The 72,089-nt window shown below is 39.1% G+C and overlaps 2 protein-coding genes, 1 long non-coding RNA gene and 1 other non-coding gene across 19 annotated transcripts; 2 read left to right on the forward strand and 2 right to left on the reverse strand.

Moving 5' to 3' along the window:
• Positions 1–26,454: 26,454 nt before the first annotated feature.
• Positions 26,455–27,360, forward strand: LOC104590900 (zinc finger BED domain-containing protein RICESLEEPER 2-like). Its single transcript, XM_010249666.1, has one exon. The coding sequence runs from the start codon at positions 26,455–26,457 to the stop codon at positions 27,358–27,360; it is 906 nt and encodes a 301-aa protein (XP_010247968.1).
• A 2,334-nt stretch (positions 27,361–29,694) lies between these two features.
• Positions 29,695–40,914, reverse strand: LOC104590898 (uncharacterized). 13 transcript variants are annotated; one of them, XR_016078919.1, is made up of 10 exons: positions 40,538–40,911; positions 37,480–39,631; positions 37,006–37,379; positions 36,803–36,919; positions 36,066–36,139; positions 35,450–35,990; positions 34,229–35,260; positions 34,054–34,120; positions 30,833–33,603; positions 29,695–30,520 (listed from the first exon to the last, which is right to left on the reverse strand). It is a non-coding gene; the product is annotated as an uncharacterized LOC104590898 (long non-coding RNA). The 13 variants fall into 13 exon arrangements; XR_016078921.1 differs by having other exon boundaries at positions 35,450–35,522; positions 35,940–35,990; positions 37,480–40,911; XR_016078920.1 differs by having other exon boundaries at positions 29,697–30,344; positions 30,455–30,520; positions 37,480–40,911.
• A 2,114-nt stretch (positions 40,915–43,028) lies between these two features.
• LOC104590899 (transcription factor PHYTOCHROME INTERACTING FACTOR-LIKE 13-like) lies at positions 43,029–47,747 on the forward strand. Of its 4 annotated transcripts, none has more exons than XM_010249663.3 (9): positions 43,029–43,185; positions 44,087–44,179; positions 44,358–45,267; positions 45,385–45,483; positions 45,559–45,624; positions 46,074–46,139; positions 46,222–46,518; positions 46,619–46,721; positions 47,132–47,747. In XM_010249663.3, the coding sequence occupies exons 2-9, from the start codon at positions 44,175–44,177 to the stop codon at positions 47,134–47,136; spliced, it is 1,551 nt and encodes a 516-aa protein (XP_010247965.1). In that variant the 5' UTR covers positions 43,029–43,185; positions 44,087–44,174; the 3' UTR covers positions 47,137–47,747. The 4 variants fall into 4 exon arrangements, with proteins under 4 accessions (XP_010247965.1, XP_019052143.1, XP_010247966.1 ...); XM_010249664.3 differs by having other exon boundaries at positions 43,070–43,207; XM_010249665.3 differs by lacking the exon at positions 43,029–43,185 and adding an exon at positions 43,267–43,504.
• A 24,071-nt stretch (positions 47,748–71,818) lies between these two features.
• Positions 71,819–71,925, reverse strand: LOC148790370 (small nucleolar RNA R71). The gene has a single exon (XR_016079003.1). It is a non-coding gene; the product is annotated as a small nucleolar RNA R71 (small nucleolar RNA).
• Positions 71,926–72,089: the final 164 nt, after the last annotated feature.

Consider the following 72,089-nt stretch of genomic DNA (forward strand, 5'->3'; position numbering starts at 1 on the left):
AAGCTTCTTGACGACAACAAGCTTAAGGGCCCAAACTATGCCGACTGGTACTGCAACCTAATGTTGGTTTTAACATCTGAAAAATTGTACAAGGTAGTCAAGTCTCCTTCCCTAGAGCATCCGAGTGATAGGGCATCTGAAGCCCGTAGGAGAGAATTCCAAGATTGAGAGGATAAAAACTCCCTAGCCCGCTGCTATGTCGTTGCTTTTTTGGACAACTCAATATAGAGGTAATTCGATCAGATTGAACTCACTAAGGACATATTGGACATATTGAACATTTTCAAGACCTTCTGCCGAGTAGAACGGTTTTACTCTTCGTACATTGTTTTCAGACTGTCCAATATGTCCTTAGTGAGTTCGATCTGATCGAACTGCCTCTGTATTGAGTTGTCCAAAGAAGCAACGACATAGCAGCAGGCAAGGGAGTTTTTATCCTCCCACTCTTAGAATTCTCTCCTACGGGCTTTAGAAGCCCTATCACCCGGACGCTCCGGGGCAAGAGACTTGACTACCTTGTCCAATTTTTCAGATGTAAAAACCAGCATTAGGTTACGGTACCAGTCGGCATAGTTTGGATTAGAACTCCCTTTAAGTGACAAGGGAGAACCCTTACCTTATCTACAGATCAGATCAGCCATCTCCTAATCTAATTAGGAGGCTTCCAGATCTAAATCTTATTTAGATCTTGGACTCTCTAAGTGGATAGGGTCTTGGCCCAATCCTATCAGCTGATCCATCTCAGAATTCGCCCCCTTTAATTAACTAATCAAATCAGCCTATTTCGAAATGGGCTTAAGGCCCATTTAAGGTTATATACTCGCTTAGCCTTCCAAACTGTTGCCTAGTTGGGCTTCCTTGTATGGTGTGGGACCCAAACATTGATCTACACATCAGCCACATGGGTTCAGCCCAGCCTTTGTTACAAAGCCTGGCCGAATACAGTGTTATGGACAGTGCACCCCTTGAAACCCATCTTATGGGCTCTATGAGCCCAACACTTTACCCTAAGTGGTCCTTGGGCCAAGCCACCTTGTAACACCCAGGGACTGTGGGCAGATGCAAGATTAGCCCATCAGGTATTATCCTCAATGGTCTTACACTTAACCACTCAGCCCATAATGATCAAACACTGCCCGACAAAGGAGGACCTCTCCCTCAACTACAAGGAACAATGTTGCACTCTCTGCTTACATGGATCCTAGGAATTAAAACCATTTGCAAATCATTTCGAAACCATAACATATATATATATACATATATCTTTATATAAATATATTTTGCAAAACAAAATCTCTACAATTGAAATCGGCTGCCGGCAGTCTTGGTTTCCATCAGAGAGAGTGCATCCCCGATCATTACCTTTGTCCGACAAAGGGGCTGATCTTGTCACTATGATCACCCACTCAGATGAATTCTCGGATTGTCCCAACATACCCAGGTTTTGACCCCCGCTAAGGATCTCACTGATTGGTACATCAAATACAACCCAATCCGACACCTAGTGTAGTATCATAATCGAGTCTAGGGGTCAGGTGTAACTTTCCAGTTTTGCCCATCTATCTCCAAGGTCCAAGGTAATACTAGAAATCTGGTCCGATTCAAAGGTTCTATTAATCCTACACTACATGTGCTTCGGGTCTCACCCTGGTAGCTGAGACAAGCCACCCCAACAGTTGGCAGCACACCAGTGTCAGCCTTGGCAGGATAAATCTCCCCAGATTTACCCAATGGCTGTGAACATTCAAAACTAACACAAGTCTCATTAAGTATCCAGTTTAAGGGTATTACACAGAAACACACCACAGGAACATGAATCAAATGTGTACTTTACTCATTTACAGTAAATTCATAATGTACATATTTCTGATTGAAGCTAAGGGCATACAACTGTCTAACACATATAAATATATTTTGCAAAACAAATCTCAAATAAGTTTCAAATCGACTGCTGGCAGTTTTGGTTTCCTTCAGAGGGAGTGTAGTCCTGATCATTCACCTTGTCCGACAAAGGGACTGATCCTGTCACTATGATCATCCACTCGAGTCAAACCTCCGACTGCCCCAACATACCTAGGTTTTGACCTTGAAGGATTTCATTGATTGGCATATCAAAGATAGTCCAATCCGACACCCAATGCAGTACCATAATCGTGTCTATGGGTTATGTGTAACTTTTTAGTTTTGCCCACCAGTCTCCAAGGTTCAGGGCATAACTAGAAAATGGTCTGGGTTCAGTGTTTCAAACAAACACACTATATGTGCTTTGGGTCTAACCCTGGCAGTTGAGACAAGCTATCCCAACCTACTTGGCAACACATTAGTGTTAGCCTTGGCAGGATAAACTTCCCCAAGTCTATCCAACGGCTAAGAACATTCTAAACTAACACGAGTCTCATAAGTGTCCAGTTTAAGGGTAATTGCACAAAAACACACCAAATATAACATGAATCAACTATGTACTTTATTCATTTACAATAAATGGATATGTACATCAATCTGATTGGAGCTAAGGGCACACACTCTCTAATAGCTCCCACTATGCACTTAGGTTCAATCGGGTACAAGTCGGAGTCCCATACTGTCCATGTATTTCTCAAACACATTTTGTGTTAGTGGCTTAGTCAATGGGTCTTCCATATTCTCCACTGATGCTACCTTCTGAATCTAGACATCTCCTCTACCAACAATCTCCCGATGTACACTTTCTCTCGATGTGCTTTGGCTTCAAATAAGCTCTTAGCTCCTTTGCCTGAGCAATGGCTATTGTCACACAACAGTGGAATGGGTGATGTGCTGGATGTAACATCTCATAATTTGTGAATGAAATTCTTCATCCACACTACTTCCTTGGCAGCTTCACTTATACCAATGTACTCGGCCTCGGTCATGGAATCTGTTGTGGACAATTGTTTATTGCTCTTCCAGCTAACTACAAAGGTCTCTATCGTGAAGATGTAACTAGATGTAGACTTTCTATCATTTGGGTCTGATTGGAAGCTGGCATTAGTATACCTGACGATTTATAGTGAACTACCATTGAATACTAGACAAAACTCTTTTGTCCTTCAAAGGTATTTGAGTATGTACTTTACAGCAGCCTAATGCTCCTGTCTTGAGTTTGATTAGAATCTACTTACTACACTCACAGCCTGAGCAATGTTTGGCCAAGTGCACAACATGGCATACATGATGCTCTGTACGGCTGAGGCATAGGGAACCCCTCTCATGCCCTCATTCTCCTCAGGAGTCTTGTGAGACACACCCTTGGAGGGAGTGACTCTGTGTCTAAAAGGGACAAATCCCTTCTTGGATTTCTCCATATTGTACCTATTGACAATCTTGTCAATGTAAGTAGATTGGGATAATCCTATTGTCCTCTTTGATCTATTTCTATAGAGTTGATGTCCCAATATGTAAGATGCTTCTCTAAGATCTTTTAAGGAGAATTGTTACAAATCCATACCTTTGTCGTAATCAACATTCCTACATCATTCCTAATGAGTAGAATGTCGTCTACATACAGAAAAATGAGCATAACCTTATCTCCCATTGATTTCCTGTAAACACAGAGCTCATCCAAATTCTGTTCAAAGTAAAACTGTTTGACAGTAGAATCAAATTAGATGTTCCAACTTCTTAAAGCTTGCTTAAGTCCATAAATGGACTAGTTAAGTTTACACACCATGTGTTCTTGACCAGCAACAATAAGGCCTTGCGGCTGCTACATATAAATATCTTCAGTAAGATCTCCACTCAAGAACGTGGTTTTGACATCCATAAGCCAAATCTCATAGTCATAGTGTGCTGTTACAGCTAGTAGGATCCGTATGGATTTAAGCATGGCCACTAGCAAAAAGGTTTCCTCATAATCAACTCCCTCTTTCTGAGTGTACCATTTTTCTACAAGACGAGCTTTATAAATCTCAACCTTTCCATCAGGGCCCTTCTTCATCTTGTAGATCCATTTGCAACAAATTACTTTCACCCCAAGGGTGGGTCTACAAGAGTCCAAACTCTGTTGGTTTTCATTGAGTCCATCTCGACTTTCATGGCTTCTACCTACTTCAAGGAATCTATGTCCAATATAGCTTCAATATAAGTCATGGGGTCTTCCTCACTGATCGTGGCTTCCATCAAGTAACTTTCTTGATCATAGCCGTAATGAATTGGAGGTCTAGAAACCCGGGTAGATCTTCTAAGTTGGGTATTATTTGGAACATGTGGGACATCTCCCACTAATCCTGAGCTCTCCTCATCAAAAACAATTTCCTAACAATGATCATTCAAGATGTAATCTTCTTTCAATAAGTAAGCATTTCGACTACAAAACACCTTTTGCTATCTTGGGTCATAGAATAGGTATCTGAAAGAATGGTAGGATCCATCTAATGGACGCCATAAAGGTTGCGGAATGGGTGGGGCGAATTTCAAAAATTTCCTACCTTCTCCCAAATGGGAATCATATTCCCTGAATTTAGAATACAGTATTCAAGGATCTACTTGAACCCTAATCAAACCAGATCTGTACCAAAAGATAAATGGGAGGATTATACCTGATCCGGAGAAGCAGTATCTCCCAAAGTTGGTGTTCACGCCCAAAGAATGCTCCAAGATCTGTCCCTGCTGAAGATGACACAGCTGTGGATGGAACAGAACCAGCAGGGTGCGTCCTACACACTGGATCCTTCACAAGAATCCCCTGGATGTACTAAACACTGAATTCTTTCAGTCTTTCTTGCAAGACTGATGTCAAGAACTGGTTTCTTGACTTTCTTTTCTGCAAAGATCAAATCTTGCAACAATGCAGATGGCGGCGGCAGGAGGAGATTTCCAGAAACGAAAAAAACTGAATTGTTTTCTTTTCTGGAGAGAATGAGATCTAATCTCAATTCGCAGGAACCTTTCTTGCTTACCAGAACCTCTTGGATCGAAATCTGATTTCCCTCTCTTGGTTCATTCGAAATTCTCCTCTCTTTTCTTCTTGATTAAGAAATCTCCTAATTAGGAGTTATCCCAATCCAAATCAGTATTTGGATAGGGGATAATCTTAATCCCTTTCCCAGATAGAGTTAGCTTACTCCTGATCTTATCAGGAGGTTACCAGATTCAAATCTGTTTTGAATTTGGTCTCTAAGAGTGGATAAGGCTAAGAGCCCAATCCTTTTTGCTAACTTCAATCTCAAATTCGCCCCATTGATGGGTGATCATATCAGCCCACTTCGAAATGGGCTTTTGGCCCATTAAGTATTCAGTGTTTAATTAGTTTCCAATCTGCTGCCCAGTTGGGCTTCTTTGTATGGCGTGGGACCCAAGCATTGATCTACACACCAGCCACATGGGTTCGGCCCAGCCTTTAATACAAGGCCCAGCCAAATTCACTGAAAATCTCAATGAACCCCTTGAGTCCATCGTATGAACCCTATGGGCCCAACACTTACATTAAGTGGTCCCTGGGCCAAGCCATCTTATAAAAACCCAGGGACTGTGGGCAGGTGCAAGATTAGCCCATCAGGTATTATCCTAAATGGTCTTACACTTAACCTCTCAGCCCTTAATGATCAAGCACTGCCCGACAAGAGAGGACCTCTCCCTCGGCTGCAAGGAACAGTGCCGCACTCTCCTCTCACATGGATCCCGGGAATTAAAACCATTTGCAAACATTTTGAAACCGTACATATATATGTAAATATATTAATTTTGCAAAAACAAAATTCCAACGATTGAAATCAACTGCCGGCAGTTTGGTTTCCATCAGAGAGAGTGCATTCCCGATCATTACCCTTTGTCCGACAAAGTGGCTGATTCTGTCACTATGACCACCCAGTCAGATGAATTCTCAAACTGCCCCAACATACCCAGGTTTTGATCCCCACTAAGGATCTCACTGATTGGCATATCAAAGGCAGCCTGATCCAGCACCTAGTGAAGTGTCATAATCGAGTCTAGGGGTCAGGTGTAACTTTCCAGTTTTGCCCATCTATCTCCAAGGTCCAGGGCAAGACTGGAAATCTGGTCCGGTTCAAGGATTCAAGTAATCCCATGCTGTATGTGCCTCGGGTCTTACCCTGATGGCTGAGACAGGCCATCCCAACACTTGGTGGCACACCAGTATCAGCCTTGGCAGGATAAATCTCCCCAGACTTATCCAACGGCTGTGAACATTTAAAACTAACATGAGTCTCTACAAATGTCCAGTTTTAGGGTTTTACACAGAATTAAACCAAACAACATGAATCAAACATGCACTTTATTTATTTCCACTAAATAACAAAAGTACATCAAAATGATTGAAGCTAAGGGCATACAAAACTGTCTAACAGTATCCTATAGAGCTTTTGGGGTATCCTACAAATAGGCAATGACTAGTCTTTGATTCCAATTTGTTTGCACTTATTCTTTTAACATGTGTTGGACAACCTACAATTTTCAAATGTCTCACAATTGGTTTCTTGTCGGTCTATAGCTCATAAGGAGTCTTAGGAGCGGATTTGGTTGGAACCCGGTTTAGCACGTATATAGCAATCTTCAATGCATATCCCCAAAAGGATATAGGTAGTTCTGAATGTACGATGAGTGATCTGACTATATCTAATAGAGTCTGGTTTCTCCTCTTCGACACACCATTTAGTTGTGGTGTATGACAGATCGTCAAAACCCTCAAAATTAGTACTAGTTCCACAATAAAATATTTGCAGTAAAAAGTGGTACTAAGTCGAATCCCACAAGGATGAAATCAATAATATCTTAGCTGAATGGATAATATAATTGAGTGGGAAAATTTAATAACTAAAATTAAAAGAATAAGAAAGCAATAACAACCTAAACAAACAAGAGAAAGTCAGTCTTACCAAATTCTGGTTCAAGGTTCAATTTGAATCAATTGGCCATCGATCCTAGGTAAAATTCAGCAGTCTTGCAATTCAAGCATTTAACCTTAGATTTATTAGAATAGCCATAATAAACCTTGTGTTTTCCTAATTCAGTTGACCAAACCCAACATTCGATCAACACTTATGACCACTCAACTGGGTACGATAGCGTTCCATATTAACCGGTGATAGCATTAAGATTTGTGAAAACAGTTAAACCAAAACAACAATAATTGAGATAGCTGCAATTATTGAATCTTGTTCAATCGATTCCTTTTAGGTTAAACCATGTCAATACATTGGTCAAAGGCTGTCACGAACAATTGACCCAAAAAGATATTAACCTAATTGCTACTTGTACCACTATTCGTGACAATTACGGATCACCGAAATCATGGATAGTAGTAGGAAAATCAACATTAATTCAGATTGTCAGACTAATTAACATTAACATCCAATAAAAATATGCACATTAATTCAGCTCACAATGACACAATCGAACCTCCCCTCTTGAACCAGAAAAAGAAGGTTAGTTGTTCATGATCTGTGAAACCTCCATGTTCTGCTTCTCCATGGCTGAACTGCTCTCTTGAGTTTCTTGAGTTGCTTGGTGATCTCTTGGATCGTGGAGTGAGTGTTGCTAGAGCTGGTCCACCCCCCCTCTTTATATAGCCAAAGGAGATGGCTGTTTTCCAACTCATTCTAGGAGATCATCTTGTCTTAAGGGAGTCCTGATCTTCTTTGAACTAACCCTATCCTATCTCTTATTTAATCCCCATCCTTCTTATCTTTATAGGATTACATTCAGAATTTATATCTAATAAGACTTTCTCCCTCCTTGGAGGTTACATTCAAATTAGGACAAAAGGTTCTCGCATTCGAGTTGGGCTTCTCTGATAACTTGGGCTGCTTCCATGTTCTTCTGCAAGTTGGGCTTCAGATGTGAAATGAGCCCGGCTACGAACTTGCTCTGACTTCGGGCCCAATTTCAGACTCGATGTAGACCGAAGCTGCGAAACCCCAAAACATAAAAGTTCTGGGCCTTCCTTTCATCTTTCTAATGCTTCTTGAATTGTCCAATTCGGAGTTCGAAATTGAGAGGTATGCCCAGATTATTGACTATCACTGAAATTGTGCAAAATCACTCGATTTGCCCTGTTTTCTTCCAATTGCCTTCTTTATTGCCCTAAATCGAAATACAAGAGTAATGAGTCCATTTAAGTGCTAAATAAATGTAAAAGAGTGAATAATAAGGGATAAAAATAAGGTTCTTTTTGGTCTCATCAGTGTAGCAGGAAGAGACAACTATGATATAATCCATTATCCTTAAGGTAGTCCCTGAATTCATCGGAGAGATATTCACCTCCTTGATATGATCAAAGAGTTTTGATCTGTCTCCCCAACTATTTCTTGATTTTTTGTCTGAACTCCTTGAACTTTTCAAAAGATTCAGACTTATGTCTCATTAGGTACACATAACCATACCAAGAGTAATCATCGGTAAAACTTATGAAATAATAGTGTTTGTTGTGTGTCCTAACATTCATGAGACCACATACATCAGTATGTATCTTATCTAATGTGCCTGTTGATCTTTCAGGCTTACCCATAAATGGTCATTTCGTCATCTTACCCCGAAGGCAAGGTTCACAAGTTGGAAGATCTTATACAGTTAGAAAATCCAAAGGACCATCATTTACCAAACTTGTGATACGATCTATGTTGTGAAGGGATGGGATATCCATCACATGGATGCCCAAGTCTTGCGGAATGGATAGTACAAATTTCAAAAATTTCTCCCATCTTTGTAGGGAATCGAATTCCCTATATTTAGAAAAACATGTTTTTCAATGATCAATCTTGAATCAAGAACCAAACTAGATCTGAACCAAAAGGAGTAGGAGGGAGGATGTACCTGATACAGAGAAGCAATATCTTCCAATGGAGGTATTCACGCCCAAGGAAGGATCCAAAATCTACTCCAACTGAAAATGGCACAGTGCAGGATGGAGCAGAATCAGCAATGTTCTTCAAAAGAACTTGACCCTTCGCAAGAATCAACTGGACGGCTTGTGAGTACAGCTCCAACCAATCTTTTCCCAAAAGATTGGAATCAAGATCAGATCTTGATTTCTCCCAAGAATTGGAGATCAAATTGAAGGTGATGGCGGCGACAGGAAGGAGGCGGCAAGAGAGAATTCGCAGGGTGCAGAAATCTCTCTTCTTGTGATTTTCAGCTCTGAAGAGAATTGAACATCAATCACTAACTGTTGCCGCCCCTTTCTCCTTTCATAATCTTAAAGGGATCAGCTCCTAATCCCATTAGGAGTTGCTAATCCAAATCATATTTGGATTAGAAGTCCCTTTAAGTGATAAGGGATAACCCTTATCTTATCTGCAGATCAGATCAGCCATCTCCTAATCTAATTAGGAGGCTTCTAGATCTAAATCTCATTTAGATCTTGGACTCTCTAAGTGGATAGGGTCTAGGCCCAATCCTATCAGCTGATCCATATTAGAATTCACCCCTTTTAATTGACTGATCAAATCAGCCCAGTTCGAAATGGGCTTAAGGCCCATTTAAGGTTATGTACTCACTTAGCCTTCCAAACTGCTGCCCAGTTGGGCTTCCTTGTATGGTGTGGGACCCAAACATTGATCTACACATCAGCCACATGGGTTCAGCCCAACCTTTGTTACAAGGCCTGGCCGAATACACTGTTATGGACAGTGCACCCCCTGAAACCCATCTTATGGGCTCTATGGGCCCAACACTTTACCCTAAGTAGTCCCTGGGCCAAGCCACCTTGTAACACCCAGAGACTGTGACCAGATACAAGATTAGCCCATCAGGTATTATCCTCAATGGTCTTACACTTAACCACTCAGCCCATAATGATCAAACACTACCCGACAAGGGAGGACCTCTCCCTCGACTACAAGGAACAGTGTTGCATTCACTACTTACATGGATCATAGGAATTAAAACATTTTGCAAATCATTTCGAAATCATAACATATATATATCTTTATATAAATATATTTTGCAAAACAAAATCTCAACAATTAAAATCGGCTGCCAGCAGTCTTGGTTTCCATTAGAGATAGTGCATCCCCGATCATTACCTTTGTCCGACAAAGGGGATGATCCTGTCACTATGATCACCCACTCAGATGAATTCTCGGACTGTCCCAACATACCCAGGTTTTGACCCCCACTAAAGATCTCACTGATTGGTACATCAAAGACAGCCCAATCCGACACCTAGTGTAGTATCATAATCGAGTCTAGGGGTTAGGTGTAACTTTCCAGTTTTGCCCATCTATTTCCAAGGTCTAGAGCAATACTGGAAATCTGGTCCGATTCAAAGGTTCTATTAATCCTACACTACATGTGCTTCGGGTCTCACCTTGGTAGTTGAGACAAGCTACCCCAATAGTTGGTCACACACCAGTGTCAGCCTTGGTAGGATAAATCTCCCTAAGTTTACCTAATGGATGTGAACATTCTAAACTAACACAAGTCTCGTTAAGTGTCCAGTTTAAGGGTATTACACAAAAACACACCACAGGAACATGAATCAAATGTGTACTTTATTCATTTACAATAAATTCATAATGTACATAATTCTGATTGAAGATAAGGGCATACAACTGTCTAACATGTTGATATGGCTAAGTCGGTAATGCCATAGGCACGTGGAATTAACCACATCACGTGTTCTTTTCTTCGGGTTAGGATCCAACGTAGTTTCGATTATGTTCATTTATAGAGAAGGACAGAGGACATAGAGACCATTCTCAAGTTCTCCATGAATAAGGAATTTGTTATTCAATTTAATAGTAATCGTATCACTAAATAGAACAAAATAACCATCCTTACAAAGTTTCGAAACTAAAATCAAATTTCTTCTAAGTGAGGGTACATAAAGACAATCTTTAAGTCTCACAATGCCTTATTTGAAAACTAAATCTACAGTTCTTATGGCTATAGCTACAACTATTGCAGAAGTCCCCAAGTAAAGAACCACCTTGTCATCAATCAGCCTTCTGCTTTCTCTGAACCTCTGCAATGTATTACATGCATGAGTAGAAGCCCTGAAGTCAATACACCAGGATGCAGAAGTGAACAACATATTGGTCTCTATGACAAGAGATTCAGAATTACCTTCTTTATTCTTGGATTCCAGATATTGAGAACAGTTCCTCTTCTAGTGTCCGGCCTGAAAGAATGGTAGGATCCATCTAATGGACGCCATAAAGGTTGCGGAATGGGTGGGGCGAATTTCAAAAATTTCCTACCTTCTCCCAACTGGGAATCATATTCCCTGAATTTAGAATACAATATTCAAGGATCTACTTGAACCCTAATCAAACCAGATCTGTACCAAAAGATAAATGGGAGGATTATACCTGATCCGGAGAAGCAGTATCTCCCAAAGTTGGTGTTCACGCCCAAAGAATGCTCCAAGATCTGTCCCTGCTGAAGATGACACAGCTGTGGATGGAACAGAACCAGCAGGGTGCGTCCTACACACTGGATCCTTCACAAGAATCCCCTGGATGTACTAAACACTGAATTCTTTCAGTCTTTCTTGCAAGACTGATGTCAAGAACTGGTTTCTTGACTTTCTTTTCTGCAAAGATCAAATCTTGCAACAATGCAGATGGCGGCGGCAGGAGGAGATTTCCAGAAACGAAAAGGCTGAACTGTTTTCTTTTCTGGAGAGAATGAGATCTAATCTCAATTCGCAGGAACCTTTCTTGCTTACCAGAACCTCTTGGATCGAAATCTTATTTCTCTCTCTTGGTTCATTCGAAAATCTCCTCTCTTTTCTTCTTGATTAAGAAATCTCCTAATTAGGAGTTATCCCAATCCAAATCAGTATTTGGATAGGGGATAATCTTAATCCCTTTCCCAGATAGAGTTAGCTTACTCCTGATCTTATCAGGAGGTTACCAGATTCAAATCTGATTTGAATTTGGTCTCTAAGAGTGGATAAGGCTAAGAGCCCATTCCTTTTTGCTAACTTCAATCTCAAATTCGCCCCATTGATGGGTGATCATATCAGCCCACTTCGAAATGGGCTTTTGGCCCATTAAGTATTCAGTGTTTAATTAGTTTCCAATCTGCTGCCCAGTTGGGCTTCTTTGTATGGCGTGGGACCCAAGCATTGATCTACACACCAGCCACATGGGTTCGGCCCAGCCTTTAATACAAGGCCCAGCCGAATTCACTGAAAAACTCAATGAACCCCTTGAGTCCATCGTATGAACCCTATGGGCCCAACACTTACATTAAGTGGTCCCTGGGCCAAGCCATCTTATAAAAACCCAGGGACTGTGGGCAGGTGCAAGATTAGCCCATCAGGTATTATCCTAAATGGTCTTACACTTAACCTCTCAGCCCCTAATGATCAAGCACTGCCCGACAAGAGAGGACCTCTCCCTCGGCTGCAAGGAACAGTGCCGCACTCTCCTCTCACATGGATCCCGGGAATTAAAACCATTTGCAAACATTTTGAAACCGTACATATATATGTAAATATATTAATTTTGCAAAAACAAAATTCCAACGATTGAAATCAACTGCCGGCAGTTTGGTTTCCATCAGAGAGAGTGCATTCCCGATCATTACCCTTTGTCCGACAAAGTGGCTGAATCTGTCACTATGACCACCCAGTCAGATGAATTCTCAAACTGCCCCAACATACCCAGGTTTTGATCCCCACTAAGGATCTCACTGATTGGCATATCAAAGGCAGCCTGATCCAGCACCTAGTGAAGTGTCATAATCGAGTCTAGGGGTCAGGTGTAACTTTCCAGTTTTGCCCATCTATCTCCAAGGTCCAGGGCAAGACTGGAAATCTGGTCCGGTTCAAGGATTCAAGTAATCCCATGTTGTATGTGCCTCGGGTCTTACCCTGATGGCTGAGACAGGCCATCCCAACACTTGGTGGCACACCAGTATCAGCCTTGGCAGGATAAATCTCCCCAGACTTATCCAACGGCTGTGAACATTTAAAACTAACATGAGTCTCTACAAATGTCCAGTTTTAGGGTTTTACACAGAATTAAACCAAACAACATGAATCAAACATGCACTTTATTTATTTCCACTAAATAACAAAAGTACATCAAAATGATTGAAGCTAAGGGCATACAAAACTGTCTAACAGCTCCCACTTGCACTTAGGTCCAATCTGGTACAAGCCGGAGTCCCATACTTTCCACGTGTTTCTCAAACACCTTCTGTGTCAGTGGCTTGGTCAATGGGTCTGCCACATTATCCGCTGATGCTACCTTTTGAATTAGGACGTCCCCTCTACCAACGATCTCCCGCAGTACATAGTACTTCCTCTCGATGTGCTTTGACTTCGAGTGGGCCCGAGGCTCTTTAGCCTGGGCGATCGCTCCATTGTTGTCACACAACAACGGGATGGGTGATGTGCTGGATGGAATCGCTCCCAATTCGTGTATGAATTTCTTCATCCACACGGCTTCCTTGGCAGCTTCACTTGCGGCAATGTACTCGGCCTCGGTTGTGGAGTCTGCAGTGGACCCCTGTTTGCTGCTTTTCCAGCAAACAGCACATGATCCTATCGTGAAAACATACCTAGATGTAGACTTTCTATCATCTGGATCCGACTGGAAATCGGCATCGGTATACCCTAGAACTTGCAGTGAACTACCATCGAATACCAGACAAAACTCTTTCGTCCTTCGAAGGTATTTGAGTATGTTCTTCACAGCAGTCCAATGCTCCTGTCCTGGGTTTGCCTGGAATCTGCTTACCACACTCACCGCCTGAGCTATGTCCGGGCGAGTGCACAACATGGCATACATGATGCTCCCCACAGCTGAGGCATAGGGAACGTCTCTCATGCTCTCAATCTCCTCAGAAGTCTTGGGAGACATCTTCTTGGAGAGAGTGACTCCGTGCCTGAAAGGAACGTTTCCTTTCTTGGAGTTTTCCATGCTGTATCTTTTGACAATTTTGTCAATGTAAGCAGCCTGGGATAATCCAATTATCCGCTTCGATCTATCTCTATAGAGTCGAAGACCCAGTATGTATGAAGCTTCTCCAAGATCTTTCATGGAGAACTGCTGTGATAGCCATACCTTGACCGAAGTCAACATTCCTACATCATTCCCAATGAGTAGGATATCGTCCACATACAAGACTAAAAAGGTGATCTTATCCCCACTGGATTTCCTGTAAACACAGGGCTCATCCGGATTTTGCTCAAAGTCAAACGTTTTGACTGCAGAATCAAAACGGATGTTCCAACTCCTAGAAGCCTGCTTAAGTCCATATATGGATCTATTAAGTTTACATACCATGTGTTCCAGACCAGCAGCAATGAAGCCTTGCGGCTGCTGCATGTAGATATATCTTCACTAAGATCTCCATTCAGGAACGTTGTTTTGACATCCATTTGCCAAATCTCGTAATCATGGTACGCTGCTACAGCTAGCAGGATCCTAATGGATTTAAGCATGGCCACCGGTGAAAAGGTTTCCTCATAGTCGATGCCTTCTTTCTGAGTATACCCTTTCGCCACCAAACGAGCTTTAAAGGTCTCAATCCTGCCATCGGGGCCCTTCTTCCTCTTGTAGATCCATTTGCAACCAATTGCTTTTACCCCGGAGGGCGGATCCACTAGAGTCCAGACTCCATTGGTCTCCATTGAGTCCATCTCGGCTCTCATGGCCTCCACCCACTTCTGGGAGTCTATGTCTAACATAGCTTCCGCGTAAGACACGGGATCCTCTTCACTAGTCAAGGCTTCCACCAGGTAACTATCCTGGTCATAACCATATCGGACTGGTGGTCTGGATACCCGGGTGGACCTTCTAGGTTGGTCATTACCTGGAACTTGTGGGTCATCTCCCACTGCTCCTGAGCTCTCCTCATCAAGAACTATTTCCTGACGATGGGTGTCCAGGATGTAATCGGATTCTAAGAATCGGGCGTTTCGACTGCAGAACACTTTCTGCTCACTTGGGTCATAGAATAGATAACCCACCGAATCCTTTGGGTAGCCTATAAACAGGCAATGGCTGGTTTTAGATTCCAACTTGTCCGCACTTGTTCTTTTAACGTGTGCAGGACAACCCCAAATCTTCGAGTGTCTCACACTTGGCTTCCTTCCGGTCCAAAGCTCATATGGAGTTTTCGGAACTGATTTGGTTGGAACCCTATTCAGCACGTAGATAGCAGTCTCTAATGCGTATCCCCAAAAGGATGTGGGTAATTCTGAGCGTACGAGAAGTGACCGGACCATGTCTAATAAGGTCCTATTTCTCCTCTCTGAAACACCGTTGAGTTGAGGTGTAGCAGGAGGAGCTAGTTGTGACACTATCCCATTGGCCTTTAAGTAGTCCCTGAATTCGTCAGAGAGATACTCGCCACCTCGATCTGATCGAAGGGCCTTAATTTCTCTCCCTAACTGTTTCTCGACTTCCTGTCTGAACTCTTTGAACTTTTCAAATGATTCAGACTTATGTCTCATTAGGTACACGTAACCATATCGTGAAAAACCATCTGTAAAGGTGATGAAGTACACGTGTTGATTCCGTGTCCTAACACTCAGGGGACCACATACATCAGTATGTATTAGGTCAAGTGTGCCTGCACATCTTTCAGGCTTACCGTCAAATGGCCGCTTAGTCATCTTACCTTGGAGGCAAGGTTCACAAGTGGGAAGATTTTCTACGGTTAGAAAATCCAAAGGACCATCCTTTACCAGTCTTGTGATTCGGTCGACACCGATGTGGCCAAGTCGGTAATGCCAGAGGCACGTGGGATTTACTGTATCACGAGTCCTTTTCTTGGGATTTTCGACCGACGTAGTTTCGGTTAAGTTAGTTTCCAAAGAAGGATGCAGAACATAGAGACCGTTCTCTAGCTCCCCGCATGCGATGAATTTATTATTCCGTTTAACAGTAATCATATTACTAAAGTAAACAGTATATCCATCAGCACACAATTTTGAAACAGAAATTAAATTCCTTCTCAAGTTCTGTACATAAAGACAATCTTTAAGTACAAGGACTCCTTCTTTAAAAACTAATTCTACGGTTCCTATTGCCGCAGCTGCAACACTTGCAGTTGTTCCCAAGAACAGTGTCACTTCACCTTCACTCAGCCTTCTGCTAACTTTGAACCCCTGCAGTGAGTTACACGCATGAGTTGAAGCCCCGGAGTCAACACACCAGGACACAGAAGTAACTAACATATTAGTTTCTATGACACAAGTTTCGATATTACCTTTCTTAGATTCCAGGTAGGTAGGACAGTTCCTCTTCCAGTGGCCGGTCTGCTTGCAGAAGTGACAGACATCAGATGCCTTGTTCTTCTTCTGCTTCTTGGGTTTGGTAGTCTTCTTCTGGGGCTTCTTTGCCTTTCTCTTTCTCTTGCCCGATTTGTTAGCTTCAGCAAGCATAACCACAGGCTCATCCTTCTTGAGTAAATCCTCGGCCCTCTGCAACATATTGCTGAGTTCCTGGACGCTGACATTCAGCTTATTCATATTGTAGTTCATAGTGAACGCATTGAAGGAAGAGGGCAAAGAATTTAGGATGGCATCCACTTGCGTGCCAAGATCTAGCCCGGATCCAAGAGCTTCAAGTTCGTTGATGTATCCCATCATCCGAAGACAATCGTCATGAACTTTCTGCCCTTTGGTCATCTGCGCGGTCATGAACAATTTCAGGACCTTCTGTCGAGTAGAACGGTTCTGCTCCTCATACATTGTCCTTAGACTGTCCAATATGTCCTTGGCAAGTTCGATCTGATCGAACTGCCTCTGTATTGAGTTGTCTAATGAGGCAATGACAAAGCAGCGGGCTAGGGAGTTCTTATCCTCCCAATCTTGGTAGTCCCTCCTACGGGCCTCAGAAGCCCTATCACCCGGACGTTCCGGGGCATGATTTTTCACTACCTTGTCTAACTTTTCAGAAGTTAGGACCGGCATAAGATTTCTGTACCAGTCGGCATAGTTTGGGCCCTTAAGCTTGTTATTGTCTAGAAGCTTTGCAAATTGACCGTTTGCCATTTTCTGATAAAACAGCAAAATCATTAGTCCACAACCTTAGTTTGATTCATGTTTACCTACATAGATATGGCTTTTAATCTATGTTCCATTCTCATTTGTTCATCTCTGAGATTTCCCTCCTATCTCAGTGACGGAGGCGACGAAATGTCTCTGGAAATGTGGGAAATCACATGGGGTGCGTGAAGCCAACTGTTTCAGCTGCATAACCCCACCACCTTTTTGTGACGGATCATATCCACGCATCAAATGAGTTTCCCTTTGGCCTCTGTCAGACAATGTTCAGAGCCGTTTTTAGGTAAACCCTTCTGTCAGTGAGTGCACACCCATCATATTCAGGTTACGCCAAGGTACCGTGAGAGAGTTCCCATTTTCTGGTGAAGCCCCTCTCACATCGGTCTATGACGCCCCTATCATCTTATGAAACACTCTAACAGATCCAACAGCAAATGGATAGCCCAATTTTATGGTGCGTTTCCTCATTACTGATGGACCCATCATTGTGCTAATGACGGAAGGCCTTTAGAGAGTCCATCATATGGATCTCCCTATCACTTGCATTCATATTTGCTGGAGGGAACAAAATTACGGCCTAGTTCTAATTTAGGTCAAACCAAAGTGGCTCCCATTGACTTTCATAAAGTCAGATTTCTGGTGGGCCTTCATCGGCTAGGGGTTCCGTACGCATCCCTTTTCAGGGTTGTGGGGCCCACCAGGCAAAGAGGGGGTCATCCAATGACCTTCAGGGACACCATGGCAATGATGTGCATTCAGCCATGGTGTGCGCAAGAGCCACTAACGAGTCATCACGGGCCAAGTACTTATGGCCCATGGTCGCAGCACATCAAACATCCAAACATCACATGTAAAGGAGGAATTGATCCAATCAATTAATTGCTGTAAAGCCCATTCAACGGCCCATTTAAAAACCAAGTCATTAACGATTAATGTCCACTAGGTGTATGGGCTGAATCGCAGATAGCAGTTCGGCCCATACAGCTTATCTCACAATAATGGGCTTTTGCAGTTTTAACCCTTTAAAACTGGGCTTTACAGGTGGGCCGAATTAATCCCTGTAATTGAACATCAGATTTGGAACAAAAGTGTGAGACAATTGGACTGAGAACAGCCCCTTTCGAAACCCAGATTCGGTCCAAACAGTTTTGGTCCAATCTAGTCCGAAATGGTCCAAAACTCATTTTCAATTCAAGAATTAATTATTGAATGATCTGAAATTAATAGTTTTGATTTCTAGCAAACACAAAACAATTATGGACTGTTCGCACCACCTGCAAAACAGAGGTTAATCACAAGGGTTGCAGTTTCATAAACTGCAAATCGCAGAAAACGATTTCTCCATCTGCAAATCTCCAGCGCCGCCATCTTCTTTAATCAAGAAAAATAACAGAAATCCTATTTCTATTAATTACATTCTTGATCAAATCCTATACATTCAGTCTAAAAAAATAAAAAAAAATTATTTACAGACCGAATTGAATGAAATAAATAAATAGAAAAGAAAAAGGGTGCGCAGACCATCTGCGCTAAAACTGCACTGCGATCTCCAGGTTTGAACAGTCCATTAAATCAAAATAAATAAAGAACAATTCCAAATAAATTTTGGATTTAATAGAAATTAATTTCAGATCAATCGCCCTTAACAAGAAACAGTTTCTTGAAAAAAAGAAGACAATCTGCGCAAATCTTGAAAGAACACCTTCTATCCATCTGCGCAGGGTCAGATCTGATTTTCTTTTGGTTCAAGATTCGAACCTGTGGCTCTGATACCACTGAAAGAATGGTAGGATCCATCTAATGGACGCCATAAAGGTTGCGGAATGGGTGGGGCGAATTTCAAAAATTTCCTACCTTCTCCCAACTGGGAATCATATTCCCTGAATTTAGAATACAATATTCAAGGATCTACTTGAACCCTAATCAAACCAGATCTGTACCAAAAGATAAATGGGAGGATTATACCTGATCCGGAGAAGCAGTATCTCCCAAAGTTGGTGTTCACGCCCAAAGAATGCTCCAAGATCTGTCCCTGCTGAAGATGACACAGCTGTGGATGGAACAGAACCAGCAGGGTGCGTCCTACACACTGGATCCTTCACAAGAATCCCCTGGATGTACTAAACACTGAATTCTTTCAGTCTTTCTTGCAAGACTGATGTCAAGAACTGGTTTCTTGACTTTCTTTTCTGCAAAGATCAAATCTTGCAACAATGCAGATGGCGGCGGCAGGAGGAGATTTCCAGAAACGAAAAGGCTGAACTGTTTTCTTTTCTGAAGAGAATGAGATCTAATCTCAATTCGCAGGAACCTTTCTTGCTTACCAGAACCTCTTGGATCGAAATCTTATTTCTCTCTCTTGGTTCATTCGAAAATCTCCTCTCTTTTCTTCTTGATTAAGAAATCTCCTAATTAGGAGTTATCCCAATCCAAATCAGTATTTGGATAGGGGATAATCTTAATCCCTTTCCCAGATAGAGTTAGCTTACTCCTGATCTTATCAGGAGGTTACCAGATTCAAATCTGATTTGAATTTGGTCTGTAAGAGTGGATAAGGCTAAGAGCCCAATCCTTTTTGCTAACTTCAATCTCAAATTCGCCCCATTGATGGGTGATCATATCAGCCCACTTCGAAATGGGCTTTTGGCCCATTAAGTATTCAGTGTTTAATTAGTTTCCAATCTGCTGCCCAGTTGGGCTTCTTTGTATGGCGTGGGACCCAAGCATTGATCTACACACCAGCCACATGGGTTCGGCCCAGCCTTTAATACAAGGCCCAGCCAAATTCACTGAAAAACTCAATGAACCCCTTGAGTCCATCGTATGAACCCTATGGGCCCAACACTTACATTAAGTGGTCCCTGGGCCAAGCCATCTTATAAAAACCTAGGGACTGTGGGCAGGTGCAAGATTAGCCCATCAGGTATTATCCTAAATGGTCTTACACTTAACCTCTCAGCCCCTAATGATCAAGCACTGCCCGACAAGAGAGGACCTCTCCCTCGGCTGCAAGGAACAGTGCCGCACTCTCCTCTCACATGGATCCCGGGAATTAAAACCATTTGCAAACATTTTGAAACCGTACATATATATGTAAATATATTAATTTTGCAAAAACAAAATTCCAACGATTGAAATCAACTGCCGGCAGTTTGGTTTCCATCAGAGAGAGTGCATTCCCGATCATTACCCTTTGTCCGACAAAGTGGCTGATTCTGTCACTATGACCACCCAGTCAGATGAATTCTCAAACTGCCCCAACATACCCAGGTTTTGATCCCCAGTAAGGATCTCACTGATTGGCATATCAAAGGCAGCCTGATCCAGCACCTAGTGAAGTGTCATAATCGAGTCTAGAGGTCAGGTGTAACTTTCCAGTTTTGCCCATCTATCTCCAAGGTCCAGGGCAAGACTGGAAATCTGGTCCGGTTCAAGGATTCAAATAATCCCATGCTGTATGTGCCTCGGGTCTTACCCTGATGGCTGAGACAGGCCATCCCAACACTTGGTGGCACACCAGTATCAGCCTTGGCAGGATAAATCTCCCCAGACTTATCCAACGGCTGTGAACATTTAAAACTAACATGAGTCTCTACAAATGTCCAGTTTTAGGGTTTTACACAGAATTAAACCAAACAACATGAATCAAGCATGCACTTTATTTATTTCCACTAAATAACAAAAGTACATCAAAATGATTGAAGCTAAGGGCATACAAAACTGTCTAACACGGCCTGCTTGTAGAAGTGACATTCATTTGATGCTTTGTCTTTCTTATGCTTTTTTGGCTTGCCCCCTTTCTTCTGATGCCTCTTCTTGCCCTTCCTCTTTCTCTTGTCGGATTTGCCACCTTCAACAAGCATGGCTACCAGTTTATCATTCTTAATCAGTTGTTTAACCCTTTGTAACATATTGTTGAGTTCCTGAAGGCTAACCTTTAGCTTGTTCATGTTATAGTTCATGACAAACTGATTGAAGGAGGGAGGCAAATAGTTTAGGATGGCATCAGTTTTGGTGTCATCATCAAGTTGGGATCCAATAGCCTCTAGTTCGTTAATATACCCCATCATCTTCATGGTGTGGTCATGGACCTATTGGTTCTCGGTCATCCGTGTGGTCATCAATAGTTTGCGGACCTTTTGATGGGCAGAACAATTCTGCACCTCATACATAGTCTTCAGACTATCCAGGATGTCTTTGCAATCTTCGATCTTATCGAATTGTCTCTAGATCTGATTGTCCAAAGATGCTATAATGTAACACCAGGCAAGAGAATTCTTCTCCTTTCATTCCTGATATTCCTTCCTACAAGCTTCAAAGGCCCTATCACCCGGACGTTTTGGAGCAGGATTCTTGGCAACCTTGTCCATTTTCTTGGACGTCAGAACCAGATTATGGTTATGGTACCAGTCAGCATAGCTGGATACCTTAAGTTTTTTATCATCCAACAATTTGGTGAATTACCCATGTAACATTTTTGATAAAAGGCAACAAATATTAGTCCACAACCTAAAATTGATTCATGTTATCTTACATAGAATGGTCTTTTATCTATCTTCCATCTCCATTTGTTCATTTATGAAATTTCTCTCCTATCTCAATGATGGGGAGACGGTGCATGTCCCTAGAAATGTGGGAAATCACATAGGTGCATGGAGCCAACTATTCCACTTGCAAAACCCCACCACTTTCTATGAATGATCATATCCACCCATCTAATGAACTTTTCCTTTGGCCTCCATTAGACAAGGTTCATTGTCATTTTAGGTTAAACCTTTCTGTCTGGTAAGTGTTGACCCGTCATATCATAGACCTCAAGGTACCGTGAAAGAGTCTTCCATTTTAGGATAGGCCTCTCCCATATCAGTCTATGACGCCCCTATCATCTCATGAAGCAATCCAACCGACTAAACCAGCCAATGGATAACCCAATTTTATGGTGCATTCCACCCACCGACTCAACCCGCCTTCATGCTAATGATAGAAGGCCTTTAGAGAATTCATCATATGATATTCCATATCAGTTACACTTATATTAATCCAGAGGAAACAAATAAAACAATTCCTAAGTCTGATTTAGGTCATACCAAAGTGGCTCCCACTGACTTTCATAAAGTCAGATTCAAATGGGCCCAAAGTGTGCTAGGGTTCCGTAGTGTTCCTCTTGGGGAGAAACTGATCAGGGGAACAATTGAGAAGGGAGATCATCCAATGATCTGAGGGCACCATGGCAATGATGTGCATTCAGCCATGGTGTTCGCAGAGAGCCACTAATGATTAAACATGGGCCAAGCACTTATGGCCCATGTACGAATTACATTTCTCGATCAAATTGAGTGACAAGAAGGAAAATAACTAGATGCTAACTCGAAAGAAATTAACCTTAGAGCTGAGGATGATCCAAAAGTGTTAAAGTTGGAAGCCACTTAAGCTAAAAGAAGAAGACTGACATGATTGATCTATTGAGATAATTCAAAGATGTGTTTGCATGGTCTTACAAAGGCATGCCAAGATTGAATACAGATATGGTAGTGTACAAGATTCCCATATACCCTAATGTCAGGCCAATTAAGCAAAGAAGCTTCATCCTAATTGGTCTTTAAAAATCCAAGAAGAAGTTAAGAAGCAGCTTAAAGCAAGCATTCTTAAAGTGGCAACCTAACTTAAGTGGTTAGCTAGCATTGTATCAGTAAGGATGGTAAAATCAGAATGTGTGTAGATTTTCAAGATTTAAATAGAGTTGGTCCTAAAGATAACTTCTCCTTACCAAACATTGACATCCTTATTGATGATATGGCAAAGCATGAAATATTTTCATTTATGGATGGATTAATAAAAGTGGTAGAGGAAGAGAAAGAAAAGTCGGCTTTCATAACACCTTTGGGAACTTTTTGCTACAAGGTCATGCCATTTGAACTTAAAAATGTTGGGGCAGCATATCAAAGGACAATGACAACACTCTTTCATGACATGATTCATCAAGCATTAGAGGTATATGTGGATGATATAATTGCTAAATCCAAAAAGTTAGAGGACCATTTTAAGGGCCCTAGAAAGCTATTTGAAAGGCTCAAATCACCTCAAGTTGAATCCCCAAAGTGCATATTTGGAGTATCGTTAGGCAAACTACTGGGATTTATTGTTAGTCAAAGAGGAACTAAGGTTGACCCAGATAAGAACAAAGCAATTGTTGATATGTCTCATCCTTAGATTGAAAAGGAAGTTAAAAGCTTTTGGGCAAATTACAATATGTTATGAGGCTCATGGCACAACTTACACCTATTTGTAAGCCAATTTTCAAGTTGCCAAGGAATAATATCCAGCAATACGGAATGAGGATTTCAAGAAGCATTTGACAAAATTAAGAAATACCTGGCCAATCCCCCAATTCTAGTTCTTCCCAAGCCTAGAAGACCCTTACTTATGTATTTTTCAACACATTAGGATTTTGTTAGCTACATACTAGGGCAACATGACAAGAGAAGGAAAAAGGAAAGATCCATTTACTATATAAGTCTAAAGTTTTATGACTATGAGGTGAAGTACACTATATTAGAGAAATCATGTCTATCCCTCATTTGGGCCTATAAAAAGTTACATCATTACTTATTGGTCCATTAATGTTACTTATATATAGAATGGACTCCATCAATTACATGTTTAAATGACCCGCAATCACTAGTCAAGTCTCCTAATGGATCATGCTTATTTCTGAATATGACATCAAGTATGTGACATAAGAGGCAATTAAGGGGCAAGTCATCACAGACCATTTAGCTGATAATCCTACCATGGGGTATGAAACAATCCCCATAGTTTATCTAGATGAGACCATTTTGGAGATACAAGTTGAAAGCAAATGGAAGGAATATTTTAATAGGCCTTTAAATCAAAGAAGATGGGAAACAAGAATGATCCTTATAGACCCTAAAGGAACCCACTTTCCTTTGGTTATTTGCTTAGATTTCTCTAAGACCAACAATAAATGTGATTGGGATGTATGCTTAAGAGTTGTCCAAATGACACTTGAATTTGATGAACAAGAAGAATATGGGGAATCTTTCTTGGTCATTAGTCAAGCTAAGGGTTATTGGGAGGTATGGAATGAATAGGGGTGGACATGAGTCGAGCTTTTCACGAGCCATTTGAGCTCGGCTCAGCTTGGCTTAAATCGAGCTTCAAGCCGAATTCGAGCTTTATATTATATTCATATAGTAATCGAGCCGAGCCTGAGTATTTTGAAGTTCAGCTCGTTAGACTCAAGAGCCTAACGAGCTTATATATATAATTATATATAATTTATATTTTCATATATATATTATACCTTTTCAAGAAATGTTATTTGTGATACTATTTTATAATGATAGTCCCTTATATACGGTGCAATTTCAGAAATCAAAAACCCTTCAAAAGTTCAGTCTCCTGATCTCCTCTCCTCTCTGTCCTCTCTTCTCTCATCTCTCATCTCTGAGTCTCCTCTCAACTCTCAAGCTCTCAGGCGGTCAAGCCTCATCCTTTCACCAGTCACCACCACCATAGCTCTGCCTCTTGTCTCTCCTCTCCTCTCAAGCTTTCCTCTCTCGTCTCTCCTCTCCTCTTAGCTCTCAACTGTCAAGCTCACAGTCGCAGCCTAGAGACTCCAAACTCACAGGTCACAGTCATAGCCCATTGGTTACAGACTCTCAGCCATATGCCACAGCCTCTCGTAGTCCAACCTCTCACCGTCTCACGCACACTCACAAATAAGGACAGGTTAGGTTTGCTTTTGTATTCTTTTCATTTTGTTCTGGGTTTAGGTTTTTCAATTTTTTTAGTTTTAGTTTTTATAGTTTTTTGAGATTTTGAATTAGCAAATGTTTATTTTTCATTAATAGAGCTTTTTTATTATTTTATAGCGATACTAATCATTAACAGGGGAATTATTAAATGTTTTTTTTCATTAATACTTTAGGAAGTATATTAATAGAGGAATTATATTCAGCCAACACTTGTTTATTCCACTTTTTTTTCGAAAAAAATCTTGTGTCATAACTCATATATGGTTTAGGCATTTAGCTCTTCTGCAAGTGCAAGCTAAATAGTTGTATCATGATGAATTATATTAACACATGTCTACCAGCCACACTTAAAGTTGAACAATAGATTGACAGTACTTGATTTAATTCATTTTGTTTCTTGGAATGTATCATTAGAATACAAGAAAATAATTGTACTATGATGAATTATTTATGAAATGTCTTTTTTTTTCCTTTTATGATTTGGTAAGGTATGCAACAATTAGCAAAATTGAATACTGTTGAGTGTTTACACCATCAAGTTTTATATACAAAACCCATTTAAAGCCACTTCCCAATTTAAATGTCTACAAAAATAATAAATTAATGAAATAAATTAAAAAAAAAGAATGAATAAATGAATGAAAGAAGAATTTTTCTTCTATTTGTTAAAAAAAAAGATTTTTTTCTACTAATATTTATGGTGTTGACTCCAAACTTAAGAAGGTGCCAACTCCTAGAGGCAGTTCCGACTCCATTAAAAACCTAGTGCATCCTCTAATATTGCCTTACTCTTTTCTTATCTTACTCTTAAGTCTTCACTCTCTTTCTTAAATATTAAACAACATAGTCCAAACCTATTCAACTTATTAATTTAATCAAAATTGATCACAAGGTATCTTGTTGTGTAGGAATGCCATCCATGATCACAATGTTTCATCAACAAATGTTCCCCCAACCTTAATAGGACCCTCACCCTCTCATTCTGTGTCTAGTGCTTCCCCTATAATCATGGTTGACATTGCTGATAACTCATCTCCAAATGAGACAAGTCAAATAACAAAAAATGCAAGCAATCCCATTGACACTCCTTCTACTGCAAATGGTACTTAGATTGATTCTCATAACTCTATTAAAGAAGATGATCCAATAGAAAAATCAAAAAGACAAAAAACTTTAGATGTATGGAAGGAGTTCAAAGAGCTTGAACTTGTTATTGGAACAAAAAAGGCATAGTGTGTCCACTATAAGAGTAAATTATCTATACAATCTACTGGGGTAACAAGTCACATGGCTCGACATTTAAAAACATGTATACCAAGAAAAGTGGCATAGAAAGTTGAAAAGCAATAGAAGCAACAAATGACCTTGAATTTCCAACCTGTGGATTCCAATGTTGATGTAGACATTGTAGGCCCTTCTCTTTTAGATCCTTCTATTGTTGCAGAGTATGACCATTCCAAAATGAGGGAATTCCTCATTGGGTGCTTATGTATGAGCATCTATTTACTATAGTGGAAGAGGAAGGATTTAATTTCATGATGAAGATGTGTAATCCTACTTTTGAGATCTCTCGAAAGACAACAAATAATGATTGTGTAGCTGTATATGATGATCAAAAGAAGAAATTGAAAAATCTTTTAAAGGGTATTTCAAAAATTTGCATCACCACTAACCTTTGGAAGTCACAAAACCAAAGGATAGAGTATATGGTGATAACTGGTCACTTTGTAGATGCTAATTTGGAGGTTACAGAAGCGTGTTCTCAATTTTGTCCATGTTCCCCCACCTCATTGTGGGGTTGATATTGTAGATGCCATTTATAAATGTTTAAAGGAGTGTGGACTCAAGAATAAGGTGTTTACAGTTTCTATGGATAATGCATCATATAATCATTCTTGTTTGAGGTTTTTGAGAGAGATCTTTTCTAGGAATAGGAGGTTGCTTTGTAAGGGAAAATTGTTTCATGTTCGATGTTGTGCACATATTCTGAATTTGTTGGTTCAAGATGGTCTTGGTGAAATTGGTCACATCATAGAAAATGTTCGTGAGAGTGTCAAATACATTAACCAATATGAGGCTAGGAAACAAACATTTTCTAAAATTGTACAACAATTACAACTTGGTACAAAGAAGTTGGTTATTATTGATTTTCCTACCCGTTGGAATTCAACATTTCAGATGTTGTTATGTGCTTTAAAATTCAAAGATGTTTTTCCAAGATTTCAAGGAAGGAAACCAAACTATGACTACTTGTCAACGCCTGAAGAATGGAAAAATGTGGAAAAAGTATGTGAGGTACTTGAAGTTTTCAATGTAGTCACGAACATTATTTTTGATAGTGACTATCCTACTTCTAATTTTTACCTCAGTGAGATATACAGGGTGAAAGAAATTTTGAACTTGAAGGCAATGGATGAAAGTGATTTCATTAGAAGGATGGTTGGAAAGATGAAGGGGAAGTTTGATAAGTATTGGGGTGAATGTAATCTGTTAATGGTTGTGGCTTCCGTCATGGATCCGAGGTGCAAACTAAGGCTGGCTGAGATGTTTTTTCCAAAAATCTATTCAGAAGCTGAAACTAGAAATAACATTGAGCAAGTTCGAGGAGATTTGTACCAACTTTATATGAGTATGTAGCTGCTTATAATGCTAGTAGTGAGCAATCATCCACTCAAGGGAATGGTAGCAATAAATCTTCTTCAAATTCTAGTTTCAATTATCAGTTATCAACAAGCTCAGGATAGTCAAAGTTGATGAATTATGTGAAGAGAGTTGAGACCATTCCATCACCAAAATCAGAGTTGGATATGTACCTTGAGGAGGGTGTATATATTTGTGAGGATGAAAGGTCATTATGAGTTCAATGCATTGGAATGGTGGAAGGCTAATAATTTGAAATATTGGGTGTTGTCGAAGATGGTGGTTGAGATTCTATTCCAATATCCACAATAGCTTCAGAATTTACATTTAGTGCTGGTAGTAGGGTAATTGATCCCTATCGTGCATCTTAAGCTCTAGAAACCATTCAAGCTATGATTTGTGGAGGGTATTGGATTCCTATGTTTCATGGGGTGAGGAAAAAAACAGAAGATATATTACACTAACTTCTATTTATTATTGCTTAGTGGTACTCTATTAAGTTATGCTTTGATTTGTTTATCAATGATTTAATTTTGGTCATTTTGCATGTTTGTAGGTGGACAAAAAGCCAATTGAGATACTTCTACCCATTTCTTAATGATGCTTCGAGCTTTGGGTAGATTTACAGTTTTTTATACTTCTACCCATTTCTCAATCCATAGCCAATTGAGATCCCAAAGTAACCCCTCTTGAACCTAGAAATTGACATAAGAGCCATTATAGCCATCTCAGATTTACAGTTTTTGCTACTGAGATGTCAGATTCAAACCTAACATGAATAGATTTGAAAACAACACCACTAGGGATGAGAAAACTAAAGAAAATCATTGAAATCTTGGATTGACTGATAAAACCCTAGAGATCTTCTGAAAAAGAATGATAGATTGATATTTTGAGCCTTCTTACATGTTTTAGCTTCTCTAAAACCCTAGATATGTGGTGATTTGTCTCAGACTTGCTCTAACCTTTCTTCTTTATAAATAAGATGGTTTTTGAGCTCTGAGGGTGGACATTAGAGAGGAAAAAACAAACGAGAGAACCCTATTCGAATCCCCAACTAGTTTTAACAAAAATCTAAGAAAATTCCAAATCTCTTGGTAGAATTTGCCAAAATTGCCCTATTTCTCCCTACATTCACATCCTAACCTTTAAGAAAGACAAAAACCCTCTCATTAAGGGTGGCTATGAGCCGAGCCGAGCTGAATAATTAAGTATTCGAGCTTGGTTTGGTAGGAAACTGCAAGGCTCGAGCTCAGGCTCAAGCTCGATTCAAATAAAAAATGGAGGCTCGAGTTTGGCTCGAGTACAGAATGTATGTGTTCAAGCTCGAATTTGAACTTTCTAAAACACTATTTGGAAAAATAAAAAACTTTTGAAAAAATAAATTTTGTAATCACTCCATCTCTTCCACTTTTCTTATGCATGCATCTTACCTTAAAGTAAACAATTTAATCCAAGGGCTTCTTCAATGGGAAAGAATTAAACAAACCATGTAACAAATGACAATTAGATGATCCAAGCCCTTTTCCTACGGTATTCTTCTTTGATTTTAAATCCCTCATTTAGTGAACTTTTGTTCTATGTCCGTCCAAGCATGAGTTGATGGTTTGCCATATAGACCCAATCAAGGGAAATCACACATGTTGGGTACAAATTCTGAATGGCTAAGGAAAAAGCATGCAGAATTGCAAAGATAGAGAACATTTGAAATGAGTCATCTATTAGTGATGGGTTGTTGAAGCCCTCAAAATTAGTGCTAGTCCCACAATAAAATGTTTGTAGTAAAAGTGGTATTAGGTCGAATCCCACAAGGAGCTAAACAATAATCTCTCAGCCGAATGAATAATATAACTGAGTGGGAAAATTAAATACTGAAAATAAAAGAAGAAATAGCAAACTTAAACAAACAAGAGAAATCAGTCTTACCGAATTCTGGTTCAGGGGTTCAGTTTAGCCAATTGACCATCAATCATAGGTATCCCTGGTAATCTTGCAATTCAAGCTTTTAACCTTAGATTTATTAGGATAGCCATAATAAACCTTATGTTTTCCTAAATCATCTGACCAAACCCAGCATTCAATCAACACTTATCACTAATTGACTGGGTACGATAGCGTTCCATATCAATTAGTGATAGCATTAAGCTTTGTGAAAACAGTTAAACCAAAACAACAATAATTGAGATAGCTGCAACTATCAAATCTTGTTCCATTGATTCCCTTAGGTTAAACCATGTCAATACTTTGGTCAAAGGATGTCACAAACAATTAATCCAAAAAGATATTAACCTAATTGCTACTTGTACCACTATTCGTGACAATTACGGATCACCGAAATCATGGATAGCAGTAGGAAAATCAACATTAATTCAATTTGTCAGACTAATTAACATTAACATCCAATGAAAATATGCACAAGAATCAATGAATACTTGAATTAGAAAACAATAACTTAAATTAAATACAAAATCTCACAATGACTCAATCGAACCTCCCCCCTTGAACCAGAAAAGAGAAGTTTAGCTGCTCATGATCTTCGAACCCTCCATGCGTTTCTTCTCTATGGCCGAACTGCTCTCTTGGTAGCTTGATGATCTCTTGGATCTTGGAGTGAGTGATTCCTAAAGCTGGTCCCCCCCACCCTTTATATAGCTTTAGGAGGAGGGGCTCTCTCCAACTCCCTTTAGGAGATTAACTTTAAAATTAGAAAATCCTAGTCTGATCTACTTCTATCATATCCTATCCAGTAATCTTAATATCTTATCTTTTAAGGATTACATTCAAAACTTTAAATCTGATAAGACTTTCTTTCTGGAGATTACATTCGAAATTGGGACTCTAGGCTCTTGAATTCGGGTTGGGCTGCTTTGCTAACTTGGGTTGCTTCAAGGTTCTGCGAGTTGGGCTTCAGTTGTGAAATGGGCCTGGCTACAAACTTGCTCCAACTTCAAGGCCGGTTTGGTATTCGATGCGGACCGAATCTGTCAAAACCTAAAATATAAAAGTTATGGGTCTTTTTTTCATCTTTCTAATGCCTCTTGAATTGTCCAAATCGAAGTCCGGAATTGAGAGTTAAGCCGAGATTACTGACTGTTGCCGAAACTATGCAAAATCACCCGATTTGCCTTGTTTTCTTCCAATTGCCTTCTTGCTTGCCCTGAATCGAAATACAAGAGTAATGAGTTCACTTAAGTGCTAAATTAATGTAAAAGAGTGAATATTAGGGAATAAAAATAGGGTTCTTTTTTGTCTCATCAAATCCCCCTACACTTAAACCTTGCCCATAAAGGGATGAGAGATTCATCATATGGGCGCCCAAATCTTGCGGAATAAAGGGGCGAATTTCAAAAATTTCTCTCCCTTCAACTGGGAATTGCATTCCCTATTTAGAAAATCATATTTTCAATGATCATTCTTGAACCATAAACTGAACCAAATATGAACCAAAAGGAGTACGAGAGGATTATACCTGATATAGAGAAATAGTATCCCCCAACGAAAGTGTTCACGCCCAAGAAATGATCCAAAGACTGCTCCCACTGAAGATGGCACAGTGCATGATGGAGCAGAATTACTAGTATTCTTCACCAAGAATTTTGTCCTTCGCAAGAAACAGCTTCCTATCAATTCTTTCTCAAAGAACTGATGTCAAAATCGAATATTGACTTCTCCCACAATTGGAGATCGAACTGGATGCCTGGCGGCTGTAGGAAGGAGGCGGCAAGAAAGATCTTTGCAGGGATTGCAGAAATCTTTTTCTCTAATTTTAGCTCTGAAGAGGATCTTATTATATGATTCTTCTAAAGGTTGCCGCCCCCTCCTTTTGTAAACCTAAATAATCAGCTCCTAATCCCATTCGGAGCTGCTGATCCAAATCATATTTGGATCAGACCTCTCTTTAGGTGATAAGGATAAACCCTTATCTTATCTGTAGATTAGATCAGCCTTCTTCTAATCTCATTAGGAGGTTTCTAGATCTGAATCATATTCAGATCTGGACTCTCTGAGTGGATAGGGTTAAGACCTTATCCTATCTACTGACCCATCTCAGAATTTGCCCATATTTAACTTATTAAATAAGTCCAGTTCGAAATGGGCTTTAGGTTCATTAAGCTTATGTGCTCACTTAACCTTCCTAACTATTGCCCAGTTGGACTTCCTTGTATGGCATGGGACCCAAGCATTGATCTACACATCAGTCACATGGGTTCGGCCCAGCCTTTGTTACTAGGCCTAGCTGAATACACTGTTATGGACAGTGCACCCCCTGAAACCCATCAAATGGGCTTTATGGGCCCAACACTTACCCTAAGTGGTCCCTGGGCCAAGCCACATTATAACATCCAAGAACTGTGGACAGATGCAAAATTAGCCCATCAAGTATTATCCTCAATGGTCTTACACTTAACCTCTCAACCCATAATAATCATACACTGCCCAACAAGAGATGACCTCTCCCTCGGTTGCAAGGAACAGTGTTGCACTCTTTACTTATATGGATCCCGGGAATTAAAACCTTCTTGCAAACATTTTACAAACTATAATATATATACTTTTATATCTCATATAAAATATACTTTATAAAATAAATCTCAACGATTGAAATCGGCTGCCGACAATCTTGGTTTCCATCAATGAGAGTGCATCCTCGATCATTACCTTTGTCCGACAAAGGGGCTGATCTTGTCATTATGATTACCCACTCAGATAAATTCTCAAACTATCCCAACATACCCAGGTTTTGACCCCCACTAAGGATCTCACTGATTGATACATTAAAGACAGCCAAATCCGACACATAGTGCAGTATCATAATCGAGTCTAGGGGTCGAGTGTATCTTTCCAGTTTTACCCATCAATCTCTAAGGTCCAGGGCAATACTGAAAATCTGGTCCAGTTCATAGATTTAATTAATCCTACACTGTATGTGCCTAGGGACTCACCCTGGCAGCTGAGACAGACCACCCCAACCGACTTGGTGGCACCACAGTGTCAGCCTTATCAGGATAGGTCTTCCTAGACCGACTCACTGGCTGTAAACATTCTAAACTAACACGAGTCTCATTAAGCATCTACTTTAAGGGTATTACACAGAAATATACCAAGGGAACATGAATCAAATATGCACTTTTATTCATTTACAATAAACTCAAAAAGTACATCATTCTGATTGAAGCTAAAGGCATACAAAATTGTCTAACAGCCCGTCCTCGGGCAAGACAAAACACAAGCAAAAACAAACAAATTATCTACTGATTTTTTAAACTCAACTCTCCTTCATCTTTCTCCACAAATATTATAGGTTAAATATTGTGAACTGTTAAATCAACACAATCAAGTCATACACGACTCATTCATCAGTCAATCCAATTTTTTGCTACTGCAAACCGAGTAGTAAATCAGGGAAAACCTCTTTCTCTTCTCTCTTTTTATTTTCTTTTTCTCTCATCTAAAGAAGTGAGTGCATTTTATGCTCCATCTCACTTTTGGATTACTTGGTCAGTAAGTGCATTTTATGCTCCATCCTACTATTTGAATTGCTAGATAGTAGGTGCATTTTATGCTCTGTCCTACTATCAGATGACTTGGCGGGTAAGTAAATTTTATGCTTCATCCTACCATCAGATTACTTAACCGGTAGGTGCATTTTATGCTCCATCCTACCATCAGATAAATTGACCGGTAGGCGCATTTTATGCTCCATCCTACCAATTGTGGCAATGGTGAAGTATTTACCCTATTTACTTAAACCAGAATTTAGGACTACCTTAACTGGAAATGGCTTCAGATAAGTCATGTACTCCTTGATCATATTTCTTTACTAGGTTCACAAGAATTTCCCTACAACATTGCTTCAATTGATTTCAAAAGAGTTGAGGTTTTGATTTTTTTTTTTTTTTTGAAAAACAAATGCAAAAAAACACGACTTAAATCAAATTTTAAAACGCAACCTAAATCCCCTCCCCCACACTTAAAACTTACATTGTCCCCAATGTGAGGTTAAATGCAAAGAAATGATAGAAAAACTAAACTATAAATGTAAAAACAAAAAAGAAAAAAGAAAAACAAACTTCCCTATTTTTAAAAATCCTGAATCAGATCCTCTAATTCTCGTAGATGCAGTTTTCGATGTTCTCCCCTTTCATCCATCATGGGTGGGTTCAAATCTGGAATAGGGGCCTTCGTATCCAATTGTGCACTCAGTTCGAGCTCCTCATTCATATCTTCTTCAAAAACTTCCTGCACAATTGAATCAATAGTGTCAACCGAACAAATCAAATAACATTCATTGGGGTACTTCATTGCTTCAAAAATATTAAATTTAATAATTTCCCCGTCGAACTCGATGGAGAGGATACCCTCATCCACATCTATTTTGGTCTTTGCCGTTTTCATTAATCCTGCCTAATAAAAGTGGAGCTGAACTTGTGACTGTATCCTCCATTTTCAGGATGTAAAAATCGGCTGGAAAAATTAAATCATTAACCTACACCAATACATCCTCAACAATCCCTTCCGAGTAGGCATTAGAACGATCAACTAGTTGAATAACAACTCTAGTTTCTTTTAAAGGACCTAATCTCAAGGCACAGTAAATCGAGTATGGCATGACATTGATAGATGCACCTAAGTCTAACATGGCACGCTCGATTCATTTATTGCCAATCACACAAGGAAAGATGAATATACCTGGATCAGCATGTTTTTCTGGTAAGGTCCTCTTGATCACGGCTGAAACGTTCTCTCCAACTCTTACCTTCTCATCAATTCGCAACCTCCTTTTGTTAGTACATAATTATTTCAAAAATTTTGCATATTTTGGGATCTGTTTTATAGCATCTAACAAAGGGATATTGATTTCCACCTTCTTGAAAGTTTCTAGCACCTCTTGCTCATATTCCTCTTTCTTGGACTTCTCCAACCTACTAGGAAAAGGTGGTATAATAGCATTAGTAACCTTAGGGAGAGGGGGGTTGGATATTACCTCAATGGGGCATTCGTTTGACCCGTGTCTCTCATCTTCCTTGTCTCCCTTAGCTGCATTCGATGGTGAGCTCGATTGGGGCTGCAACTCCTTTTCGTTTCTCAACACTACTGCACTTGCATTCTCCTTTGGGTTGACTACCGTTTGTGATGGTAGTTTCCAAGAGATCTACGCCTCCATCTTACTAATAGAAGTGGCAAGTTGACTGATTTGGTTCCCCAAATTCTAAATACTAGCTCTTGTTTCCTGCTGAAATTGCTGAGTGTTAGTAGCTAGAGCCTTAACTATTTCATCTAATGACATACCTGAATTTGAGGGTTGGCCTTGCACTGTGATAGGTGCTGAAAATTGGGGCTGATAATTCTACCGTCCTCCTTGGTTCTCGTAACTTAGATTTGGATGATCCCTCCACCCCGGATTGTAATAATTGGAGTAGGGGTCATAATTGTGTTGAGGCTGACCTGGGAATCCTCCTACGGCACTTGTTGCATCAATCCTACTGTAGTGATGGACACATGTCCATAGGATGACCAGGGATCGAATAGATGCCACACTTTAGCTGTTTGCAATTGTCCTACAGCCAGTTGCTTAACCAAAGCAGTTAAATCTGAAATCTAATTTTCTAAATTAGCATGACTTACCTCATTAACACGTCTAATGGTGCCATCTGTCCTTGCGCCGAACTATTGTGAATTTTCGGCCATGATGGAAATTAAAACTCTAGGCAGATCTCCCATCAATTTAGAATTAGGGGAACGTTTTGGAATTCCAAGAAAGGGGCAAGAAACTAACCTGGTAGTACTTGAGTAATTGAGGCCTCTTCTTCTTGTATGTTACGGTGAGAAGATCACGCTCCATGTCAAATGGCATAGGTTCTAGGTGGAAAACTTTGATAAACTCAAAATCCTTTAGCTGCCAAGAACAATGACAAGTCAGGACCACCTAAATTCAAGTAGCAGGAGCTCTCATGTCCCAAATGAGAGTAAAGTCTATATTCAGAGCAAGTGAAGAAAAAAAAAATAAAACCTTCTTTCTTTCGCAATCTTGTTGAGAGAGAGAGAGGGAGGTTGTTAAGTAAATAAAGGGTTTAGAAGGAATTACCAAATGTTCCAAGGTAAAGGTATTTGTTACAACTGGGACAATTTGAGCTTCCTATCTTCCATTATGGTGATGTCTGCAAAGTGAACATCAGTTGCCAAGAGTACAGAATCCCATAAAGAAGTAGTACAGAATCCTACATGGTTGGGGGGGTACTTTGGCCTTGCTGTTTGGTTGAATAATTCTCCTGTTCCAAATCAATTTAATTGACAAACATAAAAAAGAACAAAACCTAACATGTGAAGCTGTTAGTAAATGTTCCTTGCCAAATGTACTATGTTTTGAATGTATAGTAGGTACCATAGTCCTTGTGAAGTACACTGTTAATTTGATGAGAAGTTAGAACTTTACAGTAGGAACTTTCCACATTAGAGGAGATTTCTAAATAGTTGGAGTTGGTGGGATAGAAAAGAAATGTAGATACGTAGATAGATAGATAAATATAGATCTAGAGAGAGAGAGAGAGTTGTTATTCCTTTAATTCCATAAATACCTTGCAAACCCACGGTATTTTGAAACTCCCCTGGAAAACCCACTACTTTTCCTGCAAATTCAATCCATATAAACACCTCAGTTATTCAGCAAATTTGGAATTCTTTTTAGTAACTGTTGAAATTACCTTCTCGATTATCCAATGTATTCTTCTCTGGACAGGCCCTTCATTTCTTTTAGCTCTTCTTGGTATGTAGATAACTGTGGTAATCACATTCAATTAAGCCATTACTAACATGAAATTAGATGGGAACTGGATGGGCCAGAGACAAAATCATACACAACAGACTAGACAACTTATCATGAGTAGGGGATTAAGTCGGTTCAGGTTAGGTCTGATTAAGACATCCCTAACCAAATGAGCAGTTGCCTAACCCAGATCCAACCTTAAAACATTATGTTGGGTTAGGATCAGGTTTCATTCAGGTTGGCTTGATTTCACTACTTCCTTTTGCCAAATGTTATTATTTTCTAGACTCATGGTTTAAAGTTTATTCAATTTTAGCATTATTACAAGTCATGATGAAACCAGTCCTAGCAGACTCCAAATGGTTAGGACTTAGGATTAAGGCTGAATTATGTTGACTACCTCTCACAAATCCAGTGGACCTTATTTTAATAGAAAGGATCTAGGTCAGCACCAAACCATAGTTTTCTTGTTCTTTCTGCAATAAAGATAAAGAAAAATCCTTGAACATGCTCATGAATTCAAATGATCACTTTACTATCTTAGTTGTGGACCTTATTTTAATTTTTTTTATCCAACTCCCATACTCCTTTAATTGTTCAAATAAATAGGAAAAGCTGAACCATAATTAAAAATAGATGAACCATAATAAAAATAAAAATTGAACTCAAAAATACCTGGTTCACAATCTTTGTCATCTTGTTGAAATGGTGGTTCACGCAAATTTGAAGGGTCCCCTCCATAGGCAACACCCTCTTTCTCTCTCTCTCCCTCTCTTCTAGAGGGGTCCCAATCTGAAACAATAAAAAGATTAGAAACAAAAAAGCAAAAAAAAAAAAACAAAAACACTTGAATATAGGATAGATGAACCGAGAATAACCTGCTTTTCGAAGCTTCTCAACTTATGCAAGCATGAAGCATCTAAAAATTTAAGCAAATAACTTAAGAACATCTAATTTCCAAATCAACAAAACTAAGAAAATCCAATTCAAAAAGAATGCCAACTAATTTTGATCTACTAGAAAAGGGGTTAACAAACCATCAAATAAGTTCAATAGTTCAAAAAGGTAATAAGTTCAATGGTTTGATGCACTCAAAAATCCATAAAACAACTCAAAAAATCCACAACCCAAATATTCTAATATACCACAACAATGATCAACATGGCCACAACTCATTGGCATCCAAACAATCTACCCAATGCTTACATCATTAAGAAATGGGTAGAAGTATCTCAATTGGCTTTTTGTCCACCTACAAACATGCAAAAGGACCAAAATTAAATCATTGATAAACAAATCAAAGCATAAATTAATAATCACTAAGCAAAAAAATAGAAGTTAGTGTAATATACCTTTTGTTTTTTCTTCACCCCATGAAACATAGAAATCCAATCCCCTCCACAAATCAGAGCTTGAACGGTTTCTAGAGCTAAGGATGCACGATAGGGATCAATTACCCTACCACCAACACTAAATGTAGATTCTGAAGCTACTGTTGATATTAAAATGGCAAGAATCTCAGCCGCCATCTTCGACAACACCCAATTATTCAAATTATTAGCCTTCCACCATTCCAAAGCATTAAACTCATAATGTGACCTTTCATCCTCACAAATATATACACCTTCCTCAAGATACATATCCAACTCTAATTTTGGTGATGTAATGGTCTCAACTCTCTTCACATAATTCATCAACTTTGACCATCCTAAGCTTGTTGATAACTGAGAATTGGAACTAGAATTTGAAGATCTATTGCTACCATTCCCTTGAGTGGATGATTGCTCACTACTAGCATTATAAGCAGCTACATACTCATATAAAGTTGGTACAAAGCAACTCGAACTTGCTCAATGTTATTTCTAGTTTCAGTTTCTGAATAGATTTCTGGAAAACACATCTCAACCAGTTTCTGAATAGTTTCACCCCAATACTTATCAAACTTCTCCTTCATCTTTCCAACCATCCTTCTAATGAAATCATTTTTATCCATTGCCTTCAAGTTTAAAATTTCTTTCACCCTATATATCTCACTGAGGTACAAATTAGAAATAGGATACTCACTACCAAAATAATGTTCGTGACTACATTGAAAACTTCAAGTACCTCGCATACTTTTTCCACCTTTTACCATTCTTCAAGAGTTGGCAAATAGTCATAATTTGGTTCCCTTTCTTGAAATCTTGGAAACACATCTTTGAATTTCAAAGCACATGACAGCATCTCAAATGTTGAATTCTAACGGATAGGACAATCAGTAACGAACTTCTTTGTACCAAGTCATAATTGTTGTACAATTTCAGAAAATGTTTGTTTCCTAGCCTCAGATTGGTTAATGTATTTGACACTTTCACGAACATTTTCTATGATGTGACCAATTTCACAAAGACCATCTTAAACCAACAAATTCAGAATACGTGCACAACATCGAACATAAAACAATTTTCCAACACAAAGCAACCTCCTATTCCTAGAAAAGATCTCTCTCAAAAACCTCAAACAAGAATCATTATATGATGCATTATCCACAAAAACTATAAACACCTTATTCTTGAGTCCCCACTCTTTTAAACATTTATAAATGTCATCTGCAATATCAACCCCATGACAAGGTGGAGAAACATGGACAAAATTGAGAACACGCTTCTGTAACCTCCAATTAGCATCTACAAAGTGACCAGTTATCACCATATACTCTCCTTTGGTTTTATGACTTCCAAAGGTCAGTGGTGATGCTAATTTTTGAAATACCCTTTAAAAGATTTTTCAATTTCTTCTTTTGATCATCATACACAGCTACATAATCATTCTTTATTGTCTTACGAGAGGTCTTCTCAAAAGTAGGATTAAACATCTTCATCATGAAATTAAAATCGTTCTCTTCCACTACAGTAAATGGATGCTCATGCATAAGCACCCAATGAGCAACTGCTTCCCTCATTTTGGAATGGTCATACTTTGCAGCAATAGAAGTATCCAAAAGAGGAGGGCCTACAATGTCTACATCAACATTGGAATCCATTGGTTGGAAATTCAAGGTCATTTGTTGCTTCCGTTGCTTTTCAACTTTTTGAACCTCTTTTCTTGATATACATGTTTTTAAATGTCGGGCCATGTGACTTGTTGCCCCAGTAGATTGTATAGATAATTTACTCTTACAGTGGACACACTACGCCTTCTTTGTTCCATCAACAACTTCAACCTCTTTGAGTTCCTTCCATACATCTAACGTTTTTTGTCTTTTTGATTTTTGTATTGGATCGTCTTCTTCAATAGGGTTCTGAGATTCAATCTAAGTACCATCTGTGGTAGAAGGAGTGTCAAAGGGATTGCTTGCATTATTTGTTGTTTGACTTGTCTCATTTGGAGATGAGTCATCAGCAAAGTCAACCATGATTATAGGGGAAGGACCAGACATAGAATGAGATGGTGAGGGTCCTATTGAGGTTGAAGGAACATTTGTTGATGAAACATTGTGATCATGGATAGGGGATGATGGTGTTCCTACACAACAAGATACCTTGTGATCAATTTTGTTTAAATTAATAAGTTGAACAGGTTTGGACTATGTTGTTTAATATTTAAGAAAGGGAGTGAAGACTTAAGATTAAGAAAAGAAAAGAGTAGGGCAATATTAGAGGATGCACTAGGTTTCTAATGGAGTCGAAACCGCTAGGTTTCTCTAGGAGTTGGCACCTTATTAAGTTTGGAGTCAACACCATAAGTATTTGTAGAAAAAATTCTTCTTTCATTCATTTATTCATTCTTTTTTTAATTTATCAGTATTCATTAATTTATTCTTTTTGTAGACATTCAGATTGGGAAGTGGCTTTAAATGGGTTTTGTATATAAAGCTTGATGGTGTCAACACTCAACAGTTTTCAACTTTGCTAATTGCTGCATACCTCAACAAATCATAAAAGGAAAAAAAAAAACACATTTCATAAATAATTCATCATAATACAATTATTTTCTTGTATTCTAATGATATATTTTAAGAAACAAAATGAATTAATTCAAGTACTGTCAACCTGCCATTCAACTTTAAGTGTGGCTGGTGCACATGTGTCAAAATAATTCATCATGATACAACTATTTAGCTTGCACTTGCAGAAGAGCTAAATGCCTAAACCATATATGAGTTTTGACACAAGATTTTGTTAAAAAAACAAAAGAAGTGGAATAAACAAGTGTCAGCTAAATATAATTCCTCTGTTAATATATTTCCAAAAGCCTTGAAAAAAAAAAACATTTGATAATTCCCCTGTTAATGAAAAGTAATAATAAACAAGCTATGTTAATGAAAAATAAACATTTGCTAATTTGAAATCGCAGAAAACTATAAAAACTAAAACTAAAAAACTAAAAAACCCAAACCTAGAACATAATGAAAAGAAGACGAAAGCAAACCTAATCTGTCCTTGTTTGTGAGTGTGTGAGACGGTGAGAGGCTAGACTTTGAGAGGCTGGATAGGCTATGGATTGCGGCTGAGAGTCTGCGACCTGTGAGTCTGGAGTCTCTGGACTGCGATTGTGAGATTGACAGTTGAGAGCTGAGAGGAGAGGAGACATGAGAGAGGAGAGCTTGAGAGGAGGGGAGAGGCGAGAGGCAGAGCTATGGTAGTAGCGACTGGTCAAAGGCTGAGGCTTGACCGCTTGAGAGCTTAAGAGTTGAGAGGAGACTCGGAGAGGAGAGATGAGAGAGCAGAGAGAACAGAGAGGAGAGGAGATCAGGAGACTGAACTTTCGAAGGGTTAGGTTAGGTCGAAGGGTTTTTGATTTTTGAATTTACACCGTATATAAGGGACTGTCATTATAAAATAGTATTACGAATAACATTTCTTGAAAAGGTATAATATATATGTATATATATATATATGAAAATATAAACTATACATAATTATACTTATAAGCTTGTTAGGCTCGCGAGCCTAACGAGACGAACTTTAGAACATTCGGGCTCAACTCGATTACTATACGAATATAATATAAAGCTCAAATTCGGCTCGAAGCTCGATTTGAGCCGAGCTTTTAACGAATTGAGCCCGAATGGCTTGTGAAAAGTTTGACTCGTGTCCACCCCTACATCTCATATATCCACTATCTTGCATCAAAGAACAATTTCAAGTCATCCTCTCAGTCGAATTCCTCAAAACGTCATTCTTGGGTTTTGAGATTGCTACTATTAAACTTAAACAAGGCTATAATCAAAGAAGTAGGTTTCTTAACTCCTAATTCCTTTTACTTAACTATTGGTTATTTGGTTGTTTTATATCATATATTTTGGTAATTTAAGTTCGAATTGATTGAGATTGGAGTTCTAAATCTATGAAATCTTTTCTTCAAGCTTCTCATAATCTCAGAATTAGAGGGAGAGAAGTGGGGGATTTAGGGAATATTAGTACCTAATTCTTAACAACATTTCCTTAAAACTGAGATTAGGAGATGATAGAAGGGATCCCATTCGCAAATTTTATAATCCCATCCTTATTAATTTGAGTTTTGCAAAGTTGAGAACCTGAATGATTGTCATATTGGGTTGTCATTTATATCTTGAGAGAGGGGTGCCTAAACATGCCTTTGAACCACTAAGCCAACCTTTATCTTATGATAATAAATGAAATAAAATATTTTTTATCAATTCTAATGTCCACATGTAATCACAACAAATAACACATATTTGTGTTCAACAATTCCAACTAAAGATTAAAAAAATAATATTCAAAACTAATATTTTTTAAACTAATGGAATAAATAATTTCTTAGATCAACATTTATATGAAAAAGTGATTTTTAATCTCAAGAAATCTATACAAATAAAAATATGAATTATAAAATAATCATTTTAGTACTTAAAATTTATAAGTTTGAACATGATATGTGTCTTAAAATTTTTATAAATTATTAATTAATGTTTTAGTTTGCATTAAATAAAAACATATTTATTATTTACAAAAATAAAAATATTGTTTAGAAAATGCTTGAGAATATAATACAAAATGAACTTTTCAAATCCATTAATCTACTTTTATTTCAAAAAATGGTTTTTTATTTCATAAAATTTATAGAATAAAAATATTAATAATGGAATAACTATTTTAGTAATTAATAATTATGAATTTGCATATGATATGTATCTTAGAAAATTTAATATATTTGATATATTTTAAGTTAATATTATGTATTTTTATAATTTATTAATTGATATTTTAATTAAATTTTATAGTAATGTTTTTATTGTTTACAAAAATAAAAATATTGTTTACCAAACATTTGATAATTAATTTTTAGTTGACTTTTTTATTAATATTAAAATTAAAAAATAATAAAATAGAAAGCAAATGATATAATAATTTACATATAATAGTTGAATACTTTTTTGTGCCTTCATTTCAATAGAAAATAGAATAATAATATTTTTGTGCATGTATTATAATATGTTCTAGAATTCTAGATTGATGCATTATTAATAAAATTATATGATTTCTATGCATCTCACTATGTTAGTTGTAGTATATTTCTTCACAAATACTATTATAATATATATTTATTCATTAATTATAGTTATTTAACCTTAAATATAATGTTATTAATATATTTATAGAATTTATAGGTATTTCCTAGCATATCCAAGTATCTCCATATTTTTTATCTATATCCATATATTTGCAAAGTGTAATTATATCCGATACAGTACCTAATTATATCCGATACAGTACCTAATACTCATACACGTACTTTTAATCCTTGATCCCCTCTACTTAAGTGAGGGCTGACTCGGTATTAGCTGGTTTGTTCCAGCGTTGATGTGAAATCAAATCCTGCAATCAGTACTTTTGGGAAAAAGGGTCAAGAGGAAGCTATTTTAAGGCTAGTTTAAATAATTGTCAGATAATTCAGCGGGGAATGCTTCTTTCATTTTTGAGTGCCTGACGTCGTCTGTTCTCACTATAGTTAAATGCTCTGTCTCAAGACTCGTACTTCCGAGCGTAGACGGAACGGTCCGAACGGAGCAACAGAGAGAGTGTCTATGAGTGATGATTAATTCTGCTTTCGAGGTATGCAGTAGTTCTGAATCAGGTGAATTAATTTATTTGTCTTGATTACTTAATTTCATCATCTTGGTTTCTGTTTTTATTATTCGGGAAAGGAGTAATTGTTTCGACTTGGGAGGAAACTATGCTTATTCACTTGCAATTGGGTTTCGTGGCTTCTCAACTTAGGAGTCTTGGCTTGGTTTTCTTCTATTCTGAGGGCGGGATGTTGGAAAATCATCCTTTTTTCCTCCGTCATATCCTCTAGTTCTATTTCTATTTTTTTTTAGTTTTCTTCTTCATAAACAGGATTATTTTGCGGCTGGGTTACGTATATTTTCCGGTATCTGAGGCTATTTTTTCATTTCATATCATTCTATAATGATTCTATCATCAAATTTATACTGTGATTCTTCCCACTGTTCGTATGATTTGTTTGCTTTAAGTTAGGAATTTTGATTTTTTTCATTAAAATATTCCCCCTTACATTCTTTTTCTTTTAATAATTTGCCTTCTGGGTTGTTCCCGTTTGCTCTGTTTGGTTATTTTCGAGCTAGCACTTCAACTTATTATCTTTTTTCCCCTTATTTAATTATAGAATTTGCTCTTTTTTTGGCTCATTTTTGAGAAATTTGAAGCTACAGCTTGTTCTCTATTTCTATAGTTTTTTTCTTTTGTGAGGCTAATTGCTAATTTTGTTGCTTGACATTTTTTAAAATTGTCATTTGCATAAATTTTAGTTTTTGAACAGGGTAGACAAGTACTTCTTAGCTTTAATATACGGTTGCTTTTAATAATGATTTAATGATTTTGTACTAAAGTAGGCTTATTTGTTTTGTTTCTTCCTTTTTTTTCTTGAGATGGGCAAAACTTCTTGTTTGGTTTAAGCTCTGATTTTTATTACCTGAATTTTCCTGTTGTCCAGAAAGTTTGTTCGGCTTGTCATGAATTAGTGTGTTCCCAATTGGAATGTGGAGGGCGATCATTTCCCTGTGGCAAACCAGAAAAAATCAATGGGGTTACTCTCTCTCTCTCTCCCACCCACCCACACACCTGTATCTCACAAAATTGTATTTGTATCGACAAATTTTCTTTCATATCTCTCTGTTGCCAAAATGATAAGAGAAGGAAGGTTTTATTTTTCTTGTTAAATTTGCTACTATGCGTTCTTCACTTAATCAGCCTTACTTTTCCAGGCCCGATAATGGACTAGCAGAGATTCTATGGCAAAATGGGCAGGTAGTTTTGCACAGCCAAACACGTAAGAAACCAGGTCTGGCACCTAATGAATCGAGACAGCTTCAGAAATCTGATCAATCAACTTTCAAGGGTTGTGGGTCTTTTGGAAAGTCAAGCAATTTGATTCAAGATGATGAGACTGCCTCATGGATCCAATTCCCGTTTGAAGATTCTTTGGAAAAGGAGTTCTGCTCTGATTTCTTCTGTGAATTACCCAACTCTAACTCAAGTGATGCAGATGAGGAGACCAATCAATTTGAAGGAGACAAGCCAGTTAAATTTGGTGCTTCTGAGGAAAGCAATATTATTATTGGCACTACAGCTGTAAGATCAGAACAACCTGCTGTCAAAAAATCCAACAACCTAAATTTTGCTGAAACCCCAATTTGTCCTCCTAGATTGCAAATTCCTGCTTTGACCCAGAAACAATGCAACTTTGAAGGAGGTGGAAAAATCATAAACTTTTCCCTTTTCTCAAGAGCAAGCAATGCTGATTTAGGCTCATCAAACGAACCCATTGAACAAAAAGGATCAGGCAATGTGATAAGTGAGGTTAGAGAGTCATCAGTTATGACAGTTGGGTCAAGCCACTGTGGCAGCAACCAAGTCTTGAATGAGGTTGATTTCAGTCGGGTTTCAAGCAACTGGGTTGGTGCAAATGATGTATTTCTAGGAAATGCCAAGGAGTGTGTTCATAATATGTTTCCTCAATGCAAAAGAACGCAGACAGGAACATTAGATGGGACTGTTACTTCTTCTTCTGGTGGATCTGGGGGTAGTATCGGAAAAGCAGGCAAGGAATCCATGAGCACTTCCAGCCACAAGAGGAAGGGCAGAGATGCAGATGAATCTGAGTGCCAAAGTGAGGTGGAAACTCTCCCTCTCTCTCTCTCCTCTCTCTCTCGATTATGTATTTATTTGTTCATTTCCTGTGTGTTAAGTTATTTAGATTTACCTGCTTAAGTGTTATTTCTAAACCTGTAGGAGGCGGAATTTGAATCAGACAAAGCCACTAAGCCAGCTCAACGATCTGGATCTGCATGTAGGAGCCGTGCTGCTGAGGTCCATAATCTTTCAGAGAGGGTAGGTTCAAGACGATCATGGAATTTTATAGCCTGTTATGGACAATATTCTTAATGTAGCCCTTTCATAGTACAGAGGCGAAGGGATAGAATCAATGATAAGATGAGGGCATTGCAAGAGCTAATACCTTACTGTAACAAGGTAAATTACTTTGAGTTTGCAGTTGTCCGTGAGCATGATCAATTTTGCCTTCTTGCAAGAATCAGCGATTAATTAGTGAGCAGTGTTATCTGTTGCATCATTGCTATACAGAGTTGATCCAATTTAAATTGTGTAGGGCTTGAAAAGATTTCTTTTATGCATTGAGTCTATCAATGAAGGCAGGAAGTTGATGTTGCTAGTAGAATCAATTGCACACAACAAAGAATTATGTGTTTTTCTTCACTGCTTTTCATGTGCATGAAAAGACGGGGAAATGCGAAACTTCCATGTTCTAGGTTGTTCTTTGATCACATTTTACCTGGGAAAGAAGAAACAGAAGAGAAAAAAAGGGTCTCTTTGTTATCTGTTGTGAATTTTTTTTATATGTTACAAACTAGTTTCCATAATACGTTCAACAGTCTAAAACTAAAGTAGTAATAATTCCACAGTCAGACAAGGCATCCATGCTAGATGAGGTGATTGAGTACTTGAAGTCACTCCAGTTGCAGCTTCAGGTCAGAATTCAAACTTACGACATATTTAATCTTAAATGCTAATTTTTCACCATAGATGTTATCTTCTTTCACTGTTTACTAGATAATGTGGATGGGAAGTGGGATGGCACCAATGATGTTTCCCGGAATCCAAAATTACATATCACGGATGGGTATGGGAATGGCTCCACCTCCTTTGCCTTCTATTCACAGTGCAATGCAATTACCAAGGGTCCCACTTGTTGATCAAGCTATACCTTCAGCTTCCACACCAAACCAATCAACAATGTGCCCAACACCATTGTTGAATCCTATTAATTTTCAAAATCAGATGCAAAATTCTAATTTTCCAGAACAGTATGCACATTATATGAGTTTCCAGCAAATGCAAACTGCTCAGGTTAGCCTATCTATATTTTACATCAACTGAATGTTACTGTTTTTGCAGATTTCTTATTTGTGTAGGTTTTCCTGATTATCATCTTGACTGTGCCTTGCAGCCAATGAATATGTTTCCTTATGGCTTTCAAACAGTACAAAAGAACCATAAGATGGCATTTGACGGTTGCCCTCCCACTGACAGTACTCAAAGTGGAAAGTTGGGTATGCTTCTTTCCCTTATTATAATTGCAAAAGCTTTTTTATATAACACATTATGCAACTGCTATACATTTTAGGGAATTTTTCTTTTATTCTCTTTATTGGTCTTTATTATCCCAAGTTTCCATTTTCATGACAAAATCCCTTACTTCTGGACCCCCCCTCCACACAATACACACAAAACAAAGAGAGAGAGAGAGAGAGAAAGAGAGAGAGTTACAAAACCAAGTCTTTAAGTTGAAACAGTCACATGCTTTGGCTGAAATGTTATATCCAGTTTCATTGCTGCCTCATCAACCTCTATATTGTTATCTTCAAATAAGTTCTCCATTTTCTGCTGTTTTGTTGTTTTGTTCAATTTGAGTCCCACTTGTAGATTTTATCATTGATGTCTTCTTCTAAAATATTGACAGGTTAGATTGCAACTGTTTGTGCTTATTTGACATTAATCCGCTTTGAAAATCCAATGAACTCTTTGCAAGACCAAGAAGTCATGGTTCTTCAAGTGGCATGATACCTAACTGCCTTCGTAATCTATTTTACAAGACATGATAAAATCTTCTGCATGTATATATCAATTGACTGGCAGACAGAAGCCTTGGAATATTTCAATTAGGCTTCTAATAAGAGCAGTAACTCCAACCGAATTTACTGGCTCTGGAAAGATGATCAAAATGTTATTTTTTCTTCAGGTAATTTCCTTTTTCAGGTGGGAAAATGTAACAGATTTAACATTGTTTCATAAAATATCTCCTCTCAATTTTTGTTGTATCATATAATTTTCTTGGCCCATTGTTGCCAATGAAGAGGAGCGGCTTTGTAGCTATAGTCCCCGATTGTCATAACATACAAAGTCTATCGATCTATGTACAATGTACGGTCCTGCCAGTACTCTTTGAGGTCCATGCTTTCTTTTCCTTTTGTATACATTATTGGTGATGGTTGGAGAAAGTGGAGCTGCCAAATTGGATAAGTATAAATGAATTTTCCATCTGTGGTCCATCATTATATAGTATTGCCTTTCCTCCATATACTGTAGTATGAATATATCATTTGTTGACTAGCCTGGTCTACCAGTAATGATTAGATTTTAGATCAAAGTAAACGGAAAAAGAAATACTTCTGATCTCTCCCTCCTAACAATCAATCTTATCTTTTATTTTTTGTTAGAAATTACAGTCAATCTTAAGATGCCTTTATCAGTCATATATCTATACAAATGGTTATTTACTGAAAGCCTGTAGAGATTGTTATTTTTCCATCACTTTACTTATTTCTAATAATTATACTAAGGTCCTGTCTGTTCATGGGAATAGGGGTCTGGAACCGGAATCAGAATGGTCCATTCCAATTTCAACTGTTTGGTTGGGTGGAATCAGAATCCCATTCCATTCCTGGTGGAATGCCATTCCCCAATTTGAGGGAATGGCCATTCCCTCCCCTTGGGAATAAAATCCTATTTGGATATTCCAGTTGATTTCAATTCTCGTTCCGATTTCTGTCTGAACCAAACAGATCATGGGAATAGACCATTTCGATTCCGATTCTGACTGCGAACCAAATAGACCCTAATAATATTTTCTGTATAGGCTGTTTTTGGTTTGTATAAGTTCCACTACCCTTCCCTTCGTTTTCCTTAAAACCAAACACAGCCTTAGTGATGCTTGGATTATCTTTAAGCCACCTTGCCAATTTCTTGATTTGCTGCTGCCATTTTACCCCTAAAGCATGTTAAATTGTATGGGAGGGACCTCAGAACTAGACAGGGCTCGTGGGGACTCATTATTGCTGTGATTTTGACTTTAACTCATCCACGGATATTGATCAACTGGGGAGTGAACATGGACATGCTTTGCATTGCTAACATAGTTATGAAAGAAGTTTCTCAGGATTTCGTTTTTATTTGGTTTTGCCATTTTCAGCCCATATTCAATGAATCTAATCGCCTTAGTACAGAATTTTGCCAGCAACGTCTTTAAGAACTGTTGAACATTCAAGGCTTTGATTACCCCAGAAGAAAAAGCAAGGAAGGCTGTTTTTCTTCTTTTTGCTTAATATTTAATTTATATTGTTTGAAAAGAAGTTGTGTAGCTATTTCATTTTATTCCCTCCACAACCAACAAAGATCTTTCACAGTTTCACCATTTTTAAAATCGATCATGATGATTTTGAAGAGGCTATCATGTCTTGTGTGCCATCTTTCCAACTAGTAGGGGTGCAAATGGATATGATCTGATGATCCTATTTGGTCGAATTCGGATTACTCCGATTCGGATTTTTGATCGGATCGGATAATATGATCCATTTAGAAATCGGGTCAGATTCAGATCACTCCTATCCAATCTGATATATTATATATTTATAAATATAAATAATATATATATTGTTTATTTATTTATAAATATATTTTTTTTATATTATATTTTTATAAATTTATTATATTGTTTATTTTTTTATAAAAAACATGTACATATATAATGAAAATAATTAAAAAATACATGTATTTTTTTATTTAATTGAAATTAGTAAATTTTATTTTTCTTTTAATAATTTATTAATTTTTAAAGAAAATAAGTCAGATTGGATCAGATCTGAAGATCCGACTTACCGATAGGATTCAAATTCAAGTCGAGTCTTATTAGATTCGGTCTGATCTTTTTACATGGACAATGCCAGATGGGCTTCGAATATACCTTGATTGAAATCTGATCCGATCCGTTTACATCCCTACCAACCAGCGAGGAGAAAAAGAACCAGCTATCTTCAACTTAACCCAATGTAGATCATGAAGGAAATCTCTATTTTTGCTTTTGAATTTTGAGTTAAATCCCACGACATATTTGGCATTTCCCATCTAAAGATTCCTTTCCCTTTTCACCTTAGATATAAAAGAAATGACACATCGATGATCTCTCTTTCTCCCATCTCTTTCTTGAAACTAAAGTTCTGGCTCAAACATGTTGCGTCTTTGAATCTGAACTTTTGGGTCCCGGCAACTTGTGACATCTACAAACAAATGAAAGAGAGCCAATTGGTTGGTCAACGAGCAGGACAGAGATGAGTCCCACAGTAAGAATATCAACAGATAACATTCTTAATAAGAGCCATATATTCATAATTTGATACATGGTGGTCCCTATGGCGCTCTCTCTCTCTCTCTCCTTGCCATCTTTTCCTCGTTGGAAACTATAAAGAGATAGATGTCACATGTCGGCCCAATCTTATTATGTAAACTTTTCATGAACAAATATTTTCCAACCCAAAAGTTGGATTCCACTAATATTTCATGGGGCTTTGTTATCTTTTTCATATCGAGTTCTTTACACCAAATAAATAAACAAAGAGGTAGAGAGGTTCGTTTCGGGAATTAGTACGCAGATCTCAATGATCGATGTTGTGTTTCGCCCCTAATCAATGGAGTCCAGAATAGTTAAGCAACTGCAACGCGGCGATTTTTTTTTTTTTTGGAAGAAGCCCGTTGGCAGAATTCCATTAGTTCGATGAAGAGTCCATCTCAACAGTTTTACATAAAAAAAATCTGGAATAATAGACCAAGTAAAAAGTCTACACAGAAATAAATTCCATCTAGCAACTAAATGAGCAGCAACATTTGCCGTCTATCGCACACAATTCACCGATCAAGCAAGAATGATGGTTAGATAAAAGGCTCTTGCAGGCAAGAAGCTTCTTCACGATTTATGGACCCAATAAGCTTCCTCACGATTAAAGATATTATTTAATTAATTGTTTTTTGGAGAACATTCTCCAAATTTTGTGAGGATAATGTTATTATTGCCTTCGGTCAATTTATTTTGAACTTCTTCAAGTCTACGGAGGATAAGAACAACAGATTTTTTCACACATCACAAATGATGATGATAATGGGGAAAAATTGAAGATCCCTCTGAGATCTCAAACTACTTCAGTAACAAGTTTGAATTCCAGTCTAAAGGAACTAGTGACATTGATGATTTCATTAGTGGAATTGAGCACAACATCACAAATGACTAAAATACAGCTATAAGCAAGGTCATGCACTAATGAAGAAATATTGGAGGCTCTTCAATCTTTCAAGGACCTCAAAGCTTGGGGCCTGATGGACTTAATGCTTTATTTTTTGGCATATCATAAAAGATTTTATTTGTAAAGTAATGAAAGCTTTCTTTCATTCTGGGAATTTGTGACCAATTCTAAATAAAATTTTCATTGTTTTCATCCCAAAAAAGAAAAAACCTGAAACTGTTAACAAACTATAGACTAATAAGCCTATTGATGTTGTATATAAAATTATCTCCAAAATTCTGGTCAATAGTGTCAAACCCATTTTGGACAATATAATTTCCTCTTTCTAGAGCGCTTTTGTACCAAACAGGTAGATAAATGATAACACCCTTATAGTTCATGAAATGATTCACTCAATGAAAAAGAAAAGGGGAAGCTCTGGTATGTTGGCATGCAAGATTGACATGAAGAAATCCTATGATAGTTTGGAGTGGGACTTCATTGAGAAAGTCCTTAGGAAATTCAGCTTTCATAAGAAATGGATTAGGTGGGTAATGGAGTATATTAAATCTATTTCTTACTAAATTTTGATCAGTGGTATACCCACTAGGGAATTCACTCCCTTAAGAGGTATTAGACAGGATTATCCTCTCTCTCCATACATTTTTGTATCATGTGCTGTGCTAAAGCACTAGCCAAAGATTTGAAAATGAAGCTTTCGAGAAGGGCAACTCTATTGGGTGCAAAGCTTCAACGAATGGCCTTAAGACTCCCATCCTTCAATTTGTTGATGATTGCCTCATCTTTCTTGAAACAACTATCCTGGGTTGTTTAAAAATCAAGAAAATCATTTCTAGCTTTGCAAGATCTTCAGTGCAATGCCAAAACTTTGCTAAGTCCATTGTTCATTTCTCAAAAAGTATCGCCAGAAGACTCCAAAAATTCAGGCTAGAATGTTGAATATACTCATTTAGGACAAATCAAATACTTACTTAGGGGCCCTTGTCATAAATGAGAGAGTTACAAAGAAAACTTTTAGGGACTTAAAGGAAAATTTTCTACGAAATTGGCAAGGTGGAAGAAAAATATCCTCTCTTTGGCTGGGATATTAATTCTTATAAATGCGGTTACAAATATGATGCCCAAATTTCTAATGAGATCATTCAAGCTCCCAAGTACGTAATTGAGGATATAGAAAAATTGTATAGAAACTTTTTGTGGTCTAATTCAAGTGATAAAAAGTTGGTTCGCTTAATCAAATGGTTTGTACCCCCAAAATGCGGGGTGGCTTTGGGTTGAAAAAATCTAAATTGGATTAATGAAGAAAATCTAACTAAATTAGGCTGGAAGATTTTAAATAAGGAAAATAATCTATGGGTAAAGTGGTTAAATGCAAGTACCTTGATAAAGAAATTTTTTGGAGTGCAAAATAGAAGAAAAAAGGCATTTCATGGGCTTGAAGGGATATCCTAAATGCTAGGAACCTAATTGAAAAGGGCATAGGATGGGAAATTAGAAATAGTAAGACAATAAATTTTTGGAAAGATTGATGGATGGCTGAAAATCCTATACATAACTGAAATGGTGCCTGAAGTTAGGATTAAAGATAAGAATCTCAAGGTTAGTGATGTTTTGGACCAAGGAAGGAGAATTTGGAATCAAAATAAAGTGAGAAATCTGAAAGGGATGGGATATCCATCACATGGACGCCCAAGTCTTGCGGAATGGATAGGGCGAATTTCAAAACATTTCTCCCATCTTTGCAAGGAATCGAATTCCCTATATTTAGAAAAATATGTTTTTCAACGATCAATCTTGAATCAAGAACCAAACCAGATCTGAACCAAAAGGAGTAGGAGGGAGGATGTATTTAATACGGAGAAACAATATCTCCCAATGGAGGTGTTCACGCCCAAGGAAGGATCCAAAATCTGCTCCCACTGAAAATGGCGCAGTGCGGGATGAAGTAGAATCGGCAATGTTCTTCCAAAAGAACTTGACCCTTTGCAAGAATCAACTAGATGGCTTGTGAATACAGCTCCAACCATTCTTTTCCCAAAAGATTGGAATCAAGATCAGATCTTGATTTCTCCCAAGAACTGGAGATCGAATTGAAAGTGATGGCCGCGGCAAGAGAGAATTCGCAGGGTACAGAAATCTCTCTTCTTGTGATTTTCAGCTCTGAAGAGAATTGAACATCAACCACTAACTGTTGCCGCTCCTTTTTTCTTTCATAATCTTAAAGGGATCAGCTCCTAATCCCATTAGGAGTTGCTAATCCAAATTATATTTGGATTAGAAGTTCCTTTAAGTGATAAGGGATAACCCTTATCTTATCTGCAGATCAGATCAGCCATCTCCTAATCTAATTAGGAGGCTTCCAGATCTAAATCTCATTTAGATCATGGACTCTCTAAGTGGATAGGGTCTAGGCCCAATCCTATCGGCTGATCCATCTCAAAATTCGCCCCCTTTAATTGACTGCTCAAATCAGCCTAGTTCGAAATGGGTTTAAGGCCCATTTAAGGTTATGTACTCACTTAGCCTCCCAAACTGCTGCCTAGTTGGGCTTCCTTGTATGGTGTGGGACCCAAACATTGATCTACACATCAGCCACATGGGTTTAGCCCAATCTTTGTTATAAGGCCTGGCCGAATACACTGTTATGGACAGTGCACCCCCTGAAAACCATCTTATGGGCTCTTTGGGCCCAACACTTACCCTATGCGATGAATTTATTGTTTCTTTTAATAGTAATCGTATTACTAAAAAAGACAGAATATCCATCCGCACACAGTTTTGGGATAGAAATCAAATTTCTTCTTAGATTTTGCACAAAAAGACAATCTTTAAGTACAATATTTCCTTCTCCAAATTTTAATTCTACGGTGCCTATTGCCGTAGCTGCAATGCTTGCAGAAGTCCCCAAGTAGAGCATCACTTCTCCATCATTCAGCCTTCTGCTTACCTTGAACCCCTACAGTGAGTTACACGCATGAGTTGAAGCCTAGGAGTCAATACACCAGGACGCAGAAGCCACCAATAAATTAGTTTCTATGACACAAAATTCGAATTTACCTTTCTTGGATTCCAGGTATTGAGGACAGTTCCTCTTCTAGTGGCCGGTTTGTTTGCAGAAGTGACATGCATCTGCTGTCATGTCCTTCTTCTGCTTTTTGGGCTTGGTAGTCTTCTTCTGAGGCTTCTTTGCCTTCCTCTTTTTCTTGCCCGTTTTGTTAGCTTCAACAAGCATCACCACGGGCTCATCCTTCTTAAGTAAGTCCTCGGCCCTTTCCAACATATTGCTCAGCTCTTGGACGCTGACATTCAGCTTGTTCATATTGTAATTTAATATGAACCCATTGAAGGAAGAGGGAAAGGAGTTCAAAATGGCATCTACTTGAGTGCCAAGATCTAGCCCGGATCCAAGGGCTTCTAGCTCGTTAATGTATCCCATTATCCGAAGACAATGGTCGTGAACTTTCTGCCCCTTGGACATCTGAGCGGCCATGAACATTTTCAAGACCTTCTGCCGAGTAGAATGGTTCTGCTCTTCGTACATTGTTTTCAGATTGTCCAATTTGTCCTTAGCGAGTTCGATCTGATCAAACTGCCTCTGTATTGAGTTCTCCAAAGAAGCAACGACATAACAGCGGGCTAGGGAGTTTTTATCCTCCCAATCTTGGAATTCTCTCCTACAGGCTTCAGAAGCCCTATCACCCTAACGTTCCGGGGTAGGAGACTTGACTACCTTGTCCAATTTTTTAGATGTTAAAACCAGCATTAGGTTACGATACCAGTCGGCATAGTTTGGGCCCTTAAGCTTGTTGTCGTCAAGAAGCTTTGCAAATTGTCCGTTTGCCATTTTCTGATAAAACAACAAATATCAGTCCACAACCTTACTTGATTCATGTTCAAATCATAGACATGGATTTTAATCTATGTTCCATTCCCATTTGTTCATCTCTAAGTTTTCCCTCCTGCTCAGGGACGGAGACAGCGACTTGTCTCTGGAAATGTGGGAAACCACGTAGGGTGCATGGAGCCAACTATTTCAGCTGCAAAACCCTACCACCTTTCTGTGAAGAATCATATCCACTCATCATATGAGTTTTCCCTTTGGCCTCTGTTAGACAAGGTTCAGAGTCGTTTTCAGGTAAACCTTTCTGTCCAGTGAGTGCTCACCCATCATATTCGTGAACGCCAAGGTACCGTGAGAGTGTTCCCATTTTTTGGTGAAGCCCCTCCCACATCGGTCTATGATGCCCCTATCATCTTATGAAAAACTTAGACAAGCCCAACAACAAATGGATAGCTCATTTTCTGGTGCATTTCCTCATTACTGAAGAACCCATCCTCATGCTAATGATGGAATGCCTTTAGAGAGTTCACACATGAATCTCCCTATCACGTGCACTCATATTTACTGGAGGGAACAAGAATTACGCCTTAGTTTATTTTAGGTCAAACCAAAGTGGCTCCCACTGACTTTCATAAAGCCAGATTTTGGTGGGCCTAAATCGGCTAGGGTTCCGCACGTAACCTCTTCAGGAGGTGTGCGGCCCACCATTGAGGGAGGTCATCCAAAGACCAAGAGGGACACCCTGGCAATGATGTGCATTCAGCCATGGTGTGCGCAAGAGCCACTATCAAATTTGCATGGGCCAAGCACTTATGGCCCATGAATGTAGCACATCACACATCCATACATCACATGCAGGTAGGAATTGATCCAATCAATTAATTATCTGTAAAAGCCCATTTGAAGCCCATTTTAGTCCATAATATTAACAATTAATATCATCTAGGTATATGGGCTGAATTAGGGTTACCCAGTTCGGCCCATATAGCTTGTTCTTTCGAAGTGGGCTTTTGGCAGTTTTAACAATTTAAAACTAGGCCTTACAGGTTGGGCCGAATTAAATATCCAATTAATTATCAATCCTTAGGCCCATAAAACAAAAATTAGGGCTGATATACAGCCTTAATCGAACCCTAGATTCGGTCCAAACAATTTGAACCAATCTTGGTTCGAATGGGTCTAGGGTTTGATTTTTAATTAAATCTTTAATTCAAGAAAATAATTTGAAATTAAAGAACTGATAAAAGAAAACAAGAATCAGTCAATCCAGGGCTGTTCGTACAATCCATCATGCAAAACAGAGGTTAGATCACAGAATGCAGTTTCATAAACTGCAAATCGCAGGTAGCGAATGTCCCATCTGCGAAATCTCCTTCCTTGCGCCACCATGTTCGATCCAAAAATAAAATAAATAGAAAACCTAATTTCTATTATAATTACATCAGATCGAATACCTAATACATTGAGTCTAAAAATAAAAAAAAATTATTTACAGACCAAATGTAATGAATAAATCGAGAAACTGCAAATCTTGCTGATTCCTGACGCAAACCAAGAATTTGATCTCCTCTTGTACGAACAGCCCATAAATCAAGAAAATCATAAAGAACTATTCTAAACAATAATCAGATTTATATAAAATTAATTTCAGATTATTCGCCCATTAATTTTGGGAACAAATTTCCCAAAACCCATATCTGCGCAAATCGGGTAGAACACCTTCTGCCCATTTGCGCAGGTTCAGATCTGAATTAAATTGATTCAAGATTTGAACCTGGCTCTGATACCACTGAAAGGATAGGGCGAATTTCAAAAAATTTCTCCCATCTTTGCAGGGAATCGAATTCCCTATATTTAGAAAAATATGTTTTTCAATGATCAATCTTGAATCAAGAACCAAACCAGATCTGAACCAAAAGGAGTAGGAGGGAGGATGTACCTAATACAGAGAAACAATATCTCCTAATGGAGGTATTCACACCCAAGGAAAGATCCAAAATCTGCTCCCACTGAAGATGGCGCAGTGCAGGATGAAGCAGAATCAGCAATATTCTTTCAAAAGAACTTAACCCTTCGCAAGAATCAACTGGATGGCTTGTGAGTACAGCTCCAACCAATCTTTTCCCAAAAGATTGGAATCAAGATCAGATCTTGATTTCTCCCAAGAACTGGAGATCGAACTGAAGGTGATGGCGGCGGCAAGAGAGAATTCGTAGGGTGCAGAAATCTCTCTTCTTGTGATTTTCAGCTCTAAAGAGAATTGACCATCAACCACTAACTGTTGCCGCCCCTTTTTTCTTTCATAATGTTAAAGGTATCAGCTCCTAATCCCATTAGGAGTTGCTAATCCAAATCATATTTGGATTAGAAGTCCCTTTAAATGATAAGGGATAACCCTTATCTTATCTGCAGATCAGATCAGCCATCTCCTAATCTAATTAGGAGGCTTCCAGATCTAAATCTCATTTAGATCTTGGACTCTCTAAGTGGATAGGGTCTAGGCCCAATCCTATCGGCTGATCCATCTCAGAATTCGCCCCCTTTAATTGACTAATCAAATCAGCCTAGTTCGAAATGGGCTTAAGGCCCATTTAAGGTTATGTACTCACTTAGCCTTCAAACTGCTAACCAGTTGGGCTTCCTTGTATGGCATGGGACCCAAACATTGATCTACACATCAGCCACATGGGTTCAGCCCAGCCTTTGTTACAAGGCCTGGCCGAATACACTGTTATGGACAGTGCACCCACTAAAACCCATCTTATGGGTTCTATGGGCCCAACACTTACCCTAAGTGGTCCCTGGGCCAAGCCACATTGTAACACCCAGGGACTTGTGGGCAGATGCAAGATTAGGCCATCAGGTATTATCCTCAATGGTCTTACACTTAACCTCTTAGCCCATAATGATCAAACATTGCTCGACAAGGGAGGACCTCTCCCTCGACTGCAAGGAACAGTGTTGCACTCTCCGCTTACATGGATCCCGGGAATTAAAACCTTTTGCAAATAAATTTGAAACCATAAATTATATATATATATATATCTTTATTTAAATATATTTTGCAAAACAAAATCTCAACAATTGAAATCGGCTGCCGACAGTCTTGGTTTCCATCAGAGAGAGTGCATCCCCGATCATTACCTTTGTCCGACAAAGGGGCTGATCCTGTCACTATGATCACCCACTCAGATGAATTCTCGGACTGTCCCAACATACCCAGATTTTGACCCCCACTAAGGATCTCACTGATTGGTACAACAAAGACAGACCAATCCGACACCTAGTGTAGTATCATAATCGAGTCTAGGGGTTAGGTGTAACTTTCTAGTTTTGCCCATCTATTTCCAAGGTCCAGGGCAATACTGAAAATGTGGTCCGGTTCAAAAGTTCTATTAATCCTACACTGCATGTGCTTTGGATCTCACCCTGGTAGCTGAGACAAGCCACCCCAACAGTTGGCCGCACACCATTGTCAGCCTTGGTAGGATAAATCTCCCCAGACTTACCCAATGGCTGTGAACATTCTAAACTAACACAAGCCTCATTAAGTGTCCAGTTTAAGGGGTATTAAACAGAAACACACCACAGGAACATGAATCAAATGTGTACTTTATTCATTTACAATAAATTCATAATGTACATAATTCTGATTGAAGCTAAGGGCATACAACTGTCTTACAAAATCTTGTTCTAAATGATATATGGATGAGGATTAAAACCATTTTTATCATTTCTAATGATAAAGAGGATAAACTAATTTAGAGGTCTTACCTCAAGGGCAAATTTACAAATAAATCTGCTTATAACTCAAAATGTAGTTCGAGGTTTCTAAGAAATGGTTTTAATTGAAATACCAAAGTATGGAGTGTCAATTGCCCACCAAAGTTGAAGATTTTTTTATATCTTCTCCTCAATAGACTTCCTTCGAAAAACTTGCTTGGAAGTAGAAGGTTTGATATTGATAGCTCATGTACCTTGTGGGGTGAGGATGAAGATTTAGATCATATTTTCAAGAAATGTCTGAGAACATAGGTATGTAGAGCCCAACAATCTAAATCCAACGACACCCAAATTACCAAAATTCGACACCGTTTACCCCTTCATCTTAAGACCCGAAGCCAAAACCGATTCCGATCATCTAATCAGAGTCATTTCGATCATGAACCTCATTTCATGAGAAATAATAAATCCAAAACTTTATGCATGCAAAGCCTCAAAATCCAAATCCAATGACACCAAGATCACCCAAATCCAACACCGTTTACCCCTTCATCTCAAGACTTGAAGTCAAAACCAATTATGATCATCCAACAAGATCATTTTTTATCCTAAACCATATCTCTCATGAAATCTGATGTCCAACCTTGTAGATGGATAGAGCTCAAAATTCCAACTCCAATGGTACCAAGATCACCCAAATCCAACAACGTTAAGCCATCCATCTTGAAACCCGAAGCTAGACTCAATTCGGGCCCTCTATTTAGAATCTCTTCACTATAACTTCAAACCTTGGGACCCACACAATCAGATCTTTCTCCCAGCCTCTAGAATCATCTTAGAATTTAAAATTTGACCACCTAAGGAGCCTCCAATCAATCATGCCAATCACTTAAACTTGGAATGTTCAATTTAGGTAAATTGGTGAAATTTTCCACTTACTGTCTTGATTGATTGAGAGGATCTCTCCCAAAGCTGTCTTAACAACCCCTTTCCTTAATCAACTTCCCTCCAAAAAAACCTTTAAACCTTAGCTATTGATCTTCTTACTCTCCTAATCTCATCCATCCATTCCCTTCTAGAATCCTCATAAAAAATCTATAAATATCCCCCTTTCTCACACACAAGGGGACACATGCTAACTTAGGGAGAAAACCCTACACCTATCAGCCTAGATGACCTCCCAACATGACCAAGACATATGTGTTCTCCTTATCTAATGTCCAAACTAAAGAACACATTGAAGCCTTAAGACATTCCCTAAGTTATCTGTGGCATTCATAGTGAACCTATGAGCATTTTCACCTTTTTATCATGTCCCCCACACACCCAAAATACTCAAAGATTATCATCCACTATCTAAAAGACATCTGACATCAAATGGGAACCAAGGAGCCCTCAATTCATAGTTGTATTTGAGGAGAAAGGCTTGGAGTTTGCATGGAAATGCTATAGCAGAAAACAAAGACAGAAATAAGGTTTTCTCACATCTTGGGCTATAAAACCAATATGTTTTTGACTTCCCAAATGATCAAGAATTCTTCTTGAAGCCAAGGAGTCACTCAACGTTCCAAAGTCTTCATGAAGCATAGAATAAAGACTACTAACAAGGTTGAGGTTAACGTGCTGATAGAAAACTAATGGAAGCTATTCCATATCATGATAATGTTGGACAATTTTGTATGCCCTTAGATTCAATCAGAATGATGTACTTTAGGAGTTTATTGTAAATGAATAAAAGTGCATATTTGATTCATGTTCCCTTGGTATGCTTCTATGTAATACCCTTAAACTGGACACTTAATGAGACTCGTGTTAGTTTAGAATGTTCACAGCCAGTGCGTCGGTCTAGGGAGACCTATCCTGCTGATAAGGCTGACACTGTTGTGCCACCAAGTCGGTTGGGGTGGCCTATCTCAGCTACCAGGGTGAGACCCTAGGCACATACAGTGTAGGATTAATTGAATCTTTGAATTGGACCAGATTTCTAGTATTGCCCTGGACCTTGGAGATTGATGGGCAAAACTGGAAAGTTACACCTGACCCCTAGACTCGATTATGATACTGCACTAGGTGTCGGATTGGGCTGTCTTTGATGTACCAATCAATGAGATCCTTAGCGGGGGTCAAAACCTGGGTATGTTGGGACAGTTTGAGAATTCATCTGAGTGGGTGATCATAATGATAGAATCAGCCCCTTTGTCGGACAAAGGTAATGATCGGGGATGCACTCTCACTGATGGAAACCAAGACTGTCGGCAGCCGATTTCAATCGTTGAGATTTGTTTTGCAAAGTATATTTTATATGGGATATAAAAGTATATATATTATGGTTTCTAAAATGTTTGCAAAAGGTTTTAATTCCCAGGATCCGTATAAGTAGAGAGTGCAACATTGTTCCTTGCAGTCGAGGGAGAGGTCCTCTCTTGTCGGGCAGTGTATAATCATTATGGGCTGAGAGGTTAAGTGTAAGACCATTGAGGATAATACCTGATGGAATCTTGCATCTGCCCACAGTCCTTGGGTGTTACAAGGTGGCTTGGCCCAGGGACCACTTAGGGTAAGTGTTGGGCCCATAGAGCTCATTTGATGGGTTTCAGGGGGTGCACTGTCCATAATAGTGTATTCGGCTAGGCCTTGTAACAAAGGCTGGGCCGAACCCATGTGGCTGATGTATAGATCAATACTTGGGTCCCACGCCATACAAGGATGCCTAACTGGGCAGCAGTTAGGAAGGTTAAGTGAGCGCATAAGCTTAATGAGCCTAAAGCCCATTTCGAACTGGACTTATTTAATAAGTTAAATATGGGCGAATTCTGAGATGGATCAGCAGATAGGATAGGGTCTTAACCCTATCCACTCAGAGAGTCCAGATTTGAATATGATTCAGATCTAGAAACCTCCTAATGAGATTAGGAGAAGGCTGATCTAATCTGCAGATAAGATAAGGGTTATCCTTATCACCTAAGGGGATGTCTGATCCATATATGATTTCGGTTAGCAACTTTTATTTGGATTAGGAGTTGATCCTTTGGGGTTACAAAAGAAGGAGGGGGCGGTAACCTTTAGAAGAATCACATAATCAGATCCTCTTCAGAGCTGAAATCAGAGAAGAAAGATTTCTACAATCCCTGCAAAGATCTTTCTTGCCGCCTCCTTCCTGCAGCCGCCAGACATCCAGTTTGATCTCCAGTCGTGGGAGAAGTCAAGATTCGATCTTGACATCAGTTCTTTGAGAAAGAATTGATAGGAAGCTGTGCTCACATGCCATCCTGCTGTTTCTTGCGAAGGACGAAGTTCTTGGAGAAGAACACTGCTGATTCTGCTCCATCCTACACTGTGCCATCTTCAGTGGGAGCAGTCTTTGGATCCTTCCTTGGGCGTGAACACCTTCGTTGGGAGATATTATTTCTCCATATCAGGTATAATCCTCTCCTACTCCTATTGGTTCAGATCTGGTTCAGTTTATGGTTCAAGATTGATCCTTGAAAATATGATTTTCTAAATAGGGAATGCGATTCCCAGTTTAAAGGGAGAGAAAAATTTTGAAATTCACCCCTTTATTCCGCAAGATTTGGGCATCCATATGATGGATCTCTCATCCCTTCAGTGGTATCAGAGCAATGGTTCAAATCTTGAACCAATTTGTTTCAGATCTGAACCTGCGCAAATGGGTAGAAGGCGTTCTACCCAATTTGCCTAGATATAGGTTTTGGGAAATTTGTTCCCAAAATTATGGGTGAATAATCTGAAATTAATTTTTATATAAATCTGATTATTATTTAGAATTGTTCTTTATAATTTTCTTGATTTGTGGGCTGTTCGTACAAGAGGAGATCGAAATCTTGATTTGCGTAGGGAACTTGCGTTTTTGCAGGTTATGGATTACTTTACTACATTTGGTCTATAAAATAATTTTTTTTTTTTATTTTTTTAGACTGAATGTATAGGTATTCGATCTGATGTAATTATTAATAGAAATTAGGATTTCTATTTATTTTATTTTGGATCGAAGATTGCGGCGCAGAAAAGGAGAACTCGTAGAGGAGGAGATTTCGCAAATGAGAGAATCACTATCTGCGATTTGCAGTTTGTGAAACTGCAACTTGTGATCTAACCTCTGTTTTGCAGGAAGGATTGTGCGAACAGCCCTAATAGACTGATTCTTGATTGTTCTTTTATCAGAATTTAATTTCAGATTATTTTCTTGAATTAAAGATTTAATTAAAGATCAAACCCTAGACCCATTCGAACCAAGATTGGTTCAAATTGTTTGGACCAAATCTAGGGTTTGTACAAGGCTGAAAGTCAGCCCTAATTTTCCCACTAATGGGCCTGAGGATTGATATTTGATTAAATGGTTAATTCGGCCCAACCTGTAAAGGCCCAGTTTTAAATGGTTAAAACTGCTAAAAGCCCACTCCGCGGATAAAGCTATATAGGCCAAACCCATGAACCCTAATTCGTTCCATATACCTAGATAATATTAAATGGTTAATATTATGGATTTAAAATGGGCTTCAAATGGGCTTTATAGATAATTAATTGATTGGATCAATTTATCCTTGCATGTGATGTATGGTTGTGTGATGTGCTACGTACATGGGCCTTAAGTACTTGGTCCATGCTTAATCAATAGTGGCTCTTGCGCACACCATGGCTGAATGCACATCACTGCCATGGTGTCCCTTTTGGTCATCTGATGACCTCCCTCTGTGGTGGGCCCCACACCACATCAAGAGGTTACGTGCGGAACCCTAGCCGATTTGGGCCCACCGAAATCTGATTTTATGAAAGTCAGTGGGAGCCACTTGGGTTTGTCCTAGATCAAACTAGGGCGTAATTGATTGTTCCCTCCAGCCAATATGAGTGCATGTGATAGGGAGATTCAAATGAAGAACCCTCTAAAGGCCTTCCATCATTAGCATGAGGGTGGGTCCTTCAGTAATGAGGAAACGCACCAGAAAATGGGCTATCCATTTGCTGTTGGGCTTGTCTGAATGTTTCATAAGATGATAGGAGCGTCATAGACCAATGTGGGAGGGGCTTCACCAGAAAATGGGAACTCTCTCACGGTACCTTGGCGTTCACGAACATGATCGGTAAGCACTCACTGGACAGAAAGGTTTACCTGAAAACGGCTCTGAACCTTGTCTAATAGAGGCCAAAGGGAAAACTCATATGATGAGTGGATATGATCCTTCACAGAAAGGTGGTGGGGTTTTGCAACTGAAACAGTTGGCTCCATACACCCTATGTGATTTCCCACATTTCCAGAGACAACCCGTGGTCTCCGTCACTGAGAAAGGAGGGAAATCTCAGAGATGAATAAATGGAAATGGAACGTAGATTAAAATCCATATCTATGTAATGAACATGAATCAAATTAGGTTGTGGACTGATGTTTTCTCTTTTATCAGAAAATGGCAAACGGACAATTTGCAAATCTGCTTGATGACAACAAGCTGAAGCGCCCAAACTATGCCGACTGGTACATGAACCTTATGTTGGTCTTAACCTCTGAGAAATTGGACAAGGTAGCCAAGAATCCTGCCCCAGATCGTCCGTGAGATAGGTTTTCTGAGGCCCGGAGAAGAGAATACCAAGAATGGGAGGAGAAAAACTCCCTGCCCGTTGCTATATCATTGCCTCCTTGACAACCCAATTCAGAGGCAGTTTGATCAGATCGAACTTGCTAAGGATGTATTGGACAGTCTCAAGACAATGTACGAAGAGCAGAATCATTCTACTCGGCAGAAGGTCTTGAAACAGTTCATGACTGCACAGATGTCCAAGGGACAACAAGTTCACGACCATTGTCTCCGGATGATGGGTTATATCAACAAACTAGAGGCTCTTGGATTCGGGCTGGATCTGGTAACACAGATCGATGCTATTCTCAACTCCCTGCCTCCATCCTTTAATCCATTCATCATGAACTACAACATGAATAAGCTGAACGTCAGCATGCAGGAACTTAGCAATATGTTGCAGAGGGCCGAAGAATTGATTAAAAAGGATGAGCCCATTGCCATGCTTGTTGAAACTAGCAAATCGGGCAAGAAAAAGAAGGCAAAGAGAAAGCCCCAAAAGAAGGCTACCAAACCCAAGAAACAGAGGAAGGACAAGGCATCAAATGCCTGTCATTTTTGCAAGAAGACCGGCCACTAGAAAAGGAACTATCTTGTCTATCTGGAATCTAAGAAAGGTAATTTTGAAGCTTGTGTTATAGAAACCAATTTATTGGTAGCTTCTGCGTCCTAGTGTATTGACTCCGGGGCTTCAACTCATGTGTGTAACTCACTATAGGGGTTCAAGGGAAGTAGAAGGCTGAGTGAAGGAAAAGTCACGCTCTACTTGGGGACCACTGCAACTGTTGCAGCCGCGATCATAGGAATCGTGGAGTTACTTTTTAGAAAAGGAACTATTGTATTGAAAGATTGCCTTTATGTACAAAATTTAAGAAGAAATTTGATTTCTGTCTCAAAACTCTATGCAGATGGTTATTCTGTCTTCTTTAGTAATACGATTACTATTAAAAGAAATAACAGATTCATCGCATACGGGGAACTGGAGAACGGTCTCTATGTTTTACATCCTTATCTAGAAACTAACATATCTGAAACTATGTCGGCTGAAATCCCCAATAAGAGAGCCCAAGATACAGTTTATCCCACGTGCCTATGGCATTACCGACTTGGCCACATCGGTGTTGACCGAATCACAAGGTTGGTAAAGGATGGTCCTTTGGATTTTCTAACTGTAGAAGATATTCTCACTTGTGAGCCTTGCCTGTAAGGCAAGATGATGAAACGGCCATTTAATGGTAAGCCTGAAAGATGTACAAGCACACTTGACCTTATACATACTGATGTATGTGGTCCCTTGAGTGTTAGGACACGGAATCAACACGTGTATTTCATCACCTTCACAGATGATTTTTCACGATATGGTTACGTGTACCTAATGAGACACAAGTCTGAATCCTTTGAAAAGTTCAAAGAGTTTAGACAAGAGGTCGAGAAGCATTAGGGAGAGAAATTAAAGCCCTTCGATCAGTTCGAGGTGGCGAGTATCTCTCTGACGAATTCAGGGACTACTTAAAGGACAATAGGATAGTATCACAGTTAGCTCCTCCTGCTACACCACAACTTAACGGTGTTTCAGAGAGGAGGAACATGACCTTATTGAATATGGTCTGGTCACTTCTCATACACTCAGAGTTACCCACATCCTTTTGGGGTTACGCATTAGAGACTGCGATTTATGTGCTGAATCGGGTTCCAACCAAATCGGTTCTGAACACTCCATATGAACTTTGGACCAGAAAGAAACCAAGTGTTAGACACTTGAAGATTTGGGGTTGTCCAGCACACGTTAAAAGAATGACTGCAGACAAGTTGGAATCCAAGACCAGCCGTTACCTATTTGTAGGCTACCCAAAAGGCTCTGTGGGTTACCTATTCTATGACCCAAGTGAGCAGAAGGTGTTCTACAGTCGAAATGCACAATTCTTGGAAACTGATTACATCATGGACACCCATCATCAGGACATTGTTCTTGATGAGGAGAACTCAGGAGCAGTGGGAGATGTCCCACAAGTTCCGTGTAATGACCAACCTAGAAGATCCACTCGGGTATCCAGTCCACCAGTCTGTTATGGTTATGACTAGGATAGTTACCTGGTGGAAACCTTGACTAGTTAGGAGGATCCCGTGACTTACGTGGAAGTTATGTTGGACATAGATTCCCAGAAGTGGGTGGAGGCCATGAGAGCAGAGATGGACTCAATGGAGACCAATGGAGTCTGGACTCTAGTAGATCCGCCCTTCGGGGTAAAAGGAATTGGTTGCAAATGGATTTACAAGAGGAAGAAGGGACCCGATGGTCGGGTTGGGACCTTCAAAGCTCGTCTAGTGGCGAAAGGGTACACTCAGAAAGAGGGCATCGATTATGAGATTTGGCAGATGAATGTTAAAACTGCATTCCTGAATGGAGATCTTACTGAAGATATCTATATGCAGCAACCGCAAGGCTTCATTGCTGCAGGTCAGGAAAACATGGTATGTAAACTTAATAAATCCATTTATGGACTTAAGCAAGCTTCTAGAAGTTGTAACATCCATTTTGACTCTGCTATCAAATCGTTTGACTTCAAGCAAAATCCGGATGAACCCTGTGTTTACAGGAAGTACAGTGGAGATAAGGTTACCTTCTTGGTTCTGTATGTAGATGACATTCTACTCATTGGGAATGATGCAGGAATGTTAACTATGGTGAAAGTATGGCTTTCACAGCAATTCTCCATGAAAAATCTTGGAGAAGACTCCTATATACTGGGTCTTCGACTCTATAGAAATAGATCAAAGCGGATAATAGGATTATCCCAATCTGCTTACATTGACAAAATAGTCAAAAGATACAGCATGGAAAACTCCAAGAAAGGAAATGTTCCTTTCAGGCACGGAATCACTCTCTCCAAGAAGATGTCTTCTAAGACTTTTGAAGAGATTGATGGCATGAAAGACGTTCCCTATGCCTCTACCGTAGGGAGCATCATGTATGCCATTCTATGCACTCATCCTGACATTGCTTAGGTAGTGAGTGTGGTAAGCAGATTTTTGGCCAACCCAGGGCAGGAGCACTGGACTCCTGTGAAAAACATACTTAAGTACCTTCGAAGGACAAAAGAGTTTTGTCTACTATTCGATGGTAGCTCACTACAGATCCAAGGGTATACAGATGCCGATTTCCAGTTGGATCTAGATGATAGAAAGTCTACATCTGGATATGTTTCACGATAGGATCGTGTGCTGTTTGCTGTAAAAGCAGCAAACAGGAGTCCACTGCAGACTCCATGACCGAGGCCGAGTACATTGCCGCAAGTGAGGCTACCAAAGAAGCCGTGTGGATGAAGAAGTTCGTTCACAAGTTGGGAGTAGTTCCGTCCAGCACATCACCCATCCCGTTGTTGTGTGACAACAATGGAGCCATTGCTCAGGCTAAGGAGCCACGAGCCCACTCGAAGTCGAAGCACATCGAGAGGAAGTACCATGTACTGTGGAAGATTGTTGGTAGAGGAGACGTCCTCATTCAGAAGGTAGCGTCAGCGGAAAATGTAGCAGACCCATTGACGAAGCCACTGTCACAGAAAGTGTTTGAGAAAAATGTGGAAAGCATGGGACTCCGGCTTGTACCTGATTGGACCTAAGTGCAAGTGGGAGCTGTTGGACAATTTTGTATGCCCTTAGCTTCAATCAGAATGATGTACTTTAGGAGTTTATTGTAAATGAATAAAAGTGCATATTTGATTCATGTTCCCTTGCTATGTTTCTGTGTAATACCCTTAAACTGGACACTTAATGAGACTCATGTTAGTTTTGAATGTTCACAGCCAGTGGGTCGGTCTGGGGAAACCTATCCTGATAAGGCTGACACTGTTGTGCCCCCAAGACGGTTGGGCTATCTTTGATGTACCAATCAGTGAGATCCTTAGTGGGGGTCAAAACCTGGGTATGTTGGGACAGTCTGAGAATTCATTTGAGTGGGTGATCATAGTGACAGGATCAGCCCCTTTGTCGGACAAAGGTAACGGTCGGGGATGCACTCTCACTGATGGAAACCAAGACTGCCGGCAGCCGATTTCAATCGTTGAGATTTGTTTTGCAAAGTATATTTTATATGAGAAAGTTCACGACCATTGTCTTCGGATGATGGGATACATTAACGAGCTGGAAGCCCTTTGATCCGGGCTAGATCTTGGCACTCAAGTGGATGCCATTCTAAACTCCTTGCCCTCTTCCTTCAATGGGTTCATATTAAACTACAATATGAACAAGCTGAATGTCAGCGTCCAAGAGATGAGCAATAAGTTGCAAAGGGCCGAGGACTTACTTAAGAAGGATGAGCCTGTGGTGATGCGTGTTGAAGCTAACAAAACGGGCAAGAAAAAGAGGAAGGCAAAGAAGCCTCAGAAGAAGACTACCAAGCCCAAGAAGAAAAGAAGGACAGGACAGCAGATGCATGTCACTTCTGCAAACAAACCGGCCACTGGAAGAGGAACTGTCCTCAGAACCTGGAATCCAAGAAAGGTAATTTCGATTCTTGTGTCATAGAAACTAACTTATTGGTGGCTTCTATGTCCTGGTGTATTGACTCTGGGGCTTCAACTCATGTGTGTAACTCACTGCAGGGGTTCAAGGTAAGCAAAAAGCTGAATGATGGAGAAGTAATGCTCTACTTGGGGACTTCTGCAAGTGTTGCAGCTATGGAAATAGGCACCGTAGAATTAAAATTTAAAGAAGGAAATATTGTACTTAAAGATTGTCTTTTTGTGCAAAATCTAAGAAGAAATTTGATTTCTGTTTCAAAACTGTGTGCGGATGGATATTCTGTCTTTTTCAATAATACAATTACTATTAAAAGAAACAATTAATTCATCGCATATGGGGAACTGGAGAACGGTCTCTATGTTCTACATCATTCTCTAGAAACTAACATAGCCGAAACTACGTCGACCAAAATCCCCAAGAAAAGAGCACGTGATACAGTTAATCCCACGTGCCTGTGGCATTGTTGACTTGGCCATATCGGTATTGAACGAATCACAAGACTAGTAAAGGATGGTCCTTTGGATTTTCTAACTGTAGAAGATCTTCCCACTTGTGATCCTTGCCTTCAGGGTAAGATAACAAAGAGGCCATTTAACAGTAAGCTTGAAAGATGTACAGGCACACTTGACCTTATACATACTGATGTATGTGGTCCCCTGAGTGTTAGGACCCGTAACCAACACGTGTATTTCATTACATTCACCGATGACTATTCTCGGTATGGTTACGTGTACCTAATGAGACATAAGCCTGAATCATTTGAAAAGTTCAAAGAGTTCAGACAAGAGGTTGAGAAATAGTTAGGGAGAGAAATTAAGTCCCTTTGATCAGATCGAGGCAACGAATATCTCTCTGACGAATTCAGGGACTAATTAAAGGTAAACGGGATAGTATCATAGTTAGCTCCTCCTGCTACACCACAACTTAATGGTGTTTCAGAGAGGAGGAATAGGACCCTATTAGATATGGTCGGGTCACTTCTCATCCATTCAAAGTTACCCACATCCTTTTGGGGATACGCATTAGAGACTGCGATATACGTGCTGAACCGGGTTCCAACCAAATCGGTTCCTAAGACTCCCTTTGAGCTTTGGACCGGAAAGAAACCAAGTGTATGACACTTGAAGATTTGGGGTTGTCTGGCTCACGTTAAAAGAACGAATCCGGACAAATTGAAATCCAAGACCAGCCGTTGCCTATTCGTAGGCTACCCAAAGGGCTCAGTGGGCTACCTATTGATGAGACCAAAAGGAACCCTATTTTTATCCCCTAATATTCACTCTTTTACATTTTTTTAGCACTTAAATGGACTCATTACTCTTGTATTTCGACTCAGGGCAATAAAGAAGGCAATTGGAAGGAAACAGGCCAATTCGGATGATTTTGCACAGTTTTGGCGACAGTCAGTGATCTGGGCCTAACTCACAATTCCGGACTCCGAATTGGGCAATTCAAGAAGCATTAGAGAGAAGAAAGAAAGGCCCACAACTTTAATGTTTTGGGTTTTGACTGAGTCGGTCCGCATCGAGTACGAAACCGGGCCCAAATTCGGAGCAAGTTCGTAGCCAGGCCCATTTAATAGCTGAAGCCCAACTCGTAGAAGAACCTAGAAGCAGCCCAAGTAGCAGAGAAGCCCAACTCGGATACAAGAGTCTAGAGTCCTAATTCGAATGTAATATCCCAAGAGGGAGAGAGTCTTATTAGATCTACACTTTGAATGTAATCCTATAAGGATAAGAAGGTTGGGGATTAGATAAGAGATGGGATAGGATTAGTTCAAAGAAGATCAAGACTCCCTAAAGATAAGATGATCTCCTAGAAGGAGTTGGAAAATAGCCCTCTCCTTTGGCTATATAAAGAGGGAGGCAAACCAGCTCTAGCATCACTCACTCTCAGATCCAAGAGATCATCAAGAAGACCAAGAAGCTCAAAAAGGCAGTTCGGCTATGGAGAAGAAAAGCATGGAGATTTCGCAGATCATGAGCAGCTAAGCTTCTTTTTTCTGGTTCAAGGGGGGAGGTTCGATTGTGTCATTGTGAGGTTCTGTAGTTACTTTATTTTCTTGCTTTCTAATTCAAGTATTCATTGATTCTTGTGCATATTTTTATTGGATGTTGATGTTAATTAGTTTGACAAACTGAATTAATGTTGATCTTCCTACTACTATCCATGATTTCGGTGATCCGTAATTATCACGAATAATGGTGCAAGTAGCAATTAGGTTGAATTCTTTTTGGGTCAATTGTTCGTGACAGCCTTTGACCAATGTTTTAACATGGTTCAATCTAAAGGAATCGATGGAACAAGATTCAGTAATTGCAACTATCTCAATTATTGTTATTTTGGTTTAACTGTTTTCACAAATCTTAATGCTATCACTGTTTAATATGGATGCTATCGTACCCAGTTGAGTGGTGATAAGTGTTGATCGAATGCTGGGTTTGGTCAATTGAATTAGGAAAACACAAGGTTTATTATGGCTATCCTAATTAATCTAAGGTTAAATGCTTGAATTGCAAGAATGCTAAAATGTACCAAGGATCGATGGCCAATCGATTCAACCCGAACCCTTGAACCAGAATTCGGTAAGACTGATTTTCTCTTGTTTAAGTTGCTATTTATTTTCTTTTCTTTTAATTTCAGTATTTAAATTCTCTCACTCAATTACATTACCCATTTGGCTAAGAGATTATTGATTTGCTCCTTGTGAGATTCGACCTAGAACCACTTTTACTACAAATATTTTATTGTGGGACTAGTATTAATTTTGAGGGCTTCGACAAACCCGTCAAAATTTTGGCACCGCTGCCGGGGAGCAACGTTAATTTCTTAGCTATTACCTTCTTTTGTTAATCTTCTTGTTTATGACTCGTGCTTCTCAACGAGGTGAACTTCAGTACAACCTCGAAATTGAGAGGACCACTCGTCGTTTAAGAAAGGAGGCAAAGCAAAGGAATGATCGTTCACCTAAAAGGGTGAACTCAGATATCGATCTACCCACTTGTGATTTTCCCATCTTCGAAGAAGTAGAAAGAATGGCTGACAGAGAGAGGACATTAAGGGAGTTGGCTGCACCAATTATGAACCAACAGCCCTTATGCATCACGTACCCCACTCTTGATGTAGCCTTTGAACTCAAATCTGATTTGATTCAATTATTACCTCTGTTTCATGGTTTCCCAGGTGAGGACCCTCACAAACATCTAAAGGAATTTCATGTCGTCTTTTCAAGCATGAAACCCCATGGTATGACCGAGGACCAGGTAAAACTCATAGCCTTTCCATTTACTTTAAGAGATAAAGCAAATGATTGGTTGTATATTCTCCCTCCCAGTTCTGTACGCACATGGGATGAAATGAATAGGATATTTTTAAATAAATATTTTCCTGCATCCCGGGCTGCGAATATAAGAAAAGAAATATGTGGAGTTCGACAGTTTGGTGGTGAGACATTATATGAATATTGGGAAAGGTTTAAGCAACTTGTTGCTAGTTGTCCCCACCACCAAATTCCTGAACAATTGTTAATCCAATACTTCTATGAAGGGCTTCAGCCCATGGATAGAAGTATGGTCGATGCAGCCAGTGGAGGAGCTCTAGTGAACAAGACACCTGAAGCGGCCAGGGAATTAATCTCCAATATGGCCGAAAATTCTCAGCAATTCGGTACAAGGA

Source organism: Nelumbo nucifera, chromosome 7, assembly GCF_055504915.1.
Source record: "Nelumbo nucifera cultivar China Antique chromosome 7, China Antique-T2T, whole genome shotgun sequence".
Taxonomy (NCBI): domain Eukaryota; kingdom Viridiplantae; phylum Streptophyta; class Magnoliopsida; order Proteales; family Nelumbonaceae; genus Nelumbo; species Nelumbo nucifera.

What these genes read in the sequence shown, in the direction of transcription:
- LOC104590900 (XM_010249666.1), top strand. Translation starts at nt 26,455, where the DNA reads ATGCTAATTTGGAGGTTACAGAAGCGTGTTCTCAATTTTGTCCATGTT.
- LOC104590899 (XM_010249663.3), top strand. An exon ending in AATCTGAGTGCCAAAGTGAG is followed by an intron (nt 45,268 to 45,384) that starts GTGGAAACTCTC and finishes CTAAACCTGTAG; the next exon opens with GAGGCGGAATTTGAATCAGA. An exon ending in CACTCCAGTTGCAGCTTCAG is followed by an intron (nt 46,140 to 46,221) that starts GTCAGAATTCAA and finishes ACTGTTTACTAG; the next exon opens with ATAATGTGGATGGGAAGTGG.